The sequence below is a fragment of the Primulina tabacum genome, chromosome 11 (genome assembly GCF_025594145.1).
Source record: "Primulina tabacum isolate GXHZ01 chromosome 11, ASM2559414v2, whole genome shotgun sequence".
NCBI lineage: Eukaryota > Viridiplantae > Streptophyta > Magnoliopsida > Lamiales > Gesneriaceae > Primulina > Primulina tabacum.
The window spans coordinates 38,097,300-38,167,910 of NC_134560.1; the positions used below are offsets into that span (position 1 = coordinate 38,097,300).

The following is a 70,611-nucleotide window of genomic DNA, read 5'->3' on the forward strand; positions in this document are numbered from 1 at the left end:
ATTATTTTCTCGGTATACTCGGATTTGGGAGTGTGAGATATTTAGTGTATTGGTGTATACACTTGTTGTAATATTTCTTCCAGTTATAAAAGTTGCAGTGCTCCGTGGACGTAGCCTATATTGGGTGAACCACGTAAATCTTTGTGTTCTTGTTGATTATTTTATTCCGCAAGTTTGGATACTATATTATCATCTTGATCGGCATCGCTTCGGGGTAATTTCCCAACACCCTGCGCACGAGCCACCTGAAGAAGGCAGCAACCTGTGCGCTACATGCATCCCTCACGTTTCTGGTTTTTCTCGTGCCCTGCCTGAACCAACCCCTACCAGCCCTTGTCTCGACCTCGGACCACCTTATCTAGACCCTAAAGGACCTAGCTTAACCCAGCCCAGCCCCTGGCCGAGTCCCTCCTCCCTGCCAAAACTTCTGAAATCTGTGCATGTTCCCTTGGGCTCTTGGGTGGAGTCCTAGCTTGCTAGGACTCCTCCCCAGCCTCTTACCCCGAGTCCTAGCGTGGCTAGGACTCTTTCCTTGACTCAACCACGCCCCTAGCCAAGCCCTGGTGCCAACCAAAGTCAAGCCAAGCCACCAAACCTTTCCAACCAAGGCCCTACACTCAACGTGACAGTACCCGATGGTTTCCAGCTTTGTGTTTCTTGTATTGTGCAGTGTTATTGTTGCTTCTAATGACTCTAAAACTTGTGTAAAACCTGTCCCATAACTTCCTAAGACATGGCAGCCCCTTCTTAACATAATAAACATGTTTTTGAATCAATTAAAAAGCTTTCAAATTCATGATGAAGCACAAAAACGAACATAAGAAAAGTGCATCTTGTTTTTCCATGCAATTTCATGAACAATTATATAATATGGTGTGATGATGAGTAAAAGAAGAATATGGCGTGCCTTTGCGTATTTAACGCACGAAAAACCGTTGACGATTTGCGAAGAACGGACAAGAACCTTGACTTGAGTTTTCCTTAAGCTATTCCCGAAAATTTGCCTCAATATTTATGTGTGTGCCGTGTACTTTTATGAGTTTGGGAGAGCAATTCAGAAAAGTGGCGTGTAGTGTAGGGTTTTAGGGGAGGGTTTACATATATTTAAACACTAATTAAAGCACCAATTAAGGCTTAGGCCTAATAAACAAAGTTTAGGCCCAATAGTGCTTGATTAAAGTTTAACTAGAATCTTAAAATAATTTTGGATACAAAAGTTTGTGAATTAAATGACCGGGTTGCTAAAAAGTTTGTATTTTTGTTAAAAACCAACACCGATAAAATTTATGTCTCGGCGTATAGAATCACTTAAAAACCTCTTATTTTCAAAAATAAGAAAAACCAACATCCATATTTTAAATAATTAAAAATAATTATTTTAAAATTTTTTTACGTTTTTCAGTCATCGGTCTCCGTTCTTCGATCGCAACTTGATAAATCCTTAAAAATACAATTTTATGCATAATGACAATAAAATCCTATTTAACATAATCATGCATATCACATAATTAATTAAGCAATTAAAATAATTTAATTAACCATTTTTCAGAATTCATAAATTTGCATGCCGTTGGATTACGTCGTCTTAATTTTGGACCTTACATAAACACTTAAGTATTTATGGATTTGATTCATCCCGACCAGCAACTCTTTCTCAAGCGAACCAATCGCATATGGTTTTTTAATGCGGTTTACCATATCAGCTTGTGGTTGCAAGATTACCAGGTCAGTATGCAATGAAAGATTATGATTGCACATGCAGATATCATCATCATAAAATAAATAAATAAATAAATAAATCCAAAAAAACTCTATTATCAACTATGATAAAAACTTGTGTGAGACGGTCTCACGGGTCGTATTTTGTGAGACGGATCTCTTATTTGGGTCATCCATGAAAAAATATTACTTTTTATGCTAAGAGTATTACTTTTTATTGTGAATATCAATAGGGTTGACCCGTCTCACAGATAAAGATTCGTGAAACCGTCTCACAAAAGACATATTAATAAACTATATGGTGGTTGGAAAGTCCAAATCTATTGAAAATTATTAGTATATAAGACAAGAGAGACTACCTTCCCTATTTTTTCCACCGTAACACGTGACCATAGGCCACGATGATTTAAGTGAAGAAGCAATGATTCATGTTTAAAATAATTATATTTAATAACACAGGATTTTTTATGCATGGGCTTGAAATTTAACGTGGCTCTTGCTCTTGAGCGGTGTTTGTTTTCGTAAACTGTTTGATATCAATGCAAGTTTGTCATCGGTGTTATTTTTTCGATTTTCATCCTAGTACAACATTTACATCAAGCACTAAAATTATGAGTTAGGGCTGATTGACCCGTCGTTTACTGAAATAAAATTAAATTTTTAGGTTTTTTTTAAGTCTGATTTATCGAACATTTATTTCTCTATCCTGGAATTATGTCATGTATGATGAGCCAAATGAGGTTTCACGTTTAGGTGACTAGATGTTTTTCCAATCTATATAATTGTTGTGTAGTCCCGTCACGTTTAGTGATCGGTTTAAGCCGGTCGGAGAAGACCCACCCATTTTGATAGTTCTACCATGTACACACACATATCGGAGAAGACCCACCCATTTTGATAGTTCTACCATGTACACACACACACACACATATATATATATTAGTTTTGATATGCTGCACACCTATGTGAGCACCGATGAGGTGTCAATCACCTATTGGATGTGATGAAATATAGAAAAATTGTGCATCCAATGATGAGTGACACCTCATCGGTGCTCACATAGGTGTGCACGATAGGTGTGCAGCATATCAAAACTATATATTATATATATTATATGTATGTATATATTATTAACATGACATCAGATACACTTAGACATGCTTGATAAGAAGGAATGAGTTGAGAATGAAATGTGCATTCATATCTCGTTTTGGGATATTTTATTTTTTAACTTCGGTCAACTCTTTTTTTAAGAAAATGAAATCCTCAAATGTATTTGAGAAAGTCATTTTCTTAAAAAAAAATTGACGGAGGTTATTTAACATAATTCCGCGTTCTTCGTTCCTATACTCATGCTTGATAAGACTTCGTTCCAATGAGAAGGACTATTATCATTTTAATGGAAATAATTGTTCCATCCGTTTTGAATGAGAATGATCATTTGCATTTTCAACTATTACTTAATTTATAAAAACTTTACTTAAGGGTAACAAATTTAAATCTATATATTCATTATAACGACAAGAACAACAACAATAATAAAAAATAATAAAAATAATAATAATATGTATTGTGATTATTATTTTAGATATTTTTATGATGGTTATAATATTTTATTTATCATTTGATTCTATTTTTTATTTCATTCCTATCAATCCTGTCCTTTATCGAATGAAGCTAATGTAGGAAAAAACATCCGAGATGCTTCCCAGTAAATCATCAGAAGTTTACGAACCAACATCGGTAGAGATTAAAGAAAATGAATTTCCAATGAAATTACCGTTTCCAAACATGGGTTCCCCGGAGGCACAAGTCATCTCGATTTAATCTCGACTTTTAACCCCGAAAACCCGGCAAAGTTTGAATCTTCTTTTATCTATCGGTGTTGATTTCTTTCTATCTTCTGAATATTGCTTTCATGGAGGCTGAAGCCTCCATAAGCAGAGTTCTTGTTCAGCTGTTCATATACTTCGCTGAAACTCTAATTTTTCACGAAATAACAAAAGGGTTTGAAGCGAGTTGCAGGTAGATATAAGGAAGATGTTCACGTGGAGTATCGCCAAATCCGCTGAGGCGATGTTCTCTCGCTGGGCGGTGAAGCGTCTTTGTAAATTCTTATTGAAGAAAAAATTGGGTCAGTTTATATTGGGAGATATTGATCTTAACCAGCTTGATGTTCAGCTCAGAGCAGGAACTATTCAGCTCACCGATCTTGCGCTAAATGTCGATTATATAAACCATAAGGTAGGGGAAATATGTTTTGTTCGTTCAATACCTTATTTTTATCGTTTTGAATACTTTATTGGAGTGTGTTACTGTTTTTCAATTATTGCACTGAATTTGGTTTGGTGTCTCTAGTTTTAAGAGAATATATAGTTTATGGAATCATTTATGATGATTAAGTTTGAAGCTGGTTTGTTGCCGGGAATATAGTTTAGTCGATTGTAATAATTAGTTTTAAATGATTCCCCCAAAAGTTTGAGTACATTCGGTCTGTGTCAGTGCCACACCCACGAATTTGGACCCACAGGGTGCATTTTCTGGATTTTGTTTGGACGAGTTAAGGTTGGGGATGCATGAAGAATTTGAATTATTGTGCTGCTATTGATATTTGTTATTTTTCAGTTCGGGACAGCAGCAGTTTTTGTGAAAGAGGGGTCCATTGGATCGCTGAAGGTGACTATGCCTTGGAAGGATGGTGGTTGTCGAATCGAGGTGGACGAGCTTGAGGTCGTTCTTGCTCCACGAAGAGTGAAGGTTTCTGAAGATAAACACGAAAGTTGCAGCGATCCAAAAAAGGACCATGCTAGTTTCAGCCATGTTTCTAGCAATATAGAAAATGAAGTTGTGAACAGTGAGCTGACAAATGTTGCTGTAGATGTTCATGAAGGAGTTAAAACTATTGCCAAAATGGTGAAGTGGTTGCTAACCAGTTTTCATGTGAAAATTAAGAAACTAATTGTAGCATTTGATCCACTTCTGGAAGAAGAAAATAAAAAAGGATTAGATCAAACATTGGTACTTCGAATCGGTGAAGTAGAGTGTGGAACACATATCTCTGAAGATTATTCTTCTAGCAGTTCCACCAAAGTTCATAATTTTCTTGGCTTTAGTCGGTTAACAAACTTCATGAAATTTCAGGGAGCGGTTCTTGAATTGCTTCATATGGACGGTCTTGATCACCAGTCACCGCCTGAACTTTGCACTGAAACAACTCATGTTGACTGGTTTTCAGGACACAGTTCATCTGGTTCCATGACTACGATAGTTTCTGGAGAAAAAGGAGGTTTTTCCGGGAGTCTCAAATTAAGTATTCCGTGGAAAAATGGTTCCTTAGATATCTGTAAAGTGGACACAGATCTTAACATTGAGCCTCTTGAATTAAGACTTCAACCTAGCACCATCAGATGCTTCATCTTTCTGTGGGGTCTATTCAAAGATATTGGTGAAGAATGCGAAGACCATAATCATCATGGACTGCCAAACAGTTCGTTGGCTCCAAGCTATTGCATACCTCCTGACAAGGGGACGTTTAGTAATGAAGGCTTTGCTGGTAACTTCTGCGTGATGGAGAAAGAACCAACAAATGCTCTGCTATCGGAGTCCCATCTTATATCTGATTGGGTGAGTAAAATCCAGAAAGATCGAAATAACGAAGAACCAGACTTTGGAGCAAGGTAGGTACCTGTGTTTGCATTTAAAGTTTTCTATAATCTTTTCTCAACCTAATGGTTTTAGAACAAAACAATCTACGAGTCTGGAACAGCCAAAAGAGACCAATTGTCAATTGAGAAAGTGGGAGAGGTACAATGCCCTTATCAAACCTAAGATAGATTTTTTGTTCCAGACTCTTGGATAGTTGGAAAATCAAAATGGCCAGAGGACCAATCACCAAATTTTCAACCTTCTTATCTGACCACTTTCATATGTTCTTGATTAGAAAATGCAATCAGCATAGGTGACTTGTATAATGTGTTAGTAATTGAAAAGTCTTGTGACATTTTGTTTATCTGTACTATTAAAATCATCTCGTCGTAGTTTTTCATTGAGACTATAAATGCCCGCTTTTTGGTCACCAGATCATATGTTAGCTTTTCGTCAAGAGTTTAGCACATTTAAACACTTTCCTTATATATTATTCATTTCTTGGCAGCGTGGACCAGTTTTTTGAGTGTTTCGATGGGCTAAGAAATTCACAATCAGCTTTAGGGAACAGTGGCATGTGGAATTGGACTTGTTCTGTGTTTAGCGCAATAACAACTGCATCCAACCTTGCGTCTGGATCGTTACACGTTGCCTGTGGTATGCACTTTACGTCTCATACCTTTGCATCTATTCATTTTTTAAATTCATATGATTATATATGATTTCAGAATTAGTTTTTTTTCTCCTTTTTTTTTTACTTTCTCGTTTACTCCTCTTGTGGCTAAGTGGGCAAGCGAAGAAGTTGGGTAGTGAAATGTGGTGTGTCATGTGGTGAACAAAAGAATAACGTTAATTTATATATTTGGTGGGTTGGGAGTTCTGAATTATTTCAGTGAATGATTGATGTTAACTTTGCCAAGCATTCCCTCATCAACTGATAACTCATGAGAGAGATGATAGCACCATTGGCTTCACTGCTTTGGTGCTCTGGTCTTTAATATCATGAATGGATCATCTTATTGTTTCAAACGCTTTATTAAGCATGTGATTCATTGTTTTATGCACACTCCATATGAAGCTATGGAGTAATTATGCTGTGGAGTGCACCTTGTTTGGATTATGTTTAGTTGTGCTGGTGTGCCTTCCAATTTGTTTTCATAATTGAAGTACATACCCTAGTTTCTTTACATTTTCTTCCTATGCAAATGCCTGTTAAATTTTGCTTTGTTGGTTTTGTATTTATCATAGAAACTGATATAGCTTTCTCTTCTCCTTGGTGCAGAGCAACAGCATGTTGAAACAAATTTTAATGCGAGCATTTCTAAAATATCCCTTCTTTTTTCTTTTACTGATGAAGAGCAGAAAGAGCCCTCAAAAATCAAGAATGATGAGGGCGATGCTGCTTTTCATATTCGTTGTGTGTGTGCCCAATTGGTGGACCTCTTGGTTGTCTTCCAGGTATTTGGATCAGGATATTTTATTACTCATTTTTTTATACGACATTCTCTTGCTGTATTATAGTAATATTATGTGATGAACTTGATTTTCTCAGTATATTACCGCTTTAACATAAATATATTGCAAGGTTTACAGGTACGCCCTCGAGAAATGAAATTTGAATTGACTGTGGACCATATCCAACTAATCGATCACTTGTATTCCGAGAATGAATCAGAAAGTCTCCAGGCTCATGGTTGTAATTGGAATTCCAAAAGTGAGATTTCCTTGATCCAACAAATGCAAGATGGTGTACAAAGTGCTCTCCGAACTTTTAAAAAGTCGAGTAAATATCAAGGATTAGATCATTGCAGTGGTTGTCTTGTTGATATTTCATTGAGTATCCGGGACAACAATAGTTGTAATCATATATTGAATAGAAATGATTTTCATGGCAAAGACGCCAGTGTAAAGTTGCTTCAGACCTCTGGCATCAGTCAGTGCCATGTCACAGTGAACTCGGGTTCTTCTGGTGGCTTGTTACTGGGACCAACATCTTTTTCCTTGGAGCTGGCACCTTTTGTTTTCTGGGTGAACTTTGATTTAATCAGTATGGTGTTAGATTTTATGAATGAAATGACAAGTTATATCAAACAAACTGCCTTGGAGAGTGGTTTTGTGTTTAAATCAGAAAGTAAAAGATATGGGCCCTCACCTCTGGGTGATCAAGGAAAGATTTCACTTCAACAGGGATCCAGTATGACTAAGAAAAGCCTGGAGGGTAATATATTCTTTCCAAATGCTAGAATAATACTCTGTTTCCCACTCAGAGGGCATAAGAACTATAGCAGCTACTTGTGTGATGAACAGTTTATTGCTTTTGACATTGTTTCATCCAAAATTGGAGGGAAGGAGAATCAGTCTGCTAAGACAAAGCCTATGGAAACTTCAAGCAAGAGAGATGTTATGGCTGCGTCATGCTCCTTGCATTTGTATTTGGGTAATTTATATCTATTTTACATCTCCTCAAGTTTAGTGGATAAGAGTGTTGGAAGTGGAACCTACAGGCAGGATCCCAGATTTGCTGTTGAGATGATCGCTTCTGTTACGAAGGGAACTGGTCATCTGCCTATCATTTGTATGTTTTGGCAGGAGGGTGCTGTGACTGGTCCTTGGATTGCAAAGAAAGCCAAGCTTTTGGCTTGTCCACCGGAGAATGCAAGGAGTAAAGATAATCCTGGTGGAAAAGGTTTTGAGTTTGCCTCAGTAACGACTGTTAAGGATGTTACTGATTTTGATACTCATTGTCGACAAGAGATTAGGTCGAGCTCTGCATATTATTTGCATGCACAATTACCTCCTATAACCATTGATCTAGGAAAATATCAGTATGAGAACATATGTGGGCTCCTAAATCAATTGATAGAGCATTTTCCGTGCATTGTTCCTGATCCAGTCCGGACAGAAGAAGAGGATTCTACATCTCAAACATCAGTTTTAGTGGAATGCGGCTCTATTACACTTTCTGTTAACATAGAACAAGCATGTGATGTCAAGTACTCTGCACTTAAGGAACTTCCTGGTTCTTGGCATAGTTTGACACTCCAAGTGTACAATTTTGAATTACTTTCTGTGTCAAATATTGGAGGAATAAGGAGTGCCAATTTCCTCTGGGTGTCCCATGGTCAGGGCAGTCTGTGGGGTTCAATCACCAAGGGTCTACAAAGAGAGTTTCTTTTGATATCATGTGATGACTCTACAATGGGGCGAGGTAATGGAGAAGGTTCAAATGTTTTGTCATCTAAGTATTCAGGTTCAGAAATTATAAACTTGTGGGATCCAGAGGGTAGTCATAATTTTACTTCAACTACTGTCAGAAGTGCCACTTTCATTGCCATCGGGGGGCGCCTAGATTGGTTCAATACAATATTTTCTTTCTTTAGTCTACCATCTTCTGAACCTGATCAAGCAGTTGATAAGAGTCTGGATGAAATTCGTGGATCTTCTTTTGTTCTTAATTTGGTGGATGTTGGTTTAAACTATGAACCATACTTTAAAAAACTGATGGCTGGTGAAAGTTCAGATGTCATATCTTCTGAAATGAATGCCAGTGAAGCTATGGGTGAATTGTACGTTTCTTGTCTGTTGGCAGCATCTTCCTTGAAATTTTTTAACACAAGTGTAGATGATTGCACATCAGGGGAGCACAAAATTAGACTTCAAGATCTAGGTTTGCTTCTATGCACAGTTTCTGAATCTAAGTTAGTTAGTGGTACCTACAGTGCAGAACATCTTAGGAAAACTGGTTATGTCAAAGTTGCCCATGAGGCACATGTTGAAGCACTTCTAAGGACAAACTGTGAGAATGGCCATGCATGGGAATTAGAATGTGAGGAGTCACACATCGTGTTGAACACGTGCCATGATACAACATTGGGGTTGGTTAGATTGGCTGCCCAACTGCAAAAACTTTTTGCGCCTGATATGCTAGAACATGTTGTGCACTTGGAGAATAGGTGGATAAATGCTCAACAGGTACATGAGAACATGGATGAGAGGACCTTAGGTAACGAGTCTCCTCCATCGGTTTCTCACACTTGGACTTCAAGTCTAGATAATAAACCCAAGACAGGCAACTTGATGGATGAAATATGTGAAGATGTCTTTCAGCTGGATGTAAAGTCAGATGGCCAAGCTAAATTTTTTGAACCACATCTTCGGTCGTTGTCAACTGATATTTCTTTTGGCGAACAATGTTTTGGAGATCTAGAACATCTCTCTGCGGATCTGCCTCATACTAGGAATTTTTCGGCTCTTGAAGTCCAAGCTAGCATGGCTACATCATTAGATGAAAAGATCCCTGAGTTAATCGAAGAATATTTCTTGTCTGACCTACGCCCCCTCTCGGAATTATCTTTGAAGAGCCAGTCATCTGACATGTTTTATTGCAAGTCTGGTACTGTTGGAGTGGCTCAAACTGGAAAGTGTGGCTGGTACGAGGATACATCACTTAGAATTTTAGAGAATCATGCTTCAAAAGTGAATGTGCAGTCTAATGTTCGGCAACTTGTTGAGATTGAGGCGTCTTCGAGTGATTCAAATAATGGTGATGTGGGTAAAGCAGAGGGTTGCATAATTTTGAAGAACATGAATGTTGTTTGGAGAATGAACGGTGGTTCTGACTGGTACAACTTTCAGAATATTTCTCGGCCTTCTGCAATACTGACTTCTGGAAGGGATGCAACCATATGCTTTGAACTTGCACTGTCTGGGATAGGATTTGATTACAAATTTTACCCTGATGGTGAAATATCTGCATCCACGCTCTCTCTTACTGTTCATGATATCTGCCTGAATGACAAAAGTGATCATGCACCTTGGAAGCTGGTATTACTCAATTTACTGATATTTACTGTATTGATCAAATATTTTGTTAGCGCTATTACCTGATTTGTAACTAATCTGATTGTTAAGGTGCTTGGTTATTATCAATCTAAAAAGCATCCAAGAAAGTTCTCTTCGAAAGCAGTGAAGCTAAATTTAGATGCTGTTAAACCAGAACCTTCGATTCCTCTAGAAGAGAACAGGTATGCTTTTTCCCCCACCCCCTTGTTTTTCTCTTTAATTAAATTTCTTGGCTTTGATGAGTACTCTGCTGTTGCTTTAATTGGTTAAATCAATGAATGTAAAAGATAGAAGGTGAAAAGAGGGGCAAGATTGGGATGTGGGAGGATGAGGCATCCCCTCACCACATTCAATTTTAATTGTTACAAGAGCCTTTCTGTTTATTTTCGTTGCTCGTGTTCAAATGATAAATACGTACCAAATAGTGGCCCCTCCATATTTTTGTCACAAATTTGCATTGAAGCTCCTTAGAAATGTAAGTTGCATGTTATGATCTGTAAGCGCATGTTCATGCTCATGGAATTAGATTATTTCAATAGGATGCATAAAATAGAATTCTCTATAAATTATCTGTGAAGTGGATGTGGAGGATGGAGGTTATGAAAGAAATACAACTAAAATAGAGATAGCAGACACGTTGTTTGTAATAAGTTGAACCTTCTGAGTTCAAGCTAATTGTTTTCAAGCGGTTTTTTTTCTCTGATCTGAAGTATTTATGTTTGAGGATTGATTATCTTGTGGAATCGATAGTTTGTGCTTCCTGTGCCACAGCTGGTCCCTTAAGTTTATCCTTTTGAAAATGACGTGAACATATTATTCTTAAGTGTTCTTTCCCTCTGTGTAATTCGTTTGATAATGTTGTCAATCATCAAACGGCATTCCTATAAATTTTGGATATTGATGAATGATGCACCTCTTTTTCTCTATATCATCCGTACAAGATTTCGTACCTAATAGCTGAGTCGAGTGACGGTATCGTAATCATGTGTGTACGTTTGTCGTTCCCATACGGTGCTTTATTTTCTTATTATTATGTCCTTGCCAGGTTACGCATTGCTTTACTTCCCATGCGGCTGCATCTTCATCAGAGTCAACTTAATTTTCTCATCAACTTCTTTGGAAATAATAATTCATCAAGTGAACCCTTCCCCAATACTCCTTCCTTTTCTGATAAACCAGAAGAGCAACCAGAGAAGAGTGGCAATTTTCCGGGTTCAGTCATCAGTGTAGAGGCATTCCTTCCTTACTTTCAGGCTAGTTTGAGTATAATTTCTGAGTAGGCCTAGTTTGAATTCATATGTTAATAGCTAGGTATCTGGACACACAATTGAGTGTCTGTATTTATCAGGAAAAGGACAGTGTTAGCCCTCTCTATGTGATGTGTGCTCTACTTATATCGATGTTGCATAGCTGATTGTTTCAATTCTAACTCTCTTGATGTCACTTGCTCATCATTCTTTGCTTTCTTACAGAAATTTGATATGTGGCCTTTGCTGATTCGAGTTGATTATAGTCCTTGCCATGTCGACTTAACTGCTCTGAGTGGTGGCAAGTATGTTGAACTCGTTAACCTTGTTCCTTGGAAGGTAATTTTTTAGTTGTGATTTCAAATACATTAATGATCCGCTGCTTAATTTTTGGGGTCCACCAAAATTGAAAGAATCCCATGAATTAGTGAATTGATAAACTGATTGATTAATGAGGCCGAAAACTATGATTATGAGGTATAGTTACACTGGAATCCACAGAGTTTCTGATATTCATGAAACATGAGTATGTGGTGTTCTGCGTGGCTACCACACTTATCTGACATGGATTTGGGTTTATCTAAACTTTAGAAGATTATGAGAGATAACACATGCGTGTAGATTATGGTTATATTCGTTGTGCCCTATATGTGTCATTCGCCTTTCCATAAACAGGTTGTCAGAACTAAGTTAGTTCATAAATATATCTTTCTCTAGAAAAATAATAGACGTAACCAGATTATTTTCTTCTGATGTATTACTGTTTATTGTTTTTACCCAATGTTGTAAATGACGGTAGGTGGTAGCGGGGGGGTCACTACCGTCTTTGCCCCTAGGCTGTTGAATTTTTTTTACTATTTTTATGCATAATTATATATAATACTGCAATATGTGCATAAATTAAATGTGGGTGAATGAATTGGCTATTATGTTTTGAATAGAAAATATATAATGCATTAACATTTAGGTTTTGTCTAATTCTGTTGACTTTTGCCCGCCTCACCCTTCACGCCTCACCTTTGACCCCCTACAAAACCGCCCAAGGCAAAGGCGGTGTGGTCAATGGCCGCCTCCCGTCTAGACGGCCATCTCAGTCGCTATTTAGAACACTATTTTTATCATATAAAATAATTTTTTATGTTTCTCATCATACCGCATTTTGTTATTTTTACGTACTTCATTTATTTCATGCTTTTCTGATTTTTTTTATTTTTAAAATATACTTTCGGAATTTATGTGATTTATATTTACAAATTGTATTTTATGTAAAATATTGTTAATTTGTAAACATAGCCAGATCAGTTCAGAACTAGATTAGTTGCTTCTGATATATATGTTTCTGGAAAAATTAATAAACATATGTCTAGCTTCTTCTGATATGTTATTGTTTATTGTCTTACCATATAATTTTATTTATTTTTTATCTTTTTCATCATAACCAAAATAACTGTTTTACCTGGTTCATTTTGTCCACACTTCTCCATTTTTTTTGTATTATTAATTTTAATTTTTCTTTAAGTGGTTTATATTTACAAATTGTCTTTTTACGTAAATCTAATTAATAAATTAGTTTTTCACGTGTTTTTTCTTAATATTTATGCTTGGATATTATTGATTTATTTATTTTTATTTCATTTTTTTATATTTTAGATTTAACATTTATTATAAAATTTTATTTATTTCGAATATTAACATTTTATTGATTATTTTTACTTAATTAAAAGTAATTCTCTTTGGCCATTTAAATAATCAAGACCTATTTTCGAGTATTTTTCCCAAACAAGCACTCGTTTCTTTGTTTATTAAAAACATTTTCAACTCTCAAATAGATAGATTTCCACTTGTTATTCAATTTTTTTAAAGAATGTTTCTCCAATAAGTAGAAGAAAGAAACAAAATAAAACACGATGGCTCCCAGATAGAACCATTGGACTTGTTGATAGTTGCCATTTGCTAAGTCAGTATCATGATTTACCCCATGTCTAAATATCCATGTATAGCAGCACTGGGCTTCTGAGAAAAGAAACAAGCAGCATGCATTGAGTTGTGAACTTCTAGATGTGTTGATCTGCACGTTCATTTTACCTGTTTGGTTTATTACTCTCCACATTTACAATTTTTCGTTACTAAATCTTGTATCTGTGAATAAGTTTAGTGTTTTTATGTCTTGTTTGCAACTTTGGGTGCTTACATTTCAAACAAGGTTTTCTTTAACACAGGGCACTTTACATTTGTAGCTTACTCCCTTTACTGCATATATGCATAAATGTCACAAATATGGCAATATTTCCTCCAGAACTTTTTGATTCATTTAACATCAGAGAGATCAAGCATCATATTAATTCCTACTTTAAAGTTGTTCTCAAAAAACGTGCTAGCTTTGTGATAGATGAATGGAAATGGACATCTATTATCCTGCTCCTAGTTCTTGTTTGATATGGTGCTGACGTGGCCCTTTGTCTCTCGTTTTCACAAGAAATTTGTGAAAATCATAATCAATCTTGGTATGGTTTTGCTAAAACTATGGTTAAATGACTGGCTTCTTGAGGGTAGTTCTGTGTAGTAATGCATATACTCGTGTAACTATTGCAAATTTAAATAATGTACGATGCATAGATTTGCCACTCTGATTTTTTGCGTGAATTTGTTGTAACGTCATAATCTTCATAGTATTTTCTCTCCTTGAGCAGTGTCATTGATTATTTAGTGGACCTGGGTATGCGAGTTTTTGTTTGACTAATAAGCTAAACGAGCTGGAGAGCCAAACTGTTTATCCCACTTTATTTTCCGATTAAATGTTTCATCTTCATGACTTCTGATGCAGGATGTCGAGTTGCAACTCAAACATGTGGAAGGAGCTGGCCTCTATGGCTGGAACAGTGTCTGTGAAACGATATTAGGAGAGTGGTTGGAAGATATTTCTAAAAATCAGGTTGAACAAAATCTTACTGTTTCACTTTCTATGAATTCTGATATGGTGAATCCACCGAGACTTGACGATTTACATTTTCCTTAGATTCATAAATTGTTGAAAGGCCTCCCTCCTATCAAGTCACTGGTTGCTGTTGGTTCTGGTGCTGCAAAGTTGGTGTCTTTGCCTGTGAAGAATTACAGAAAAGATCATAGGTTAATCAAAGGAATGCAAAGAGGTAAATACTGTGAAAAACATCTCTTTGACTCATGATGTGAGTTAAGGTGACAAGAGGCTAATTTGATTTTTCTTTTGTTTACATGCGTCTGTCTTCTACACATTTTTTTCTTAAAATTTATTTGGCTTATTCATTACCTTTTTTCCAGACCACCAGAACTAGGGCTTGTTTTTTCCTTTCGAATAAAAAACGACATATATATATATTTCACGCCTCTTACATGCTTGCTGATAATTTAGGTACTATTGCGTTTCTTAGAAGTATTTCGATTGAAGCCATTGGGCTAGGTGTACATCTGGCTGGGGGAGCTCACAACATCCTCCTCCAAGCAGAGTATATTCTCACAAGTATTCCACCGTCTGTACCCTGGCAAGTAGAAAGCAGAGTAGCTACAACTGTGAGATCAAATCAGCCCAAGGATGCCCAACAAGGAATTCATCAGGTTAATAATAATAAAAAATTATTAAAAAAAATTCTAGATTTATTTTTTAGTTTGTCAGGTTTCAAGAGAAAAAATCAACTACTGATGCAAGTAAATCTTTATTGTTCATTAATAGATGCACAAAACTTCTTACTTCTTCCCCGCAGCTTAGTCTGAAAAAATACAAAATTATCGTGTATTACCTGATCCTCATGTATATTTGAGCAAGATCTGACGAATTTTTCGATGACAGGCTTGCCAGAGCATGACCTCTGGCCTAGGAAAATCAGCTTCTGCCCTTGTTCAAACTCCATTGAAAAAACTCCAGCGTGGTGCTGGCGTGGGTTCTGCTTTGGCAACTGCTGTGCGGGCTAGTCCAGCAGCAGCTATTGCCCCTGCTTCTGCTGCTGCACATGCGGTCCATTGTGCTCTTCTTGGCTTTAGGAACAGGTCCAGAATCTCTCTTCGTTGGTTCCTTAATTTTTTACCGGACAATTCTGGACAATTTTGCTTCAACAATCTCATTACCATCCCATAAATCAGGCCTTATAACTATTAATTATGGGTTGCAGCCTTGACCTGGAGCATAAAAGAGAATGAGCCCCACCTCGGGAATCGATGCAATAGGTGTCCACAAAAGCACAATTCTAATGTTTCTTATTGACATGATTGAGAAGTTAGTTACTTTCCTTTCATTCATAAGCATATGAATAAGAGGAGAATTCTGTTCATATCAACAATGATCTGTTCATCTAGTCAAGTATTTTTTGCAAAACATGGTGTGGTGTTCATTCGGGATATACAGATCACCATTTAATATACAAAGGTAATGACTAATTTCTAATCTAGCATTAGTAATTCTTCTAATGTAAAATTTAAAAAAAATTTCTTGTTAATTTGATATTACTCGGAAAATCACATGGTCGACACTAAGCTAAAACTTGTTCTTCCATTTCTCAACATATGACTTCTGAGGGGGAATTTGTCAACTTACAGTACATATATTCTTGTTTCCAGGTGTACATATGTAAAGATATTGTACAGACAGGAGACTCAATTTATGGGATTTTTTTGCAGTCAGAAAGGCATCTTGTGGGTAGTGTGAATATGTTGTGATTGATTGATTGATTGATTGGTTTTAGCACCACAATTCAATCAAAACCTTGTAATTATTTGCTTCAATTGATTGGGAAATTATTTTACCTTCTTATGACGATTTATGGTACCACTATATTGCTATTTATTTACTGTGTCACTAAATTTGTTTTGGAAGCCTTTCAAGTCATGGAACCAGCGTTTGAAATATAATATCAAGTATAATATATGATTTGAAAATGGTCATATTTCAGTTATTTGGATATATATGTATAGTCCTGTGGGAGCCATGTGGTTGGTTCATTTGCAAAAACCCATTATTTCTCCACTTAAATTCTCCACCTCCCCTTGACTACATACATACATACACACACACACACATATATATATATATATATATATATATATATATATATATATATATATATATATATATATATATATATATATATATATATATATATTAGGTAGGTGCACGTGCGATGCACGTGGAGATATATGTTTCAATAATTGTGCAATAAATATTAAAGAGTAAGCAATTCATTGACAAAAGTTTTCGAACTAAGCAATAGAGAGATAAATCTATATAATAATAAAGCATCGTGTCTATATAAGATATAGTACGATAATAATTTTCAGTTAAGGTTGCAAACAACAAAACAAAGGATTACACAATGTACTATGATCGTAGCAAACAATCTACGCAAAGCAATAGACATGTGAAAACTTGCTGCCTCATTTAAACACTCAAAATTACTCTTATCACTTTCTAATAGCCCCCTACGTTGTGCTGCTTCCTTGAAAGTAAAACAAAATATTCCACGAACAGTGAGCAAATCAGAGTAGGACTTAGGGCCTCGAACATGAAGAAGTAATAAACGATGATAACACCTCTCACCTTCTGCCGGATTTGCCGAGTTAACACGTCCGATAACCTGTCTTTGTTTCCTTGGTTTCCAAGTTCTAGTTGGTCGATCCCAAACAAAATGCTCTGGGAATTCAGAATATAATAACTTTGTTGCTTCCACAATGTGCGAACAAGTCTTAAAAAATTCAGTCAACATAGTTTGGAGACACATTCGGATGCCAACACATTGCCCAAGTTCTGGTAATTTGAGAAGGTGATCATGTGCTTGTCCAGTAAATGTAGATGCAAATTTATAACTGCATGAGAGATTTCATTCAAATCAAATTCAAAAATGCGCCACACTGATTCTGGAGCAGACACCCAGCGAGCATCCTGAAATGCTCGTATTTCATCTACAAATGAGTTAGAACTATGTGGTGATAAATGAACACTTATTTTGTCAAGGCCCTTGTAAATATATTTGTATAAATATTTTACAGTCGTTAGCCCAGAACAAATTTCAACATTGATATGACAATCATAGCGATAGAGTAGATAAGGATTATAAGGAACAACCCATTGAGAATTCATTGTACAATTCTGAACCTCAACAGAGCGACCATCGTTTCTCCTCCTGTACATATATAGGGTAACCATCATATCGTTGAACAGAATGTTCTAAAAAAGGGCGATGATAATGGTTTTTGCATTTTCCATTAACCATAAATGGGCATTTTAAATTTAACGTGCCACAAGGTCCATGCATCATATGTCGTGAGACCAAACCAAACAATCGAGGAAAAACATCTTTATCTGGAAGCTCGGCAACAACGTAAGAGTCGAATCTTTCAGGCGAGTTAATCTTATAATTAGATTGCAGGATAATAATCATATGACAATAAGGTAGACCTTGTTTCTGGAACTCGATAACATAAACATAAGCAACAACATGGCCAAATATATAGACTTTTTTAAGAATCTGATCCATTAGACCAAGTAATTTTGCACGAAACACTCGAGAGACCAAATCTGGACGATCACGAGCAAGTTGACCTTCAAATAAATTTTCTCGAATCTCTTTCCAATCCGGATTGCAAGTCATCGTAATAAACAAGTCAGGTTTTCCAAATTTCTGAACCAATGCAATTGCATCAAGATATCGACGTCGCATATCTCTTTGACCTCCTATGAAAGATGCTGGTAAAACAACACGTTGCTCGACCTCACTCCCACGTGATTCACCATTGGCTACACTGTCAACCACACCCCGGTACAAGTCCGACCTTATCTCACTTTGGTGCCTTCTGTAGTAATCTAATCTCATTGTTTCTAGTTTAATGTACATATCAACAACAAATTGCTGCAATAATCGACCACCATACAAGATTAACGAAGTGTTGCTACCATGAATTTGCAACCTGTAACAATAGTACTCCCTAAAAGAAATCATCCTATCATTTTTTCACGAACAACTGCATGAAACAAATAAAATACACACAAATTAGTTGCATGACAAAAATATAAATATATGCAGCCGACCATTATCTTGTTTGTTTGGGGGAAATTGCAAGAAATAATTACTAAAATTGAGTATGAGGTAAAAGATTAAAAACGCACCACGACTTTCATCAGCAATAATACGATCGAAGGAATTAACATCTGCAAGTGGTAGCACACTCTCATGCACGTCAACATGGGCATACCCATTTTTTACCTTCAGAATATTCTGCTGCCACCCATTGTCCCCGTACGGAAAAAAACGGATATTGCAAGGAATCATAATAACCATAATAATGTTGTATTTGATGGGTTTGACCATCACGACCACAAGCAACTATGTCCATGTTCTGTGGAATGTTAGCATCATCATTGCCTTCGACCCAAATAGCCGCAACTTGATCAGCGGATGGGCTGTCATAACATCTCTGGTCAACGGGAACATTTTTGGAAATATGCAATCTTAAGTTTATGATTGAAGAATATTGATTTATCCTCCTTAGAAGTTGTGCATAAGGGCTTACTTTCATTATGTCCATCAGCAAAACCATGAGTTCTCTGTCAACATAAGTTTCTGGGAAAACGGACATCCTATTTTCCAACTCATTATCGTTGTCCCAAAAATAAAGTTGGAAATACCTTGCACCATCCGAATTAGGTATAAGTGGTGGCAATGAATGGAAAATCTAGCCAGGCGCACAAAATGTGTATACCCCACGTTGAAGAGAAGCCAATTCCTTGTCAAGCCTAACCCCAAATGAAGTGAAAGAAAAAACATTGTTGTACAATCGTACTTTACGGCGGAATAAAATAGCCAAGGGAGACGATGGGTCCTTGAATAATTCCAGCAATGCAATCTGAGTAATAGGATATGCCAATCTAATCTTACCACATGCGCAACAAGAAGATGGAGCTTCACAAAGGAATCTATGTGCGCCACAAAATTGACATGAAGGAACCATTGGCAAGACACTGATACCAGCAATATCTCATTCATTGTCTTAATTTTAAAAAGAAATGCAATTGGGGAAAAAAAACCCACGTATTTCAGGTGCGAAAAAATGAACATAGAAAAACCGAGAAAAAAAATCCAAGTAAAATAAAGGCACGATGAAAACAACAACATATTACTTACAAATAGGAGAACACGCCAGAGGAACGGACACAATATGTGCTGTATGATGGAATTATATCATTGAACGACAGCAGGCGATAGAAATCGGTGAGTTTACTGGAAGGTGGATGAAATAACCCATCAACAGTAATGACCATGGTGAAGCAGTAATAGGAAAGGAAGAAACGTAGGAATAAAATAAATAAGAAGGAAATAAATGGGCCCATATATCTATCAAATGGTAGTAAGCAGCGAAAAAATTAATCTTCCATGAAGCCAAATTGCAAAATCTAGAAATATAAGGGTACATAGGGGAAAACACAATTGAAAGTGACATATATGTATGTTAAATGTTAGAAATCTTTTATCATATTTCAATATCTATATAATATATGATTTTATTATTTCATATTTAAAAATAAACTTGTTAAAAAATTTACTAAGAAATGTAAATAAATAATTTTTCTGACATAAAATTTAAAAAAAAAATAGGAATGTGTATTAATGTCCAAATCCATTTAAGATGGAAAATGAATTACAAAAAGTTTTTAAAAAAACCTATTAATTTAATTTGCTAACTTAAATTAACAAGAAAATTTAAATAAATAATTTTTTTGGCATAAAAGTTAGAGAAGAAAGAGTAATGTGTATTAATGTCCAAATTCATTTAAGATGGATAACTAATTACAAAAAACCATTTAAGATAACCTATTAATTTATTTGTTCATATTTAAAAATAAACTTGTTAAAAAATTTACTAAGAAATGTAAATAAATAATTTTTCTGGCATAAAATTTAAAAAAAAAATAGGAATGTGTATTAATGTCCAAATCCATTTAAGATGGAAAATGAATTACAAAAAATTTTTAAAAACACCTATTAATTTAATTTGCTAACTTAAATTAACAAGAAAATTTAAATAAATAATTTTTTTGGCATAAAAGTTAGGGAAGAAAGATGAATGTGTATTAATGTCCAAATTCATTTAAGATGGACAATGAATTAAAAAAAAAAAAATCTTTAAAATAACCTATTAATTTATTTGCTAACTTAATATATATATATATATATATATATATATATATATGTGTGTGTGAGTATAAATATAAGCCCATAATTATTATTCATGAAAATGGTTCATTTGCAAAAACCCATTATTTCTCCACTTAAATTCTCCACCTCCCCTTGACTACACACGAAGGATAAACCCAAAAAATATCCCTTCCAGGACTAGAAAGCCAACACTTATATTCATTAAAATACCACAAATTACATAGGCAAAACAAAAACCAAATTACAGGTACAAATTAATACATATAGAACTGCGGACATTTATACACTTTCTGCAGAAACCCCAGACCTGACATTTAATTCTTTTCGTGCTACCAAAACCAATCAAAATTTGAAAAATATTCCTAGCCATCATCAAAGGAACATGCATCAATTAAACACCCCTGTAACACGAAGAAACGAAATCAAATTCAACACATTAATTTATATAGTTCTATAATCTTATTAAAAAGAAACTGTATATTATCTATCACTCACCTTTAAATACATTATTATCATGAGCCATTTCATGTGCCTTCAGTTCATCGATTCTTTCTAATCCTCGATCCATATTCTTATCTATTTTCTTAGATACGACGTTCGATCTGTGTAGGCCGAACCTCTCCTTCCACCGGCTCGTCCCTTTGGATATTCTTGGTGACACATTTCCGTAGTCGTCACCACCAATAAGAAGCTCGCCTCTAGGGGTTGCAGAGCCACCTTTTACGCCGTTTTCCTTCGTGGGCACCAATTTTCCCTTGGAAAAAAGCTCATCAGCAGAGATCATGGTGTAATTTGGGACTGTGAACTCGAAATCTGAGGAAACAGGGGCTTCCCTATAGATGTTTTCGAGCTTAATCGGGGGCTGTTGATCCGCAATGTCATTAGAAAATGAGATTCTTGGTGTGATGTTGTAGAGATTCTGTTGTTGTGGATCATTGTTGAACATGTTTAAACATGCCATGAAACAAACACTAGCTATCAAGAAAGCTAACACACACTTAAAGGGGTTTGTATTCTTGTTATGTTGGCCTATTCTTGGACTACACATGCAATGTGATAAGCCTTCATATACAGGGAATGATACTCTTTCATGTGCTTGTATCATTTATATAATAATACATACACACACACACAATATGTGTTTTTTTGTGTGTGTATAAGTGTATTATTGTTATTTAATGCTAATTATTTTAACCAAAAACTTAAAAAGTTTCGAAAACAAAAAGGGCCCTCATTTTCACTTATACAAGGATTTTTTTTTCACATTATGTGATACATGCATTGGATCAATTTTTAAATTATTTCGTTCAAGTTTACAATGTTTGAAAATGGAGCCATGATAAAAATTAATATATCTAAGTTATTTTGGGTTTTGTCTTTATAATATCATGTTCTCTTTAAATGTTTATGTTATTCGTTCTCATAATTATCCATCAAATGCCCCCAAAAAATTCAAAGTATAACTTGCATTCATTGCTGGTTACTAGTATTTTTTAGGACGAACGAACTCGCAGTCGGTATCTTTTGTATGCATTGTGTAAACTTTCATGAAATTGCATTAGTAGCCTGCGAACCACACTAACAAGATAAATCACACAGAACAAATCTTGTGCGAAAAGCTAATCCGATAAAGTGTTGCTATGAAAAACAGAACTGCTAATTATTGGTCAAACACTCGCTTTTTCATCAACTCGGACACACCGTTGAAGGTTGGTTACTAGTATGTCATATAATGTATGTGTGCACTGCAGAAATATTCAACATTTATGTATTATTTGAGGGATGAATGGATGATCAATATAATATAAAAATAAACTTAGTTTGGAAAGCAAAAAAAATATTTTTTTATTTATTTAACTAATGATGCGATCTCGTTAAAATGGGTGAGCCGGGTACGGGGCTCCAACGGACCAAATCAATAATTTATAATGTTTGGGAATTTGACTGAAGATAATGGCTTGGATCAACACCTGTAAACAAGAAAGTAACTCGTGAATGGGCGCCGGAGGGATGTCCGGCGTGGCCACTCCAATGCTTAAGTCAGCAGGCTTTTTGATGAACACAAGCAATATTTGAGAGAAAATATGTAAGTGCTTTTAGTTCAAAGATTTCAGAATCATTAAATGACTTTAATACCTGCTATTTATAGTGGAAGAATGGGTAGTTACCTCGATTATCACACCACCTACTAAGTCGGTTTATCATACTAGCTTCTGATGACTTCTCGGACACTCCAAACCCAAGTGGTTCTGACGGATTAGACTGCCTGTATCGATCACACTCGAGTGTGGTGCAATTCTCGAGGTGGCCTGGGTAGTTGGTTACCTGGGTACCTGTATGAGAAACCGGGTGGAGGAAAAGTACCCGGGCAGTTGGCTTCTGATCCGGGCTATACAACCGATAACCCGGGTCATCATTAACCCGGACCTTTACAGGGGTATCACCACACATCCTAAAAATAGTCGGGCTAGAGCTTGACTCGCTGTCCCGATCAGTCATGCATGTTTACTCCAAAACATATCCCAGAGTGAATAAGAGCATTGGGTCTCTAAATATCCTGCAGAAGTGATGAGGTGTCAGGTTTCCATATCTCTCAGGTTTTGAACATTCATCGTTTAGTACTCTCGAGAAATCCAATGAATGTCATTATGCTGCTTGCGTTAACAGTGAGACCGTTGATAATTGTTCGTATTCCGAGGTAATAATGAGCATGTTTCCTCGATATCCATACACGTCTTTTCATCGGCCTGCTCGATTTCCTAGATTTCCTCTGATCGTCCGATTGGATTCGGATCGACGGTGGAGACTGATTCCTTCCTATATATATACAGTAACCTGCTTACCTATTCTCCTCCTACATTCCATCAATTCAGTCCTGAAGAAGTGCAATGGCGGGTTCCAGTGGTTCGAAAGCTCTCGACATGGCAGCAGAGTTCATGCAAGCAGCTTTTGAGAAACGGAAATCTGAATTGGAAGATGAAGTCTTCCAAAAGATCCTCCATTACTGGGAGGAGCTGCAAGGACTTCAGCTTCTTCACGAGTGGGAGGAGGCTATCACTCCTGAGCTGGTGGCCAAGCTTGCAAAGTATCGGGAACGCTTGCAGATTTCTGATACGGGGGACCTCTTTGAGGACGACTTAATCCTCCAACTATTGCTTCATAAAGAGAGGAGGACGCTGCAGAAGATTGCCGACTCCGCTAGCTTTATGAAGGCGTTCACTGGTAGCTCTGTAAAGAGTTTTGTGATTAAGTGGATAGCCTCTGTAGAAGAGGAATTTTTTAATGTAACGGGTAAAGAATTCCCGGAATAATAATAATAAAATGCTTATCTAGTTACTCTTATTGCCCGTATTTCATTGCCACCGCATGATATATGTACCATAAAATCAATCAGAATAAATATCCAGAACTGATAAGTGACCAACTGAAAAAACCGGGCCCTAAAATTCCCCATGCTCAAAATGAAGTATCGGGGCCTTACTCTTCCCGGGATTAAGAAAAGATGCCGGGGCCTCAAACCTCCCGGGCTTAAGAGTAAATGCCGGGGCCTCAAACCTCCCGGGCTATAATGAGATCTTGGGTAACCCACGGGGTGCCATGATAACGTGTGCCCTTTCTTTCAACGGTCAGGAACGTTTCGTATTTCGAGGAGCCGATAAGTCTGACATTTTTAATTATTGCGTGTGTCCCGTCGTATGCCTGGTACAATTTTCTAGGCACATCGTGGTCGTCCACGCATGCTTTTTAAATAAACGGCTGAGATCTTCCCCCACCGCCTATATATACTAACTAACAGGTTTTCCAAAAATTACTCTCAAATTCGAAATTGCAGCGAAGCTCTTGCAAATTCTCTTCTCGAGACTCTATTTGTGCGAAATCATTTCCGGCAATCCTCCACCGCATATATCGTCGTAAGTTTTCTTCTCTTAAAATGTCTCACTCCACTTCTTCCACCTCAGGAGCGAATGCGCGAGGCTCTCCTAGCGCTGAGTCTTCCGCACTTCGTTCCGATTCTCCACCCTCTCTCCCACGTCGCTCCATCACCCAACCTTCTAAAAAACCAGTGGCACTTCCAACCAAACCTCTCTTTTCTAAACCTTCATCTTCTGGCCCCTCCCGGGCCCGAGCTCTTGCGAAGAACAAGGGTAAGGGTAAAGCCAATGTCTCGAGTCCTCGGGCGATCGAGATCCCGGGAACTCCCTGGTTCTCCTCTATGCGAAGCGCCTTACGCTCGGGGGCAGATGAGGAACTCCAAGCGCTGGGCAATATTCCTTCTTCCGTTTCTATCTTGATACCTGGGCCTTCTGATAGGGCCGATAACCCTCCTCCCAGGTACACAACTTTCTTTCGGGACCAGATTAGGAATGGTCTTCGATTTCCCGTTCATCCCTTTTATATTGATGTTGCCAAATTTTTTGGTATACCTGTCAATCAACTTCATCCCAATTCTTTCAGGATTATGGCCTCGGCCTATGTCCTTTTTAAAATGAATAATCTTCTCATCACCCCCCTCATCCTTCACTATTATTTTTCTTGCCATTTCGGGGATAATGCATTTTCCCTTAAATCCCGGCTAAACACCCGATTCCTTGATGACATCCCTTCCTCTCAAAAGGGATGGAAAGGAAGATTTTTTTAATCCAACTCCCGGGTCCTCTACCCTAGTCTAACCCGGTTTCTCCCTTCCCTTCCCCAACAACCTTCCCTTCCTCCATCCTACAAATTTGAGGAGCCTTTCCTCATGAGTCAAACTCTCGTGGAGGGACACAAGTACTCCTCTGCCATCCTTATCTCAGAAGAGAACTTAGTGGCCTACGGGTTGAGTTCCCGGGCTAAGGACCCCATAGACCGGGTAATTGATGAGGTGGCTGGCTCGGGCTCTCAACCCGGTACATACTTTATCTAATGTGCTTCCTTATTCCTTTGTCCTGTTTATTTAATGTATCATAACCCTGTCACTCCTCTTTGCAGATAACTTTGAGATGCAAGCAGCTTTTGGTAAAAGGCGTGCAGCTGAGAAGGCAGCCCGAGAGAAGGAAATGGCAGCTCGCCGGGCAGCTGCGGAAGAAAAGAAACAATGGGATGCAGAAGCGGCAGCCTTGAGAGCTGAGGTGTCCCGGGAAGAACCTCCCCAGGATGGCGCTTCCCGGGCGATGACTGAGAACTCGGAGGAATCTGAAGATCTCATTCCCTTCAGTCAGAGAAAACGAAAAGCTACTGCAGAACCCGAGCTGGTTATTCTCGAAGACCCTCCCGAGGGTGACCAAGGCGCCTTCCGATCTGCTCCACCTCCTCCTCTCCCCCCCCCCCCAGTCCAATGAAGAACCTTGCCAAGAGCTCCCTCCAACCGACCAGCTTTCTCTAGCCAATATCTTCTTCGAGGGAGCTTCCGCTGTTGGTGTTAAGCGCTTCAAGAAGGTGCTCAGCCCTGCTGAGATAGCTATCCTGAAAAGCACTCCTTCTAGTGTGAGGTTTTTGGAGGGGTCCAACCGTCTTTTGTCTGTAAGCTTTATTCTTTTATTTCTTTTCCCTCTCTCTCCCTCCCCCCTTTTTCTTTTTTAAGATTCCTTCTTGTCCAGGCTGCCCAGATGCTAGTTTCGGCCTTTGAAGAGGTGGCAACCAAGAAGGGTAGGCAAGCCCGGGCGGCTCAGGATATTCATGACCATCTCCAAGGAGAGATGGCCCGGGCTCAGAAGCTTCACGAGGAGACAACTGCCAGTCTCCAAGCTTCCTTGGAAGCAGCTAATCAAGAGCTGGTCGCGGCTCAACTTTCTCGTGATGAGATCATAGCCCGGGAGGAGGCTTCTCAGAGGCAAACTGCGTTCCTGGCATCTCGGATAAGCTATCTCGAGGATGAGGCCAGTGCCTAGCAACATCGAGCCGAAATTGCTGAAGATAAGCTTAGACTTCTTCAGCTGACCCATGAAGAATGGAGGACTATTTTCCTTCAATCGGCGGAATTCCAAGCAGATGTTGAAGATAGGGCATACAAATACTTTACGATTGGCTTTGAGAAATGCCAGGAGCAATTTGAGGAGATAGGTCTGATTCCAACAGATAAGGAGGGCTTTCCCGATATTGATAAGGCCATTGCTTCCCTTCCCAAAGATGATGCTACCGAGAAAGAGGCTGAGAAGACCCCCGGGGAATCCGGAGAACCATCGGGCAGCAGACTTTAGAATATGCTTGTAATTTACTCTGTATTTTTTCCTTTGTATTTCTTGCCTTTGAACTTTGTAAGGAACTGTTGATTTCTTTCCATCGCTGTGCCATTTTCAATATGGTTTTTTACAATTTTTCCGCAACCCGGGTAATGCAATAACTTATGAATATTTTTTAGTACGAGAAAACGGTAATTTCAATCAAATACCCGGGGTCCCGGTCCATACGTTAAATAAGTAGCTTAACTAATATTCCAGATGTAGAGATTTAAACCTGAACTCAAAAGGAGTATTTCTTGGATTCCACAAACCAGGGTGTAGTGCCCTGAGATTTTAAGAACCAAGGTACGGAGCCTTGGGCCGGGGATCATGTCCCGGGACTTGGGAATGGTCGAGGTGTGGTGCCCCGAGCCAGGGTGTAGTGCCCTGGGCTTTTTAAGAACCAAGGTACGGAGCCTTGGGCCGAGGATCATGTCCCGGGACTTGGGAATGGTCGAGGTGTGGTGCCCCGAGCCAGGGTGTAGTGCCCTGGGCTTTTTAAGAACCAAGGTACGGAGCCTTGGGCCGGGGATCATGTCCCGGGACTTGGGAATGGTCGAGGTGCGGTGCCCCGAGCCAGGGTGTAGTGCCCTGGGCTTTTTAAGAACCAAGGTACGGAGCCTTGGGCCGGGGATCATGTCCCGGGACTTGGGAATGGTCGAGGTGCGGTGCCCCGAGCCAGGGTGTAGTGCCCTGGGCTTTTTAAGAACCAAGGTACGGAGCCTTGGGCTGGAGATCATGTCCCGGGACTTGGGAATGGTCGAGGTGCGGTGCCCCGAGCCAGGGTGTAGTGTCCTGGGCTTTTTAAGAACCAAGGTACGGAGCCTTGGGCCGTGGATCATGTCCCGGGACTTGGGAATGGTCGAGGTGCGGTGCCCCGAGCCAGGGTGTAGTGCCCTGGGCTTTTTAAGAACCAAGGTACGGAGCCTTGGGCCGGGGATCATGTCCCGGGACTTGGGAATGGTCGAGGTGCGGTGCCCCGAGCCAGGGTGTAGTGCCCTGGGCTTTTTAAGAACCAAGGTACGGAGCCTTGGGCCGGGGATCATGTCCCGGGACTTGGGAATGGTCGAGGTGCGGTGCCCCGAGCCAGGGTGTAGTGCCCTGGGCTTTTTAAGAACCAAGGTACGGAGCCTTGGGCCGGGGATCATGTCCCGGGACTTGAGAATGGTCGAGGTGTGGTGCCCCGAGCCAGGGTGTAGTGCCCTGGGCTTTTTAAGAACCAAGGTACGGAGCCTTGGGCCGGAGATCATGTCCCGGGACTTGGGAATGGTCGAGGTGTGGTGCCCCGAGCCAGGGTGTAGTGCCCTGGGCTTTTTAAGAACCGGGTCATAGCAGCTCCCAAGATATAATAACAAACGCAATACTCTGAGAAAATATATATTTTTATTGATTTCTTCCATCAAACAATTACATCTATTATGCATAGTACTTCTTTAAGTTAAACACATTCCAAGGCCTTTTGAGGGGACGTCCCTGCGCATCTTCTAAATAAAAGGATCCCGAGTTGACTCTCCGAGTGATTTTGTAAGGTCCTTCCCATCGGGCTTCCAGCTTCCCAACTTCCCCAGCAGGGTTGACTTTTTTCATGACTAAATCCCCAACTTGGAAGTCTCGAATGCAGACCTTCTTGTTATATGATTTCATCACCCGATTTCTGTATGCCTCCATTCGAATAAATGCCATGTTCCTTTTTTCTTCTATTAAGTCCAATTCCATGGCCCTGCTCTGATCATTGTCCTCCGGGTAAGATTCTACCCGGGAAGAAGTTTGCCCGATCTCTACTGGAAGAACTGCTTCAGAACCATATACCAAACTGAAGGGAGTTTCTTGAGTAGGTGCCCGGGGAGTAGTTCTGTAAGCCCATATGACACTAGGTAACTCCTCCACCCAATTCTTTCCTTTACCCTGAAGTCTTGCCTTTAATGCTTGCACAATGACTCTATTGACAACTTCTGTTTGACCATTGGCTTGGTGATATGCAACAGAGGTAAAAGATTGAGTGATTTTCATTTCCTGGCACCATGATGTAATTCCTTTGCCTTGAAATTGTCTTCCATTGTCCGAGATTATTCTCCTGGGCACTCCGAACCGGCACACAATGTTCTTCTACAAAAATTTCAATACTTCATGCTCGGTGATCTTTGCTATAGGCTCAGCTTCAACCCACTTGGAAAAGTAGTCAACAGCTACTAGTAAGAATTTTTTCTGAGCCCGGGCAACCGGAAAAGGACCCACGATGTCCATGTCCCATTGATCAAAAGGGCAGGATGCCCAAATAGGCTTCATGAGAGTGGCCGGGCTGTAGCTGAAATTCGAATGATGCTGACAGCCCTCACAAATCTGGACCAAACGAGCAGAATCTTGTTTTAAGGTGGGCCACCAGAATCCAGCAAGCATTGTTTTTCGAGTTAAAGACATTCCTCCGAGGTGCTCAGCACAACACCCCTCATGAATCTCTCGGAGAACATAATCCACCTCTTTTTCATTTAAACACTTCAAAAGCGGTCCTTGGAATGATCTTCTGTACAAAATTTTATTTAAGAGAACAAACCTGGGAGCTTGTCTTTTGATCTTCTGAGCTCGGGCTTTATCCTCAGGGAGCTCATGGTTCGTAATGTACGCGATCAGCGGTGTCATCCATGAATCTTCAGGCATGGGTGATGCTTCTTCCTCCGTAGAGAGAACCAGCCGAGTAATATGCAGCACCTCCCGGGTATTAACTTCTGATAAGGAAGCAGCCATTTTAGCCAAAGCGTCTGCCTCACTGTTTTCTTCCCGGGGTACTTGTTCAATACTCCAATCCATGAAGCTTTCTGCTTGGGCTCGAAAGAGCCGTAAATATTTAAGCATCCTGTCATCCTTAGCCTCATAAATGCCCTTTATTTGTTGAGTGATGAGCTGTGAATCAGAAAATAGAATAATACGAGAAGCTCCAACTTCCCGGGCAGCTCGAATACCTGCAAGAACAGCCTCATACTCAGCTTCATTGTTGGTTATCCGGGAATCAATTCTTAATGCTAATTTGACCTTTTCTCCCAGGGGAGACACTAACACCACCCCTACTCCGCACCCCACCAGGCTAGATGCCCCATCCACTGATACTTTCCATACATCCTCCTCGCTAGGCTGGATCATTTCAGATAAGAAATCTGACAAAGCCTGCGCTTTAATGGCCACTCGGGGCTTGTACTCGATGTCATATTCACCCAACTCTACTGTCCATTTTATCATTCGCCCGGATACTTCAGAGTGAGTCATGATCCTACCCAGAGGACTATTGGTAAGAACAATAACCTGATGTAACAGAAAGTAAGGTCTTAGCTTCCGGGCGGTCATGACCAGGGCCAAAGCAATTTTCTCCATTTCGCTATACCGGAGCTCGGGCCCCCTCAGAGCATGGCTGACATAATAGACAAGTTTTTGATCAGTTCCTTCCTCTTTTATTAGAACAGAGCTGACATCATACTCTGTAGCGGACATGTAGACATATAATTTTTCTCCAGGTTCTGGTTTCACCAACACCGGGAGCCCGGCAAGATGAATTTTCAAGTCCTGGAAGGCCTGTTCACATTTCTCATCCCATCCGAATTGATAGGCCTTCCTTAAGACTTGAAAAAAAAAAAAGATAACTCCGGTGTGCTGATCGGGAAATAAATCTGGAAAGGGAAGCAATTCTCCCAGTTAGCTTTTGTACCTCCTTGACAGATCGGGGAGATGGCATGCTTAGCACAGATTTGACTTTCTCTTGATTCACCTCGATCCCTCGTTCTGTCACAATGAATCCCAAGAATTTTCCACTTTTCACGCCAAAAATACACTTGGCAGGATTAAGCTTGATTCCATAATGCATGAGAGTCGCAAAAGTTTCTTCTAGATCACTAATAAAGCTGGCACCCTCTCGGGATTTGGATAGAATATCATCCACATAGACTTCCACATTCCGTCCCAGCTGCTTCTCAAAGACTTTATCCATCAGACGCTGGTAAGTAGCCCCTGCATTCTTCAACCCGAAAGGCATTACAATATAACAAAATGTACCTCCCGAGGTGATGAAGCTGGCTTTGTCTTGATCCTTTTTAGCCAGAGGGATTTGATGGTACCCCTGGTATGCGTCCATGAAACTTAGCAATTCATAGCCCGAGGTGGAATCCACCAGCTGATCAATCCTGGGCAGAGGATAATGATCTTTGGGGCACGCCTTGTTGAGATCGCAGAAGTCTACACACATGCGCCACTTCCCGGTGGATTTCGGTACCAAGACCACATTCGAAAGCCATGTGGGGAATTGAATTTCCCGAATGTGGCCGGCTTTCAGAAGCTCCTTAATTTGCGCATCAATTACTTTGTCCTTTTCAGGGCCAAAGTGCCTCTTTTTTTGTTTTACTGGGTGAGATCCCGGGAGGATGTTCAATTGATGTTCTGCTATCAAGGGAGAAATCCCTGTCAACTCCTGTTGGGACCAAGCAAACACACGAATATTAGTTTTTAAACAATGAATCAGACTGACCCGAGTGGGTATACTGAGATCTCGGGCCACCCGGATTTGCTGGCCTGGTCCGATTTCTATTACTTCTTGTTCTTCTTCTGCCACAAAATGCACCTCTCCTCTCCCCATCGTTCTTTCCCCGTCCACCCTTGCCTTCTTCCCTTCCTTCCTTGTTCTACTCTGATCCGCCCGGACTGCCTCCACATAGCATTTCCGAGAGGGTGGTTGATCTCCTCGGATCTCCCACCCGAGCTCCTACTGGAAATTTTATCTTTTGGTGGTATGTGGATGCTACGACTCTCAATTCGTTCATAGCTGGTCTCCCCAAAATGATATTATATGATGACGGGGAATCCACTATGGTGAATGAAGTCATCACCGTCCTCTTAAGATCCTAAGAACCCAAGGTTAATGGCAACATGATCTCCCCTTCCGGGTAAACCATATGGCCAGCAAAACCAAAGAGGGCAGTCTCCACAGCCTCTAGGTGGTAGCCCTGCAAATCCATCTGTTCAAAGGCATCTTTAAAAATTACATTTACAGAGCTGCCTGAGTCCACAAAGACCCGTAGAATATCATAATTCGCCACTCGGGCTTGGATCACCAGGGCGTCGTTGTGGGGCAGATTCACCCCTCTCAAATCTTCCGGGCCAAAACTAATGATCGCCTCATTCCTTCTTGCTCCTTCTACCTCCAAACATTCCCTCCTGCTTCTCCCCTTCCTCGCCCGGTTAGAATCTCCATCAGTAGAGCCTCCTAATATCCTTTTGATCATTCCTGTGGCAGGGGGCGAATTCTTTTTTCTCTCGGGCTCAGGCTCCCTTCTTCTACTGGGCTCAATCCTCGGGATATTCCTCACACTTCCTCCTCGGGCGCTGGATCCTGGTGGCCGAGATGTCCAAGGTGGCACTCTCGGTCTCTGGCTATTGTTACTGGGTCCCGGGATGAAGGGTGAGGCATAATTCCCCTTTAGTGCCTTGCAGTTTTCAGTGTTATGGTGGCATACTTTGTGAAAAGAGCAAAATCCACTCTTTTCTGGCAGGGATAACTGATGATCCGGGGCCAAATCTCTGCTGCACTCCTGCACTTCCCTTTCCCGAGCAATTTTCAGAGGCACGTGGTGAGAAAAGTGCCCTGTATTGCCTCTTTTCTGTCCCCTCTCCTCGGGCTTAGACATCCGGTCTCCTTTTTCCTTTCTCACAGCGTCCCTTTTTTGTTTCTGGGCCTCCTCCATATTGATATATTTTTCTGCTCGCGACAATAGATCCTCGAAATCTCCCGGCACCTTCTTAGTCAGTGACTTGAAGAACTCACCCTCTCTCAAACCCTGGGTGAATGCAGTAGTCTTTGTTTCGGTGGCACAAGTAGGGACGTCTAGGGCCACTCTGTTGAATCTTCTGATATAGGCCCTTAAACTCTCTTCTGGGTTCTGCTTAACTTCAAAAAGACTAAAAGCAGTCTTTTTGTACTTTTTACTGCTGCTAAAATGGTGTAAAAACACCTTCTGGAAGTCTCCAAAGGAACTGATACTTTGGGAAGTCAAGCCTTCGAACCACCTCTGAGCTGAATCCACCAGTGTTGTTAGGAACACCTTACACTTGATTCTATCAGTGTAACAATGCAACATGGCCATATTTTCAAACCTGGCCAGGTGTTCCTCCGGGTCTGCATTGCCATCATAGTCTTTCACCTTCGCAGATTTGAAATTTCCAGGAAGAGGCTCCCGGACGATGATATCAGAAAACGGGCATCCTCTCGGGACTGCCCGGGCAACGCTCTATCTTTCCAACTGTCCTTCCAAGACCTTCATCTTCTGCCTTAATTCCATCAATTCCTCTGCCACGGTAGGAGATTTGGACCCAGCGCTGGATCCCTCGTCTTCTCCTACCATCTCGTTATCCCTCCTTCCCTGCCCCTGCTCCTGCTCCTGCTCAAATCCCTGATCACGTCCCTGCTTATCACCGGGTGGTGTGACAGGGTGAGAGACCTCCTTCCTGGCCATAGCTAGCACAACGGCATCGGCCATCATTTTCTTTAACTCTTCGGGGGTCAGGGTAATGAGGTTTGTTCCAATGTTATTAACATCAGCTTGTCTTGAAGTTTTCCCCCCATCACCCTGGGCGTGAGAATTACCCTGGTTGGTTCTTCTCGTACGAGCCATATCAACGTCTCGAACTCAATGTTTTCCCACAGACGGCGCCAATGATGCGATCTCGTTAAAATGGGTGAGCCGGGTACGGGGCTCCAACGGACCAAATCAATAATTTATAATGTTTGGGAATTTGACTGAAGATAATGGCTTGGATCAACACCTGTAAACAAGAAAGTAACTCGTGAATGGGCGCCGGAGGGATGTCCGACGTGGCCACTCCGATGCTTAAGTCAACAGGCTTTTTGATGAACACAAGCAATATTTGAGAAAAAATATGTAAGTGCTTTTAGTTCAAAGATTTCAGAATCATTAAATGACTTTAATACCTGCTATTTATAGTGGAAGAATGGGTAGTTACCTCGATTATCACACCACCTACTAAGTCGGTTTATCATACTAGCTTCTGATGACTTCTCGGACACTCCAAACCCAAGTGGTTCTGACGGATTAGACTGCCTGTATCGATCACACTCGAGTGTGGTGCAATTCTCGTGGTGGCCTGGGTAGTTGGTTACCAGGGTACCTGTATGAGAAACCGGGTGGAGGAAAAGTACCCAGGCAGTTGGCTTCTGATCCGGGCTATACAACCGATAACCCGGGTCATCATTAACCCGGACCTTTACAGGGGTATCAACTAACTTAATTTTGTTGCCCGTACTCACCCGTGTGAGTTTGCTACGAATTAAAGTGACATTTATGAGAATGGTCAATCGTTGATTTTAAATTTGTTCAAGTATAACATGCACGACCTCAATTATTGCGGTCTTTTGGATGGTTATTATATGATACATTTATAGTATTTCTCGCTTTATTATACGGTCAAATATTATATTTTGGATCATCAACATATGTCAACTTCTATAAAAATACGAGGAGACTCGAAATTTCTATAAAAATGTGAGGAAACTCGCATGATCTAATAATATTGAAATAGGGAAAGAATACTCCCGATATAACATAGACTAAAACAAAATACAAACAGATTCACTTATTTTATAAACCATATGCGAAGCCGACATGCATGACCTCAATTATAGCGGTCGTTTGGAATTTAAAGAATGAATAGTATATAGTTATCTATTTATCTTCATCATATCTTTGCCATTGTTTAACAATACAATGGTGAAATTACAATTTCTCCTTCTATAAGTTAGGATGCTTTTGTTTTTGGTCATGTGAATTGTAGGACCGAGTGCTTGTCGCTTTATTAAAAAATATAGCTAGTAGTAATTATGCAACTCAAATCTTTTAAACCGCACAGCAGCTCAAGCACCATGATTGGATCGCTATACCAAGCAGAGACTAATTATTGCACCCAACATGAATCATCAAAATTAGATCTTAGGCCAATAAGTTGGTCTTTATTTCACTTTTAGTCATTTATTGTCAGAAAAATTGACGTAATATTGAATATAAAAAAGTTCTTAGAAAATTATGGAGCCGATCACACACTAGCATATCAAGGAAAAATGACTAAATGTAAGGAAAAAATATACTAAATTACTGAATTGAGACCAAACTATGAAGAATAACGTTATCAAAAGCAAAATTAGGTAACTTACTGGAATGAATTTGAAATTTTCTCTAATATAAGATACATATGATCAAATTTTACTTTTTAAAATTTATATATATGATTTTTATTTTCACCACGAAAAAACAATTTATGTTCAACATTAAAATTTCACAAATACAGTTGGAAGGCATGTGAGTACATTTAAAATGTCTTTATGGTTAAACTAGGTTCATTCACTACATGTTGACTAAGGGTTGTGAATGTTTATTATTCTTTTCCTCTTGATTATAAAATAATGGATAGTGTAACATGAAAAGTTTAATTAAAATATAAGCAAAGCCATTCTAAAGATGGTTATTTTGGATTCTATAATTCTAACGACAATATGTTCAGTTAAGCGTGCATGAGTGAGAGTATTATTGGGATGAGCGACCTCCTGAGAAGCTCTCATACGTCAAGATGCTGACATTGCGTCGCTTGATCTGGTTGACTATGTGGACGATCTTAACGAGTAATATTGTCTCTGCTGTGGACAGAACTGACGGTATGGAAATGATAAGACTGATCTCTAAGGGATATGAGACAGCACCAGCAAATAGACACTTACATTCTCGGACTCATGGGCCTAACAACCCGACCCATTAACATTCAAGTAGGTGCACTATACGCTGCCACAAGTATGAGAAAATAAAATTGCGTCTTGGCTAATAACTATAATTTTTGACTTAATGGTAAGCGCTTGATCCTAACACAATCGATCGATTTTATAATATTATATCATAAAATATCAATACGAAATATGTAAACCGACTAAAATATAATATATAGATGAAATTTCAAAAGGTAGGGGTGAAATTAAAGAAACTTTGATAATTGATGCATTTCACACCTTGTGATATATAATGAATTGTTCAGAGGTCCAAGATCCATAATTTCTTGGAAAATAATGTACAATATTCAAAAGTCATTAGACTAGTAAAAAGTAGCTAATAATCCGCCACAAAATTAATTAATTTAATATCAAATGTCGCTTAAAATATATTAGAGAAATATTTAAAAAATTAATTGGTACATTATAACTTATTGTTAAATTAATTTATACATCATATAGTCGGCCTCCCTCGTATCCATGAAAGGGAAATAGATGAATAATAAAATTATTGCACATTTTTTAAGATCTAGATTTTGGTGTTTTCTTTATTCAAATAATATGGCTATGTTACCTCAATTTTTTTCCTGAATTTTAATAAAGTATATATCACCTCAAGTAACTTAAATTTTAATTAGTCTTATATATTGAAATTAAGATTTATCAATAAGTATTTATTATTTAAAATAAAATTTATTATTATTTTTTTATAGTATAAAATTCATTATTTTAGACACATACTCATTTGTCATTTTGCAAAGATTTAATAATACGTACAATATAGACATACGTAGGTACACACATACCGCAACTCATCGTGCGTAGATTTGTTGCCTTTAGGCCAAACTGGCAACAACGTAAATCCAGTGGCACATGCAAGTTTAATTACATTATTATCATAATTTTAAGCTAAACTTTATTATAATTTAGGTGGGAAATCTAAAACGAAATCGGCTGCCCCTTGATGCTTCGTGTTGGATTACACATTAAATCATGGAACGATTTATTTTACGAGGAATTAAGCTACTCTTAAGTGAATTTTACATCTTTTGTGCTTTTTTTTCTTGTCAAAATGAAAGAGGAAAATATATTGTAATAAAATCTCATATAAAATAAAACTACATTATCCACCTATATTCAGACATTCAATTTTGGCTATAAATTAATCGAATACCAGTTTTTTTTTTAAAAAAAAAAAAATGGGTATTCGTGAAAAAAGATTCGACTTGAATGGGTGGAACTCACATGGTTAATCCAATACTTTGGAATAGTCAAATAGGTTCAAAACAGTTGGATGATTCCCAAGATTCAAATTTACTAAACTGAATAACTTAATTTTGAAAAAAACTAGTATTTAACCCGTGCGATGCACGTGATGATATTATTATAAATTAATTATTATAAAAATAATGATATTTAAATTGTAAAAAATAATATAATTATAAAAAAATTAAAAATAAGAAACTATTTTTTCGCTAATTTTGAAAAAATTCTTAAATATAAATGTATGTCGATTAATTGTGTTACCCTAAGGCTCGTGTTTAAAATATTAATGTCGACCACCAACCTAAATACATATTTAATTTTTTAATTTCTGAGAAACTATATATATTATTATTTTTAAACATGTGATAAATAAATATTTTTAAATCAAATTTAATAAAACTAATTAGAAATACTTTTTCAAATCATATCACAAATTAAATTGATTGATATAATCAATACAAAAGTTTTAATGTAGTTTATGTTTTTAATATAGTTTAGTTTCATTTTGAATAAAAAATAATAAAAGACATATAATACATAAATTATATTTGAATTAATATAAAAATGAATTAAATTCAAATTTAAACTAAATGAATTGATATAATCAATGCAAACAATAAATAAAATTATCATTTATTGCAGTACACATATTTCAATACTCGTGATATATCTTTCTTTTTTTAGAAATGACATTTTGGCGGGAAATTTCTATTTTTGACAAAAACTCTGCTTTTATATATATATAGATATAGATGTTTGGTCTCCCGTTAAATGAACAATCTTTTTTTGTCTTTTTACTTTCACATTTTGTAACAATTTTTTCTAGTATTTATTTTTTATTGAGGGTTTTTTAAAATATTAAATAAATAATGGGTACCTTGCATTTTGCCCTGTTTTCAGCTTAATAATTGTAAAACAATGTATGGATAAGTTTCTGGCCACCTATTGGCTTTGCCCTCTTTTGTTGTATTTACACTCCTTATAAAAAGTTAAAAAGAACATCGAGGAGATGATAGAATATCTTTATTCAATCAACTTTTCGAATTATGGGTAGCATGAACTTGGTCATTGTCATCACAATCTCCTAAAAATTTAAATAAATTTTCTGATCACGTAGACAGTGAAATGGGGGGAAGTATTGCATCAAACATTAACGTTGAAATCTCAAGTTTGAAATAAAGTCTCTTCAAGACGTAATTATAATAAAATTTTGACAAAAATTTGTGTGAAACGGTCTCATGGATCGTATTTTGTGAGACAGATCTCTTATTTGGGTCATCTATAAAAAATATTATTTTTTATGCTGAGAATATTATTTTTTATTGTGAATATCGGTAGGGTTGACCCGTCTCACTGGTAAAGATTCGTGAGACAGTCTCACAAGAGACATGCTATAAAAAATTTCCACCGACTAAAAATAAATTGAATATCAATGTATAGAAATTGGAGATTAAAAAAATTAAAATTCAAGGATTAATTCACGCAGCAACTCACTGTCCAAGTCAGATTCCTAGTTCAAACAAATACCAAAAATGTTGTAGGCCATCAACGTAATAGAGATTTTTATTGCAATGTATACGCGTGAATGAGAAGCATCGCCGATTAGTTTCAGCTAGCATAGAACAACGAAATTCAAAATTAAAGTTTAAAGAAATTTTTTGAACGTGGTGATGTTTTGAGGGAAAAAAAACATAATATTGCTACGAGTTTCATTATCTTGTGACTACGTAAAAAATTTCATTTACTTAAGAAAATACGAATTCTGAATTCAATTTCAGTCGTTTAAACTCGGAACATACAATAAATGCATTGGTTAACCCTTGTGAGTTGGGACAGTCTACTAATAGTGTATTTTTCGTTTACAAAACCGACAATAACAAATATCACAAACAAGTTTTTACAAGATAAAATTCTCTATACCAATATGTAAATCATGCTGGTCGCAGCCAGAACCCGATTATTGTCCGTCCATCAATCAATATGGCTACTCTAATACCATCTGTAATGTAGCATCATATCCATCTTCGTTTCTTAAAGAAACAGGACCATAAAGACGACTATGTTCTCATATCACAGGAATTCGAAGATTATGAATCTATGTTCAAAATTATCCAAAACAAATCTACTCAAAATTGTTGTCGTCGTCTATCAAGCGAGCAGGGGATACTCGTTTTGAATATATTTCATTATCGAAGGAAATTTTAGGCAGCAGACTGACCGGGGTTCTACCTTCTAAAGTTCTCATTAACTTTGAGCATGGCTTTTGCAGAGGCTTCAAATTTAAGGAGTTATTCTCAGCATCTCTGCTAGGAACGATCAATGGCAATGTTTTGTTGTGTTTATATGACAATATTGTTCTTTGAGGGAGAGCTTTTCTCAGATTGGTTCGGTTTGTATGTCCATCCGTCTCCGTTGCCTTTGGTCTAATGGTTGATTCAATTGGGGCAAGTTTCCCATCCACTTGATTTGTAAATACAAATGATACCTGCAAAATGTACTTTCAAATGCCAATTCCTTGAAATGGAAATCAAATGAACAAATAACTAACGACAAAATTCTCACCTCATCGCCTGCTGAAGCCTGGAATATACGATCAGGTACAGATGATGGAACATGATGATGCCCCCATTGAGCTAAATCCTCTTCCTTTGGAGTTCCGACCTTGAGATCGAATATTTTGTCAAATAAAAGAGCATTAGTTACACCTAAAAACCCAATGCAATTGTATTTGCTAACCTGTTTCTCATGATTTTTCAAATTATGTAAGCAGCCAGCAATGCTTGCAAATCCCCCTATATCCTCGTCCTCAGGCTGACTGCCATCATTTGAATAATCAAACTCGATCTCATTTTGTTTGCAACGGTAGCAGCACATCTTTTCATGAATTTCCGAGCTATGTAGGTGTAACATAGGTTGGAGGGAAAGAACTTTTCATCAATATAAACTATAGGAAAGATAATTACTTTAATCGCCGCATAAATTATAGGAAAGATAATTGCTTTAATACCTGTGAAAAAAAGTAAAACAAGAAAAAAAGGAAATGTCTGTTGTGTGCTTATTTTTTCTTGAAGGTTAAAACAGTTGCATCATCGCCTCTAAATGTTCTCCCATATAACTTACGTACCAAAGATGACATATAGTAAACCATTAATGGATTTTTCACTTGACACAAGATATGATGTAACAATTGGCTTGCAGATGGTTAACTGTTGACATTTGCTAGGTGTTTTAACATTAGAGGGCCATCATTCTGCTTTAATTTTGTTTAAATTTTCATGGAAATCTATAATCCAAGAGATATTATATTCATGAAATCAGAATGGTACCCACATGCATATGGGGGAAAAAAAAGAATGCTACCCACGTAAATTCAATAAGCGTCAGGTTTAACTTTTTCATTAACAGAACTTTTAAAAAGGACACACCTCACACTCTCCTGAAAGGTGAACAAGTCACGTAGATCTTCTGTTGATACCAAATTTCCCTGTGATAAGCCAAGCATATCATTGAAAATAAGAGCAATGACACGTTACATACAACTTATAATGAAATCCAACCGGAAAACATGCCTTCTCTGAATCCACATGCTCTTGCTGTATCACTTTCTGAAGCCCTTCTTTCGACATCTGGCGCTGGTATACCTACAATTTTTTTTTGAACAAGTCATATATGAAAAGGAAAATGCATCAAGAATTTGCTGCATCAAACCTTCTCTTCTATGGTTCCAGCACTTAAAAATCTATAAATGTAGACTCTCTTCTTCTGCCCATCCCTCCAGACCCTTGCTGCAGCCTGCAAAGTTTAGAGAATTGGAGAATAAAGCTCATTTCAAATTCTACATGGTAGTAATATCTTATAATCAATAAAGGCAGGCTATGAATAATGATCGTTAGTATAAAATGACTGTTTACTTGTTTATCATTGGCAGGATTCCAATCAGGATCAAACAGAACCAGCCGGTTTCCACCAATCAAATTAAGACCGCAACCTCCAGCTTTGCTACTCAAGAGGAATACAAACTCATCCTGAGAAACATAGTTTTGTGATTCAACCTTGAAACAAAGCATACTTACATGACCAAAAGCTTTAAGGACAATTCACCTACCTTTGATAGATCATTGAAACAATTAACCAGCTTTTGTCTTTTGCTGATTGATGTAGACCCGTCGAGCCTTAAAAAAGGATATCTTCTTTCACGGCATAATTGAGCAAAAAGGTCCAATGTCTGAGGGAGGAGAACAGAACAAGATAATGTATACTTAAAGAGTTAACGGGTGTAAAAGTTTGTAGGTAAAAACAATAGTTGTAAAAATCTTTGATTTGGTTTGACAAGCATCCAGAGGTCAATTGATGCACTCAAAATAACATTAAGCTCGTATATGTCAAACATTTTAATGCAGACTTTACATTCAAAAAATTATGACACAAAAACATATCTGCCTGCACTATTAAAACTCAGTATCAGCACAAAACAATGAGCAATGTCTAATGAAGTTCCACCACAAACCCAACACATCAACCAGAGACGAAGAAAATTAAACCTGTGTGTGTGTGTGTGTGTGTGTGTGTGTGTGTGTGTGTGTGTGTGTGTGTGTGTGTGTGTGTGTGTGTGTGTGAAAGTAGTTTTAGAATTTTATCATAAATGTTAAACATGTATTAAAGAAATAAAACTATTTTATGTTTATGATTTAGAAAATTGGTATTCTTTGGAAAAATTAAAAATATATATATATAATATTATCTTTAATATGTTCAAGTTAATTTGATAAAAAAAATTTATTAGTTTAAGAATTTATCAAAATTTGTGGAGGACATAGAGGGAATTTAAGAAAATATACAAGGATATTTTTTAGAAATAAAATGTTAAAATAAGATCTTTTCAAAAAATATTTGAGATCACCTAACTTTTTTAAAAACAGATTATAAGCTATCAAACAACTTATTTTGACAACTTATAATATGTTTGCAAAAACTTTTGCTGAACATATTTTAAGTTGCTCTCCCCCACCAATCTCAGACTACATAGTGAAGATCAGTAGCTATCTTTCATAAAAATATAAACATATCTAAGAGGGGTTAAAATGATGATCTCCATTTGTTAGCACCACAACTGATATCTGGTGGAAAATTGAAGCTGAAAAATCATTTGAGATTTTGATGGTCCTCAACTGAGAGATGAAGAATAAAATGCAACAAGAAGTTATGTTGATAAAATAAATTACAGAATCAATTAGTTAACCAAGGTTGTAATTTGTTACCTGTGTGTAATTTGAAACTAGGACAATTCTATCATCTGTTCTTTGACGGAGTTGAGCAAGTAATCGAGCCAAGACGTGCATTTTTCCTGATAGTTCAACCCAAATCCCATCGCCACCTGCCCATGATCCGGTTCTGATAGAACATTGTAGAAATACTTTTAAAATTTCGTTCAATTATAAAACATTAAATTTGAACAGGCAAGATTCACCTTCCAGAGAAAATTTCTGCTGGAAAGAAACGCAGACAGTCCTCAAACCCTGACGCCCCGGAACTCCCACTCTTTATCGTGTCATATATTAGCTTCAAGTTAAATTTTTCTGGAATGAGTGAACGTTTAAAAAGATAACAGCATCAAAAAGAACCAAACAACAAAAAGGGAAGATATAATTCAAATGGTCAGAGAAAAATATAATGAAACCAAGCATTTCATGTTTGACAAAATATTTTCACTCATCACAGGGATTAACAGATGTAGGTGATAAAACTAAGAAGGCTCAAAATCTTGTTCTGTAATTGGTCCATTCTGTGCTTAAGAAGACAACGGCAATAACATGCAAGGATATATAAAACAAGAGTTCTAGAGACCACTGAGTTCGTAAATACTTCTGATCGACGATATCAAGCAAGAAGCATGATTCTCATTTCACAGTACAACAACATAAAATGAAGCAAAACTCACTTTTATGAGTAACAAATTAAAACCGCTGCTCCAAATAAAGATGCTCCTTTTCTTCTATCATATGAGTTTCCTTGAGATTTTGGGTGTCTGATATTTGGTTAAATTTGGTGCTATAAACCTCTAATGGGACGGTTGCAGTGATATGAATGTAGTGATATCCTCCACTCGCAATATAAAATGTTCAGTTGTCTCGTTTATAAACAGAGCAGACACATGCTATCCAAAACTAGTAGAGAATAAATATGTTAATGCCCTTTTAAGTTTGACTATCAACATACACAAATGACTGAACTGTGTCATTCCTCGGGGACATGTACTCGTGTATTTTTTTACCACAATATTTTTTGTATCACATTGCAATCTGAAAAACATAGTAAACAAGAGTTCAGATTTTTAATTGCAGCATCACTTGAAACAAAATGTGCATAATCCATGTTTCATACAGTCATATAAGTGCACCAAGCAACTGATGTATCAACAAAGTTCTGTTATTCATGAAACACTTCAGCATCTTTTGATTTGACAAAATAAATTTATGCCCAACAAGGATTTGTCCTTTCCAGTCCATAAAAAAGATTAAGCTCAATAAGTTAAAAACTTAAAAAGACCATCTTCCAATAACAGTATACCTTTGGGTGATTGCATAACTTCTTGAGAGCTGTTATATAAGCTAATATCTTTGATTGTTTTGCGTCTTCTGAAATAGCTCGTTTAACCTATACTTAAAAGTTTGGAATGTTAGAATTATCTCATTGTTAGGAAGAACCATAAGCTTAAGCATACTGGCATGTGCAAATATATAGAAGGAAAATGAAAATTACATTTTTTGAATGTATAAAATGGTTGTAGAGCTCAGCTTGTAGAGTCGTCAACTTGCAGCACACTACTTCAACCATCTGAAGGGAAAAATAGATACTTTGAATGATGATCATGCCAACACACCAAGATGAAGATGTTTACTTCAAAAAGGGATTTTCAGCAAACCCAGAATACTTTCTATGGGAAATATTGAACTTACTGCCAGAACTTAATTTGGGAACTGAATAGGTTCACAATGTCGGCCTAAAGCGAAAGCAAAATTCATAAAGTGGTCTGCATTAGATCCTATGAGAAGCTGAGATTCAATGGAGCTAATTAGGTAAGTCAAAGTTATGCATTCTCACTATTAATATGGTACTACATAAAGAGAATAACCTATGTGTTAGTAAATTAATTAGCTAGATTTGTCTCAACAACAATCAAAGAAATCACGTACACGAAACAGAATTCCTTCCTACACTGACTGTAATATACCTTCCAAAAAGAGTGCGGAGTAAATGGAAATATTTCAATAAACATTTCCAGACTGAGAAAAAGAAGAGAGCGAGTGGGAAGAAACGTCCGTAAACCCTGATGAGCATTAGTCATCTAGCAGACCCATCACAGAAATAGTTCAGATTTTTTCAGAGGAAAAAAAATAGTTAAGCAACGAGTGCCTTTGGCTTCCAATAGTTGAACTGCAGTAAGAGGTGGAAGACGATATGTGGTTCCATTAATAAACAACACAATGGTAAACAAGAAGGGATGATAAAACTGAAATACCTTAGGTGGTAAGTGGTTAGATAGTAGAGAATTAGTCCTCCGCAGTATAAACTGAAAACCAAGCAGTGAACATTTGTGAGGAATTAAAGCCATATGGTATATATTTAAAAAAAAAAAGACATGGTATTAGTATATCACATGTCAGTATAAACCCGTTTCTCAGTTCTGACAGTGAGATATCTTAAAAGAAAGTATGGAACTTAAACAAGATTGTGTTTCAATGGAAAAAAATCATATCGAGACATAGTTACCTGATTTACTTTGGCACTTAACTCTGCGGATCTCTCTGAACCGAGCCTTTTCTCTTCTTCAGTAGCTGTGGGCTCTCTGCCGGACACAATTGGCATCTTCAGGACGTACACGGAAAACCCAATATTATGGAAAAAACCATAAAAGGGTATCTTCCACTACTAAATTCCAAACACCCTATGTACCTACCTCATAATATCGTCGAAAATATGCAGCATTGCCCAAGACTCCAGGATTTGTGAAATTAACCATGGCGTAGAACTCCTCAAGATCATTCTGAGTTTGGATAATAGGAAAGGAACAATTGATAAATAAAACAAAAAAATTAATGAGAAATAAGTTATATTTTTCCTCACCTGTATCGGAGTCCCTGACAATAGAACGCGGCGTTTGCAGGATAAAGCAGCTAATGCCTGGTCCAGAAGGTTGTGAAGGTATCCAAATTTACACATTTATCATGAACCCATCCTACTAAAACTACAATAAATGAAAAATGATGCATCTTACTCGATTGGTCAGTGTTTGATCATTCTTTAGCCTGTGGGCTTCATCACAGATAAGCAGATCACATGATCCACTTTGATTGAATTTTGAAGAATGTATTCGAAACGTCTCATAAGAGATGATCAATACCTGTTAGAAAGCCTGTTGATGTGGTGCTTCTTTCTAATAATTCAGAATGCACCAAAAATTACCTGTAAAGGGTTGAAAGGATTGGTGAAACCATCGATTCCACTGATGACATCTTCTCGAGTACTCTCACATAGAGCAACAAGCTTTACTCGCTCCCCAACCCATTTCTTGATTTCAGCTTCCCAGTTACTCACTAGACTGGTGGGAGTCACAATTATTACTTTCTTTGCCATTGGTTTCCCATTGAATCCTTGATGAAGAAGAGTATAACATAGCGTGATTGACTGTAAAGTTTTCCCTAAACTGCACAGTAAAAATGCAATATTGGAATAGAGAGGACATGCATGGGTATGTGCTAACTTACTTTTCACTTAAAAGCTGGAAACAGCATTACAAGGGTTGCAGAACTTTTACCCCATATCATCAGCTAAGATGCACCCATTTATGTTGGCATCACTCAAAACACCCGAGACACAATCAAACATGAACTGCACCCCTTCTCTGCAAGTGAAAATCAAATGCATCTTCCAATCAAGTAAAAAAGTGAAATCACCAGGATAAATTCGTTGTCAATGCAATTTGTTAAGATGATATCAAAAAGATTTATAACGGGGAAAGCCACAGACATAAAAGACAACATTCAGAGTACACAATTTACAAGCATTAAAATCAGTAGTATCATAGTATTACCTATCCAATTGAACAAATGCAAAACAGAACTTTAATGAACATGAGATCTTTTCGAGAACATATTGAAGATCGAGAGTCAAGATCCCACCATTGAACGAAAAAAATATCAGTTAAATTTACTAATTCAAGAATTTTTAGCTACGCATTCTAAAGGTACTTAACAAAAAGTGTACAATATTTTTCAACTATACCTTTGATGGGGACGGAGATACTTTACGAGCATGTGATCTACCATTATAGACACCAAGTCACTGTCTCTTTCATTGGATATCTCGGGCTGCCATAACACCAAAGGCTCAATTCCTGGAGGCAATGATGTGCTCTCCTCTAGATCTTCTTTCTCAATAGTTATGGGGATATGAAATTTGTTAGTGATGTTAATGAGGACAGGTCTTGTAGATCCCCATGGGACAAACCTCTTACGAGCCAAAAGCTTGCGTGTCAGTTCTTTGTTGTCAGAGTAACCAGTGGAAGAGGGAGGCTTAAAAGGCATCCGTAAAGAAGCCTCTGCATCTTTCACTGAATATATTCTAGGAAATAGAGACTGTCTTTTCACTTCTATGTTCCCTCTGTGCAACAACAATGTATGACATGACTTAAATCACCCATAACAGTGGAACTTTATACACTCAAACCAGCATGTCGCTAATGTTTCAAAAAAATTTCATACCAAATTTCACTTGTAAGAATAAGTAACTCAGATACACAAACACACACACACACACATGCATCTGCAAGATAACCAATTAAAAGGTAATTATTGAGTATGGACAACACTAAATGAATGGTCTCGGTGGCCATCAGGTATGCCGCCATTCAAGTTCTATTACAATACTTTGGATCGAGAGGAGGAGCCACTCTACATGATTTCAAATTGAAGAAATTAACATGATGATTTACAGAAAACCACAACCATTCCCCATATTCAGTTCTATTTTTCCACTTATCAGCCACTAATACAAGTTCCAACTTACTCGTGCTCTCTCATAAGACGGAAAATAGCCATCTGACTCCTATTCCATCCAAAAAGGTACTTGGTTACTTGTGAAGCATTTTTGCTAACGAAACACGAGAATCAATACTAAATCACATCACACATGCAAACCCTGGATTAATTATGCATATTGATCAGACCTTAATGTATCCTAAGTCACTGAAAAATGAATCCGGAAAGATTATACCCAGAGGACTACAAATATGTAGGCGACGAAGTTAATTAACTGAAACAAATTGATTTTACTCGCAACAAACAATATAACATAACAGCGAACCTTACTAGGGCGGCTACGTTTTGCGACTTCAATTCACAATCCAGTGAAGGAGATGAACGGACAACAGTATTCTCTTCGTCTTCGGCGTCGGCTGTGAGATTGTAATCAGATTCAGACTCTGCTGAATCGCTGTGCGAGAGATATTCGCTTTCAAGTTCCATCTCTTGAGTTCTCTCTCTCTCTCCCTCGCCAGCTTTAAACTCACAAAGCTTGGCGGTAAAGCTTTGCTTGTCCCCAATCGGAATTTTAAAAAATAATGATTTTATAATTGCATTTATAGTTTTATTTTATTTCTTCATCTCAATCTTTTGTTAGTCATCATTTTCAATTTACATTTTCGTCGTTCTAAAAAAATAATTGATGGTTACAATAAAATATACATAAAAACTCTTATGACATCATCTCACGAGTCAATTTTGTGATATAGATCTCCAACCCGACTAAACTAATAAAAAATTATTATTTTTTATGATAAATATAGGTCAGATCAACTCATTTAATAAATATAGATTTATGAGATTGTATCACAAAAAACACACTCTAACATACACACACATATATATATACGTCTATTATTACTGCTCTAACAAACTAACCAAGTAGCACATTTAACTGCCAAAAAAGTTTGTAATGTACGTTGAACTGTTATATTACAATATAGAGTTTATATTTACTTTAGATCTGTCACTTGATTTGAAAAAATTAAAATGTTTGTATTTCAAAATCTAACATACATTAAGATGAAACACGAGAAAAAAACGTGAATTATATTGTAAGACACAATTTCTTAGAATTATTTTTTTCTGTACAATGGCCATATTCGATCAGCAGCTTGTTCTAGCAATGTACGTCGGAGAAATTGTGGACTGCCCTATTTGTTTGTTTGTCTGGTCCATCAATGAAGAAGCAAACAGCACTTACCACTCTTTATTGCGAAACATTTCGAAAGTTCAAGTGTGACTGACGCAGAGAATATAGATATTGGACTATATATGTTTGGTTTTATGCCGGACTGGATTTTAAACAAATAGGTTGAGTTCGTATCTTAATGAAACATGACTTTATTACTCATGAAATTTGCACATACTTGTCGCTTAGCATGTGGCCTGGGCTAGTCTTATTGTAATTTCTAGGAATTTTAGCTGTAAACGTGAATGTGGATGACATGATAAACATTATGTATCGGAATCGTGATATTCTTATCTGCTTAGTTATATGCACATAACATTTTTGGACGAGTTTGGAATAAATCTCCGTTGAGCGATTATATGTTATGACATATCTCGTATGAATACAACGATTCATTGTAATTTTTTAAATAAAAAAAACATTTTATTTTAAAAAAAATATTATAAAAACTTGTTTTTTAGTAAATATATATTTTATATAAACAATTTATCAAAAATTTAAAACTAATTTTAAATGATTATATCACTCATAACATTGTAAATTTAAAACTATTATAAATTAATTAATCATTTCAAAAAAAGTTTTAGATTTTATTATTATAATATCTTAATATGAAAAACATCAACCAAAATAGGGAAAAATAAATAAATTAACGCTTTAATGCATACAAATTTTAACAAGTATTCATTTTCTTAGTACCTGATTTATGCATTTTTATATTTCAGATACATATGCCGTGTAAATTCTCAATATGTAAGAAATATATTGAGTGGAAATTAACCTCGCAATGTAGTATATGCGATGAATGAGTCGTTCAAAATAGTTCAAAACCCACTTGTAACAAATTCTCTCCCCGGACTCAAAAAAAAAAAAAATCCCACCTGTAGCAATTAAATGTTCAAGGAATGAACGTTCCATCAATCTAAAAATCAAGGTTTTCCATCAATCTAAAAATCAAGGTAACACCAAAATTTGACAAACATTGGACTACATAACATCACATCATATACGTGAAAACTGAAACACTTGGAAGTGCTACCTATGTAATGATACAAGGAATTGAATATCCAAATAAATATGATGGGGATAGTTTACTGATTTAATTTAACCAATAAATCATAAGAACTAAACTGCAAGATATGTGGTAAATTGCACCAAGCAGACACATTTGTCTTCGAGTGTGATTCCAACTAGTCCTCATCTTCTGAATCTGTGCAAGGATATACCAGTATTAGTAGATCTTGATGAATAATCTTTATCTAAAGAACAAACAAGAACTCACGGCTACACACTTGGAATCGGGTAGGTATACGGAAGGAAGAATCAAGATATATGATACAATTTCTAACAGTCAAATGCATAGAGTGCGACTGACACGCAAGACCCAAGTCATTAGACTCTAAAGATACTTGAAGGGTCAACCCAACTGAGTGACAAATCGTCATCTGTAAACGGGAACTTATATTTTAACAGGATTTGAAAATTCACAAGCATTGGGACGAAGGGAAAACTCACATTCGATTTGCAGGCGAGTGAATTATTAAATACATGTTTGAATCAACGCTTACCTGATCGTATATCTTCCCCGACTTTTCCTTTATTTTTCAGCTGTCGAGTGATCATTGACCAAATGAGGATCCACCAGTAGATGTGAAAAACAAGCAGGGTCAATAACATTGTATTGAAGACATAGTATATCATCATCATGTAAGGCTCCGATAGTCTCAAGAATTCGCATGAATAGTAGCTGAGGAATGGCAACAACAAATTGATAAGGAGTACTTATCAAGAAGGCAAACTGAAACAGTAGCTCTATCCATATTAGAAAAACTCAAATATCACATATAATTTCCATAAAAATTATAAATTTCAACTCCATCCTAAGATTCACGAAGACCTATGACATCAAAATACAATTCCTTCACTAGAAGAGAGCAACTTCTCGTTAACAAAAAATTGCAGTAAGAATTTAATTATCAACCTTGATGATCTTATGACCCAAAATGGAAAGATGATGAGCCTCAGTAAAAGCCATGACAAGGCAAAAAAACCAAAGCATATGCTAGCTCCAAGTTCGTTCTCTGAATATTTAAAAACTTTGGCAGCTTCAAGGAATACATCACTGGCATCATGCAGAGCCAGAATCACTGCTCCTATCCGAAAGAACCTGTAACAGTGCAAATCAAATTAGTCAACATTGTCTTTTTAAGAATAAATCATCAGCATGTGTAGCTCCGAGTATATGTATGTCGTTATCTAATAAATTAGTTTTCTTCTGTACATTTTACCTATGAAATCCACAATAATGTGATAAAATGGCCATTCCATTCAGATATGCAGGCACTAATTTCTGTTAGTAACTTGCGTGATTGTCACTAGCTCTTTCATATTCAAAAGTATTTTAATAGGGATAAATACCAATACTCTTAGGTCCGTTTAGTTGGGTTGATGGGACTGCGTGAATAAATAATATTGTGATTATTGAAACATTTAAGTAGGATGTGAAATAGTATGAATAAATAATAATATGTTTGGTTTGATTAATTAAAATTGGGATAGGATAGTAAATTACAATTTTATCATTTTCAATGATTAATAACTATAAATAAAAGAAAGATATGGTTTATATGGAGCATAATATTGTGATTTTGTATTCAATTATTGTTTGATTGATGTGGGACAAATAATTGATAATTTCATTCATGTGGGATAAATAATCAAATACATAAAATTGCAACCAAACATTTAATAGAATTGGACATCCAACCAACCAAAATATAATATTAATATCCTAATATACATGATCAAATTAATCTTTTACATACTCATTCTCATAACTATCAATGTTTTCTTTCAATTGTATAATGATCTTAATTTTTGTTGGAATAAATTACTAATAAAAAATAAAATTACTAATTAAGACATAATTAAAGAGTTGTTGATTAAACATTATTAAGTAATTGATTAATTGAAGATCAATATGTTGGGATCCGCCAAATTTAAAATGAATCAATCAATCTATTTCAGATTACATTATCCCGAAAATACAACTAGACGAGTGATATTACCGATAAGATTGAGTTCAGATCTTCTGAACTAGTCTGGATGCAGCCTATTAATGGAAGTTGATTTCATTTGTTTCCTACCGCTTTTCCTCAATTTCTCTCTCTCGAGTTCTAGTTATACCTTAGGTTTTTAGCTAGTTTCTAGGGAAATTTGGTGTCGGGAAGTTTTCGGAGCTAGCGTCGATTCAAGGAGACGTCAATGAACTAGGACACGTAGATCGAGACGTCATCAGTGGCTGACGATGGACATAAGTATAATCCTAAAGCCTTAACTAGTGATTTAAAGATCAATAGGAAGAAATTTGAAGCATGTTTAGTGATCATGGATCTTGCTTGATGGTGATTTCGGCATGTTGGTATTGTCTAGGTTCAGATAAGTAGACATTCTGTCATATTGTTTTAGTGAGGTACGTGATATACTGACTAAGATATTCAAGCGTACTATACACACTTATATGATGCATATTTATTTTTTGCACGATACATGTTTTACTGCTTTAACATATTATGCACGACATATCACGTCGAGCCTGATATCTTTTGAGATGTACCTCGTTTGTTGGGGGCCGCTCAGCCATGTTCTATATTATAGACGGTTGGGTATCGAGAGCTATTGTGCCCGACGGGACCCGTGAGCTCTGATGACCCTGGACATTGTAGGTCAACATCTTGATGATAAGTGTGGGACCAACTCATGTCTAGGACATATCATAGACTACACGATCAGGCGTCTCTAGACCGAACATGAGATTCTTAACTTGATCTTTTATATTTGAGCATATTGCATTTCACATGCATCATATTAGTTTGTATACTCGTACATTCTCGTACTGGGCAATTTGCTCACGTCATTGTTTTCATCTTGGACACCTCATTCCATGGGGCATGTCTTAGGTTGGACGGTTCGGATAGCCAGGGCAGTGGCTAAAGCAGTTTGATTTTCGGTTGTGATCCAGTGGAGATTTTATTTGGTTTCTTGTATTCTCGTGCAGGATTATGATTTCGATATGGTTGTATTAACGTTTAAGACTGAGATTATTGTTTTATTTTCGTTTGAGTTGTAAGATGTGATCTGTCGTGCATAATATGTTAAAGCAGTAAAACATGTATCATGCAAAAAATAAATATGCAGCATATAAGTGTATTGTGAACGGTTGGGTATCGAGAGCTACAGTGTCCAACGGCACCCGTGAGCTCTGATGACCCTGGACATTGTACGTCTACATCTTGATGATGAGTGTGAGAGCCAAAACATATCTAGGACATATCAGATACTACACACTCAAGCGTCTTTAGATCGAGCATGAGATTCTTGACTTGATCCTTTATATATGAGCATATTGCATTTCGCATGCATCATATCACTTTGTATACTCGTACATTCTCGTATTGGACGATTGTCGTCGCATCAGTGTTTTTATCTTGAACGCCCATTCCATGGGACAGGTCTTAGGTTGGACGGTTCGGACAGCCAGGGCAGTGGCTAAAGCAGTTGAATTTTCGGTGGTGATCCACTGGAGGTTTTATTTGGTTTCTTTTATTCTCATGGAGGATTATGATTTTGATATGGTTGTATTAACGTTTAAGACTGAGACTATTGTTCTGTTTTCTTTTGGGTTGTAAGATGATTAAGTTATTTGGTTTCCGCCGTTTAATTGATCAATTTAATTATATACGCTTATTAGTTTGTTAGCAGTGGCTCGAGCAAGAGCACTACAAATTGTCAACGTTTGATATTCCACCACATTTATTTGGCTAATATGTATCGATAGTGATTCCAATTTCCAAAGATCGAGATTTCCACTGCACTGATTTGGCTAATAAGTATAGTCGCTGCAAAAAAAATCACGACAAAATTTCCAACAAAATATTGTTATCATCAATCATTCTTCCGTATAAATGTTCATTTTTTCAGTCTTTGATTAGTTGGTTATTGTTGGATGCCTTCTATTGGAAACTAAGAAACCTTCCCGACTTCAGCAATCATATGCAGCAGATAAAGAAAAAAAATACCTCGTCATGTATGAATAAGCTATCAGGATCACAGTGACGGCATGATGAGACATCATTGACAAAGAAATCCTTCCGTCGTGTTTCCCAAGTAAGGAGGGCAGCAATACTATAGATATAGAACCCACATTGGCACATGTAAATAAGTTTCAATGAACACCTGGAACAATCAATCCAATGTTAATCTAAATGCAAAGGACATTGCTATTAATAGCTTATAGCTTCCATAGCTCAAGGCATTCAATCATGACATTTATGCAATCGAATGGAGATTATTTATAGCAGTGACATCAGAAGAGTATTTGTACACGGAGTCACGGGCTGACAAACAACTTGTTTTATATATGAGCAAAATCTCTGGACTCCACTTCAGTCATTCAAGAGTAAACACAAACACACACACATGCAATTAAATCGCATAAAATTAACAGAAATACAGATAGTACGGCAATACAACACCGTCGGAGAGATACATTGTTTTGTGATCGAGCAGATGTCATACGAAAATCCTATTAAAATGCGTGAAGACATTTTAAAGACAGAAAATTTCTCCTTCCTATCACTCAAAAAATAAAGCGAGATGCAAACTGATTGCTACAGGATCCATGACGAAACATTAACACTTACTTCAGCTCTTGATCAGGCCAGCCTCTAAAGTACTCCCTCACGTCGCTGAACCAGGATTCATGATAGGTACTTGACAAAATACAAAACTCGACAGTGGCATAATAGGTTAGTTTCCACATGGACTCTGAACATTTCCCTATTTTAGCCTTTGCAGCCTCGTTTATTTTTAACATGGGGGATCCTCTATTCAACAACCAGAACGCCAGCCGCTGCAATATATGGAATCATTCATGTACCCTAAATTTTTTATCAATGAGCAGTGATATCAGCAGCACCAAGAATTATCTGAGATTACTGGAATCAGTCCTATTCAGATTGTGTGATCCTAGTATGCTCATAACAATGCCATTGGTACCCAATTTTCACATGTATCCCACCTTTGGCACAAAAGTAGATTAAGTAGAATCAGGGCAAACGTTTATTAATGAACAAGATATGTTTTCCTCTTTGTCCAAAAGCCCAGTGTTTGTATGTGATCACAAGCTAAAAAATATATCGCCCTGTATGTATCTTATTAGAGTAGTAACAGAGGATACCAGGACTCCTAAAATTACTCAAAGGACCAAGTTAAGCTGAAACACACAATCTTTGAGATGATCAGTAGCACAACAAAGTACACAGTATTTCCAAACTTTTAATGTTTCATAAATGGACTGCAGACGTCCGAAGAGAGGGAAAGAGGAAGTAAGCGTTGCTCAAGAAATGTCGTAAACATTTGATTTTTCTGAACTTGATTTGACTGCAGTTGTTTTTTAGACAAACTTGGCAGACAACCCCAATAAGTGGTGGGTTGATACGGGTGCTACCCGTCACAATGACAATTGTCTCTCAACATACGACTTCCAACTTGTGATAGTGTTATGTTTTCTCTGAAGTATGTTGATTCATTCATATGAATTGATATTTAAGTCACAAACCTCGAAAATATAACCAAAAGACACCTTTTGGTGGCAAAAATTCATGAAAACTAGCAACTTTTGTCGAACCGCACCGCCAAGCACCTAGGTGCTTCCCTCACAGCCATGGAAAATTGCAGGGCAACGAGCGAGTGCCCACCAAATGTGGCATGGAACAATCTAGGCCGTAGAGGGAGGCACCTATGCACCCAGAGGCCTGGATTGACAAAAAGTTGCGAGTTTCCATGATGTTTTGCTTCCAAATGGTTTCTTTTGGACGAAGGGACACTCATTTGATGAAACAACATGTCCATACTAATTGATATCCTTCAATACATGATCTTGACAAACAGAAAAAACTTTTGCATCAGAATTTTCTGAAAATCATTGCACTCATATTGCTCCTTCTCTACTTCGTTCTTTTCAAATAGAGTATACTCTATTTTTCTAGTCATTCTTCTTGCAAGTTATTGTGTTGTATTTTAGAGAGGAGTCGTATGTTGGAGAAGAATTACCATAAACTGAAGCACCAAGACGGATCAAAATTCTTCTTAAGAATAAAGTGTTTTGACATTTGCTTCAACGCTCTACTTCTTCTGATCCGAGATTTCAGGTACCACCCAACAAACACATACATCATTCACTCATACCCAGAACAACTAAGAGTAGTTGGAATAGATCTAATAAACTATAATTCTTCACATTTTCCAACAGGAGCCCATCTCCTATTAATCGTCACTGCCTTAACGTTTGTATGCTCGTTTCAAGACTTAAATTGGGATCTTGGAACAACTTAAGATGCGAGAACTGGCAGTCCATCCAACATGCAAAATTTTAGAGGACGCCGCAATATTGTTTGTACCAGACAACAGTTACTAAATCTAAATACGTCATGGTGCGAACTAGATGCTGAAACAGAAAGCCAATACAATATTCGTAAACAAGCAACCAAAAGCTAATTGCACCATCCATCAAACCTTATCTTGTTGTCATATTTTCTCAGACGGATGGTCCGCATAACAATTTACTATCCAAATATTCAAAGAATACTAAAAATATCTCCTAAAACCTCTGTTATTGCTCAACTAGAATCACAGTTGGTTAAACAACATTGAACCATAAAACAAAAAATACGCACCCACTAAACGAGATCGAGAAATCTTACACGAAAGATGAATCTGTCAAGGAAGAACCTCGCAGCAACAAATGCAAAAGCGAAATAGATAGCAACGACAAACTGAGAAGCACTGGGGACATCATTCTGCGCCCAGATCGATTCCATGAGATGATTCTCACTTCAACCAAACGAGAACTTCACCAAACAATCAAGCAACTAATCATGACAGCAGTTTTTTGTCAGGACATTCGCTCCTTCACCAATCGAAGCAAAATCTACATACAATAACAATGCAGAATAGCAGAAATCAAAGCGAGTGACGATCTTTCGTCGAAATCTTCCAAGTTCCAGGTCGACTGCGGATAAGAAGAACGAAGGAAAGAGCGTTAACTATTAAATAAGCAGTGTGAGTGAGGGAAGAGACTCAAGAGTGGAGATTCTGAAATATCCCCCCGAGTCTTTTGCACGTTGCCTTGTGTTCTTTTTCAAACTGTTTCATCTATCCGACATTTTTTTTTCCTTCCAGTACAACGTATTTATATTAAAATTTTATATAAAATATAATTATTTTAAAATAATTTTAGTCAGATATAATTTGTGACTTTTTATTTGAGAGTAGGTCTTTTATAAAACGGTTTCACGAATATTTATCTTTGAGACAGGTCAACCCTATCAATATTCACAATAAAAAGTAATACTCTAAGCATAAAAAGTAATATTTTTTCATTGATAACCCAAATAAAAAAATGTCTCACAAAATACAACCCCGGAGACCGTCTCACACAAATTTTTGTCTTTATGTTATTACAATAAAAATAAATTTATTGTGGAGATTTTGATATTTTGTAGGAAAAAATGGATATCTTTCGGACATCAAACGTAGTTGATTCCATGAATCATGTTTTATGATATAGTTTATATTGTAAAAATTTCAATCTCAATGAAATTTTAAAGAGTTCTTACATTTTGCAAAACGAGAATTTGTAATTTTGATCATGCAATTTTTTTTTTAAGATTTTGATATTTTATATTATCAAATTTCAGTGCTAGTTTTGTATCTTCCGATATTTTATAATTTTAGTCATTTTCTTTGGAAATGTTGATACGGTGTGTTATACATGTCAGTGCCTATCTGTATTACATCAGTGTCATGTCATAAAAAAGAATCAAATGAAAATAAAATAAATAAATAAAAAATAATGACTAAAACTAAAATTTGACGACATAAATGAACAAAATTACAAAGAGGTACACATTTCCCTAAAAAATAAATAATATTGTTTGCACATCATTTATGTTATATTTATATAAATCGGTCGGTTCGATTCGATCCGATCGACTAATGAAAAACCCTAGGAATGGTTATGGCTCGTGGGCATAATATCATAAATTTTTTAAAATGTGTTTCATAACACTTGGTATGAGTTAACAAATCTTATAAACAAATAGCAGCAAAAGTTAAGCTGTTTCGTTCCTTGTCACATATATCAATCAAAAACACAAGTCACTTGAATCAATCTTCACTTTCTTCCCTTTCTCTAGGAACTGCACCAAACCTTTCCACCAACAAATCCACAACCAATGGGACCAAATCATCACAAGGCACGCCCTTCTTATAAACATCTCCCAAATGTGAATCACTCCCAATCCTCCCTCCAAGGAAAACATCGGCACCCTCGACTATTTTCCCCTCTTTGTTCCTCGTCATGCATCCCATGAACCCGATATCAGCCACCTGCACTTGCCCGCACGTGTTCGGGCAACCGGTCCAATGCATCCTCACTGGTCTCATGACAGAGACGAGCCTTTGAACCTCCTCGGTTACCTTAGTGCACGTGCTTTCGTCTCTATTATGGCTTGCCCGCAAAATTGGTTCCCAGTGCAAGCCACCAAGCCTTTCATTAAAAGGGGAGGCTCAGGGGAGAACCTGTCCCGAAGGAGGGGCTCGTTGAGCAGTGCCTCGATTTTCGAGTTCTCTACATTTGGGATTATTATGTTTTGTTCAACCGTGAGACGGAGTTCTCCTGATCCATATAAGTCAGCTAGCCGTGCGAGTTCGTCCATGTCATCAGCTTGGACCCGGCCAACAGGTATGTGTATGCCGACGAAGCTATAGCCTTCTTGCTTTTGAGGGTGGACTCCAAAGTAGTCTCTTCTCTCCCAGTTGCTTTGGACAAGATCTTCCGATGATGCTCTCTCTAAATGCAACTGAGGCATCCTCTTCACAACTTCTTCTCTAAATCCTTCAATCCCCTGTGTCATCAAGAAAGTGGAAGTTCAATATTAAGAGAGTCATTATCCTAAACCTATATTATGGAGAGGATTAAAAATACGACACCCCTGGCTTGTGGCCTGGTTAAGTTGGTTCATGGCTGACAACATGCGGCTAAAAATTCAAGAATTTTAGCCAGCCAACTGGTGCAGTGGACTTGACTAAAGCTTCTTTTTGTATTCAATGTAGGAGAAGAGAAATTACAAGAAAAGCTAGAATTACTGACAAGTTCATCAATAAGCCACATCATTCTCGTTTTCTGCCTGTTTCCTCTAAAACCAAGATCTCTAAAAGTTTCGAGTATAGCTTTGCAGATTGGCAGTATATCATCACCAGGAACCCAAGCATCAAGAGGGATCGCCTCAGCACATCTCTTTGGGCTAAAGAACCCGCCAACGAGAATGTTAAATCCGAATTGACCATTTTTCGTGGCTGGCATGTATGCAAGGTCGTTAATGTGTGGATGCTCGTACAAATCGTGTGAGCCTATAACACACACGTTCCACTTTCTCGGCCTGCAGAAGTTGCACCAACAGAGATTTTAGCCTAGAAAACCAAATCCCCTGTACATTTTCAATAAAATCTTTCCAGATGTATTGAATTATGCTTCGAACTAGTACAAACTTACAGGTTGGTAAACGCTGGATTGCCCCGCGAATTAGCAGTAATGAATTGTGAGAGCAGATTGTTATAAGACCTAGTGTCGACGATTTCATGTGGATCAATGCCAGCAAGAGGATTCCCGACCGGGTTCCTCACATTGTCCATTCCACTCTGCAGACTAGTCAATCCAACTGCTTCGAGCCCTTTAAGAATCTCCGGTACATCAGGCAAAACAACGCCACGAATCTGCCAGTTCTGCCTCGTGGTGACGTCCGCACAACCATCCTTCCCATATTTCCTGATAACACTCGCCAGATATCGGACTTGGGCAGTTGTTGATACCCCATTAGGGAGCTTAAGTCTCATCATGAACCGGCCATCTGGTCATCAAGAACACCGAATTTACAGTTCAAGAAACAGGAACATAGTTTCATTATTTAAGATATTTTCAGCAATAGATAATTTTTAGCAGATAAATATAGTGATCAAGGGAAACAATACTTCGATTCAGCGAAAATTAATTCAATCGATGAATCTGAATGTTTGGAGGCATGGTCAACAGATGCAAAAGAAACAAACTTTAGATCTCATAAAGATAAAGTAATCAAACGGAATCAAGAAATAAACAAATAATGTCTCCACAAATCATAAGCTTTTATAAAGAATTTCATAGCTACATATACTCCCGCCAAGAAATTCATAAAACTTTCTCTAAAACGGTCCGCCGATCTTCACCTTATCCACAGATTTATAACATGTAAGATGATTGCTCGAGGAAAACAAAATATCTTGCACCATTATTTATTTTAATTTAAAATCTTAATTATCTAAGTTTTCCAAATAAATTTCTTGGTTGGTCCAGATGGAAACAGTACGGAATCAGAACTTACACTGATGCTTTCTCCTGTGAAAGAGACCGAGCCACTTGAGCCTAATATCAATGTCATCCTTACTGATCTTCGATTTTTCGATTTCTTCAAGTGGGATTTTTGCAAGCTCTTCAATTCCATTCTCCATGAACAATTTCATCGGCTCCTTCTCGATCTTCGCTTTCTCCTGTGGAGATATCCCTTGCCTGAACTTCTCCTTCAGCATAAAATATCCATCCTTCTCTTCAACTCTAGGCTCCAACCTCTCGGAACCGATATCAGCAGCCGATGCCGGTGGAGCCACCGTCTGCGGCGGGATAGCATGAAGCTTAATGCTCTTGAACCTATTATTGCAGCTTGGCAGTGAAGTAACCAAGAATTTGACAGAAAGTGATTCCATAACGTAATGAATATCCAAGAAAAGTAAGAATATGAATGAAGCTTATCGAGGTGGCAGCTGCGGCTGTCGCGAAGGCGGTGGTGGTAGTGTGTGTGTGGTGGTGGGAGGAAGAGGGGAGGTGAGGCCATTTTGTAGGATGGGGGCACCGCGGGGTGAGTTGGACTCTTGAACATTGCTAAAGGTCATTTTTCTATTGCTTAGCTGACGGTTATTGTTATATGACCAAATTGCCCACGTTGTTCCCATTTGTTTAAGCCGTTGTGCCACGTGTCAGTTCCACGATTGTGGGGGTATTCTGGACCTTCCAGGCCTATTAATTTAGGTAATAATTCTTACGCGAGTCAACTTTACCGATATTCACGATAAAAAATAATAATATTAGCATAAAAAGTAATACTTTTTCATGGATAATCCAAATAAAAGATCTGTCTCACAAAATACGACCCGTAAGTCCTTTCACATAAGTTTTTACTAGATGATTATACAAGTTTTTTATGAAATATATATATATATATATATATATATATATATATATATATATATATATATATATATAAAAGCGGAGTTTTTACCAAAAATAGTAATTTCCCGCCAAAATGTCATTTCTAAAAAGGAAAAGATTTATCATGAATATTGATATATGTGTACTCCAATAAATGATCACTACAATTATTGTTTGCATTGATTATATCAATCAGTTTAAGTAAAAATGTATAAATAAATTTAAAATACAAATGATTGCAATGTTCAGTATCACTCATGAGTAAATCATTCAAAAATAAATTTTTCTATTTTAAGTAATTTTCTGCCCAAATTACTTACTAAAAAAGAAATATAATATTTAATTAGTTTATTTAATTTTTTTAAAAATAAAATTGGTTGAGTGTTGAAAGTTATCACTACAACAAAGTTTTCTAATGAACATTAATTTACCATTTAATAATCATAAATTTATTATCTCAAATACATATTATTTCGAAATTACTTTAATTTGAAAGAATTAATGCGTTGTAGATTTCTTCCAAAACCATATGTATATTGTATATCTTGAATTGTCTTCTTAAAAATTCAAATAAGATAGCACAAAAAGATTAAAAGAAATAGATTCAAATGAACATTAAATTACTCTCAATAAACATGTATATTACTCTCAATAATCAGAAATGTTTGACACCCAATGCATGCAATTCGAGATTTCCATAATTTGAAAGAGTTAATGTATGATATAATTCTATCAAAAGCATCCAATGTATAATTTTTGTCCCTTGAGATGTATTATTTGAATTTAAAATTATAAATAATACAATATTGCATATTATATTAGAAACCAATTTTATTCTATTTATCTACTCCAAAATTGAATTCTGAAATGACTCCTCTTTTCAGCACCATATATGAGTTGAATCTTTCCAAAATGTAATGTTTGTTTAAATTTAGATTTTTTCGTTGTTAAGAACTACCTACATATGGAAACAACGAGAACAATAAGACACTTTGAAATTTGTCTTTCATGATCGAGAAGTAAAAAATATTATTCATTTATTTGTATAAAATTTTAATTATTACGTATTACTAATGTGATAATTTTCTTCTATATTACAAAGTTCACTGATACATGATAGTATAAAGTTTTCTGTAATGGAAATGATTAAACCAATTCTAAAGAAATTAAGCATCTTATTAGAAGACACCTTATAAAATTTATTGACATTGTTTTGGATACACATAATAAATGTTAATTAAATAACTTTTCTGATTTATACATAATTTACTTATGATCACATATTTCATTTTTCTTCAAGAATAATAGGCTGTTGTGTATATTATGAAGAGATTTTAGGGGTTGTATTGATTATAGACTTTTAATGACTTTTATGGAGTTTAAAAGTCTAGAGGTATTCAAACTAGACTTTTATATACTCCATAAAAGTTTAGTGGTATTCAATGTAAACTTTTGTAGAATTTTAAAAAGTCATGTGGTATTCAAACTTGACTTTTAAAAACTCTACAAAAGTCTATAGGTATTCAAAATGTCAATAGACTTTTAATGACTCTATGGAATTCTATTAAGTACAAGAATTATAGCCTAAGGTACAATAATAAAATGTCAACAAAAGTCTTTGATTCAACTAAAGATTTGGATGTACATTTAATTGAGAAATCTCCCAAATTCAGTACAAATTTTCATTCTTTTCTCATCTATTTATTTTTCCTTTTACTTGTACTTTTTAAAAACATAATTAAAATTTAATTTTTTTATTAATTATTATATAACATTTTATTTTTAATTATTTTTTTAATTTTAGTTAATCTATATATTAAATTATTGTATAAGCAAATTCATACCGATACTATACCAAAATTTTCGGTATACCGAACCAAAAAAAATTACATTTTAAAAAAATGTATAATTATTGTTTTAAAATATTATATATTTTAAAATTTTTGTATATTTTTCCGGTATTTCGGTATATACCAAAATTTTCAAATTGGATATCGTTACCGTACCGAGAAATTCGGTATTGTTACCGTACCGTATCGAAATCTTCGGTATACTTAAAATTCAATTTACATTCATAAATTAAAAAAATAATTTAAAATTAAAGATGTTATCTATGTCCAATAATTATTTTAAAAAAATTAATAAAAAATAAATCACAATTATAAACTACAAAATTCACATAATTCTATGAAAAAGTTTACAAAAGTCTACAAAAATCTTGAAAAAAAGTCTATAAGAGTCTATGAAATTTGTTTTACAATTCTATGAGATTCCATAAAAGTCAATAAAAATCTATCAACTCTACAAAAGTCCATCATTTAAAAAAAGTCATTAAAAATCTTTGAAAGTATAGAATGAATACACCCCTCTTTGTAAACAAAATCACAACCCATTTGGATAAAGATATTGATAAAACAATTATTGTTATCATTCATATGTGTCAAACACGTGTCATGTCACAAAATTTTTTGTGAATGTGGATTTAGACGAAATTAATGAATTTTAAAAAAAAATTCTCATTAATTTTATTGAATGTAATGTAATTTGTTTTAATCACATGTTAAAAAATAATAATATATAGCATATCGAAAATTAAAAAATTAAATATATATTAAGGTTGATGGCCGACATCAATACACTAAACGATAAGCATCATGTCATTTTCTTAGGCTAACACAATTTAAAATTTTGAGATATGATAGTGAGTATTAGCCATTTCATTTTTTAAATTAAATTATCTCATATTTTTTATTATTTCAATTTCGTGATATTCTTTTAGTCCATGCAAATCCTTGAAATTATAATATAAATTTATGAGTTTCAACTTTCAATTATCAATAAATTTTAATTAAATATATTATTTATATCATATGTAAAAAATAAAACACAAAAATACAAATCATTGAGATTTTAGTACAAATATACAAATTTAGGGTATCATGTGAATAAAAGTAGGTATATAATGATAATTTTTAATAATGAAATGTTAACATATTTTTGGGACAATAGAATAAATATGTCTGAAAATAACATACATATGTATGCATTTCAAGTACCAAGTAACTTAAATTGAGTATATATAATATAATACTCAAATTCTTAATTTCGTGAAATTGAAATGAAAAACATGTCAGATCATAAAGTTAAAACTAAGTTTTTCTAACACGGAGACTTAATCATAACATACGTTTGAACTCATGGACTGAGATTTCCGTCCCGCCGCTAATTCCAAGTAGAAGCGTTCGATTTGAGACGAGATCTTTGATTCGAAATCTAATTGTATCAAACTCACTTTTCTCGGAAAAAAATAATATTATAATTAATTAAACATATTATACATAATCTCACATTGATGGGCACATAGTGGCGAGGGAGCCTTTTATCGAATGTGAAGTAAACCATTTAACAAGTCGTCCATTCAAAGGGGTACGAGATTTGGAAGATAGTGTGGCTTGTGGTGGTGGTGAGGCAACGGCGCTTGGAGATCAGAAAACTCCATCGATTGTTATAAATATATATTTCTGTATAATTCTTATTTTAAATTTAATTTTCTATAACTTCATATAATATTTAGAATACAATATAACTTGAAATTTCATATCAAGTTATTCAATTTCAATAGTAATTGACGTAGATTTAAAATACATACGATACGAGTGTATTTGAAATAAACGTATCAAATCTTTCCCCAGATCAAATTTATCAGTTCAAACACAACGTCAGTGAAATCCATGTGAGCTTAGTTTTTTTTGCAAAAACTTGTGTGAGACGGTCTCACGGGTCGTATTTTGTGAGACATATCTCTTATTTGGATCATCCGTGAAAAAAATATTATTTTTTATATGCTAAGATCATTACTTTTTATTGTGAATATCGGTATGACTGACAAGTCTCATAGATAAAGATCTGTGAGACCGTCTCAAAATTCTTTAATTTTCATCATCAAGACCCATGAACTTGTAGGTTTTGCATTACCCAAAAAGTAGCCAAATCATATTGATTTTGGCTCAAATAGTCAAGTCTCCTTGCTCTAAAATGAATAACAAATGAAGAAGCCGAGGGGGTGACCTCACTTAAAAGTGAAAGGGCAAGAGCCAACCTCGAGACGCCTCATTTTATAAATCAGAAAAATCAAATTCTACCAACTCCAAAACTTATGGCGCCTACGTTTATTTACATTTTATTTATATATATGGTTTCAAATTATTCTTTTGCTACGGTTGAAATCATTTTCTAAAAATATATTTTTTAAAATTCAACAAATAAATAAAGCAAACTTATGATTATTTCTTTTTGAATAATTTAGTTGTTTATATTCCTTAGTGATTGCGACAAAAAAAAAATCCAACTTAAAATTAATCTTGAACGATAGCGAATCGAAATGTTCACGATATTTGTTCGACGAAGAAAATGCATCAAGATGCTTGTGAGGAGATGTTTTGATAAATTCTTTCGATGTCGAATCAAAATAGAAAACAAAATAAGATATGTAGTGTTTTATGTAAAATATGGAATGATTTATCGTATTGGAATAACACAATTTTTTTCTAATTTATAGGTCAACAAAAAATAAATATATATAAATTAAATTTTAATAATCTATATTTATATTACATTTCCAATTATATAATCTATAATTATGTTTATGGTAGGTTTAATCAGTAATTGAGATTTTCTAATTGGCATGTGATGTTATATTTAATTAACTAATTTTTTTCTGGATTGGATTTCTATATTGGATTTATGTCCCATTTCAATAAACGTAAATGGGCCAGCTCCGTTTACTAATTCAGGCCCGTCACAATAATGATCAAAAAGCTAAAATATATTATAGTGCTTTGCTGATAAATTGTTCGTTGTGATAAATGTTTACGTCGGCAAAACAATTGAATTGAAACGCAGTACTTGAGTTATTGTACGGTTTAAAATATTTGATTTGCACCGTTAACATCAACTATAGCTCTTGATAAAACGGCAAACGCTCGGTCCTACAATTGGTATCAGAGCCAAGGTCACAGGTTCTATTCTCATTGATTGCAATGAGTACAATTATTGGGAGAGAGATTGTCGGGTGCAATAATTGTCTCTACTAGGTAGAGCAATCAAAACGTGATTCTTGAGCTGTTGTATTATTTAAAAAATTTGAGTTACACCATTACCAGTAGCTATAGCTCTTGGTATAACGACAAACGCTCAGTTCTACAAGAAAAAAATACAAAAATTGAATAATTGTTTGAAGATTATTCACTCGTTTCATAAATCATAAAAGAATTGCCAAAGTGTAAAATTGTCCAATGTAAAAATTCAAAATATAGTGTAATCTTAATCGTCAAACAACTTTACACTTTGTCAATTCTTTTATCATTTTATGAAAGGAGCGAATAATCTTCAAAAATAATATTTAAAATTGTACAATTTTTTGAATCACTTTCCAATCATCCATTTAAAATATCATAATATTTTTGTTTTTATGTACCAAATAAAAATAAAAATTTATAAATAATATAAATTTCACCAAAATTAAAAATAAATAGAGATCTAAAAATATGTTTTAAAAGTGCCGATTTTTATGGCGGAACTAAAAAAGGAGCACTAAGGGTAATTTTTTCCATTTTAATTAAAAAATAATAAAAATATAATGCATTTAATAATTCGTATAGTGTAATTATCATCTACATTCAATTTATTATCCTCCTTTTTGACCCGATACATCGCATGTTTAACCCGGCCATATTCAATTAATGATAGTAAATTAAAATGGAACATTTTATCCCTGCTGATGTTCCTTCTATTTATTTTTTCTAATTTAGTATTCAAAATTTAAAAATACTTATTAGATTGTTATATTCATACAAACTCATAATTTTGTTCCACTTATATCATTTGGTAAAAACTTGTATGAGACGGTCTCACAGGTCGTATTTTGTGAGATGGATATCTTATTTTGGTCATCCATGAAAAAGTATTACTTTTTATACTAAGAATATTACTTTTTATTGTGAATATCGGTAGGGTTGACCCGTCTCACAAATAAAGATTCGTGAAACCGTCTCACAAAAGATATATTCTTTTTTATTGCCATATCATCCCCATGGGAGCTGCTAGGAGCTTCGATTGGGGATGCTCTTATTCCTTTGACCCAACTGGAAAGATTCGTTTCCCCCCTCACTAAGAAAGAGCTGGCACGCAGCCTCCTATTGTCAATTTGATAGCTATTGCCATTTGCTCACGCCTCGTTCTACACTACATTAGGGATGTATTTTTTGGATTATTCTACGTTACATATAATGTTGAGCATCGAAGTTGAGTTTAAAGGGGGGTGAATAAACTCTACTCGTTTTTCCTTTCTTTTGATGAGGTACTAAAATCCTGTTAGAGATAGTAGTTTATCTTGTTGCGTATACCTTCACCTAGATTGCAATTATAGGTGCGGAAACAATATGATGAAGTAAGTAAAAGACAATAATAACAGTAGGCAGTAGTTGTTTATGGAAGTTCGAAGATGAAATCTTCTACGTCTCCCCTTCTCCTGTTTCCAGAAGGTATAACTAAAAGACTTTGGATATTACAGTACAACTCTTGTACATACCCACTTCAGAAGGACTTACACCTTTGCCTACTGAAACTCTTAGTTACTCGACTAAAAAAGAACGTGATACAAAAGGTTCTGAAAAGACTCTTTTCAGATTACAAGCTCTTCCTGATAAAGTATAAGTGTTGTAAAAGATTGTGAAGAGTGTAAGAATCAGTAGCACAAGATGATCTTCAAAAGATCAGATATTTGCTATGAAGCGTGTGCTACTTTTCTTTGTGTTGAACTCAAAGTTATCAAGGAATTTCGAGGCCGTCTCGTTGAGTGAAATAGCGTTGATCCTTGAAAAGATATTATGCGTAGAGTTCTCTTTCTGTAAGGGTTTGTTCCATGTATATATAAGCGACTGAGTTCAACGTTTATGATCAGAAGATGTCTTCAGATTTCTGATAGAGTCAGCTTTATTACCAAAAAAAGGTTCTTGCAGAAAAGCTATAAAACAATCAGTCATGTTTTATACTAAACTCGGTAAAGTGAATTAAATGACTCCATATAGTATTTAATGCTGCAATTAATACTAGTGCTTGGTAACTGTAACAGTAACATTTAAAGTAGTCACGTTAGGCAACATCTTCTACTGATTCTGTTTTTCTATCCTTTCTACTGCTTTTGTTTTACTAGACCAGTAGCTTCTGATTTTCTTTTTGTCTACTGTTTTCTTAAAGAGTGCTGCTGGTCTGCTGGTTTTTATTTTCATCGCCACAATTAATTCATGTCTATCATATAAAATACTTCTTCTCATGTGATTTCGTGATGTTAGTGTTTGGATTATCAGTATAAATGTCAACTTTCATAAAATGCGAATGACGACTCATGTGATCTAATGGTATCAGAATAGAGAGATAAACATTCTCGGTATAGTATAGACTAACCTGTAATTTTTAGTGTATTTTTATGCAAGATGTTTATATTACTCACGTCTAATATTTTTCTGAAAAAAAAAGACTCGAAAATATTGATGAATTTTTTTAAAATTAAAATTATTAAAATATTTGAAAAATATACATTTTGTTGGCTAATTTAATTGGTTGGCTGAATTATCATGTGGGCAAAAACATGAGAACCCCACGAAATAAGACTCGCAATCAGCATTTCTTTTGTCTCCCAATTAATTGTCCCTTAAGGCACATTAGTGAAACCGACAGGTCAGATTTCAATTATATATGTCTATCTGATATTTTGATATCCACAATTTATTACTTCTACCTCTTATTTGGATAATTCATAAAAAAATATTACTTTTTATGTTAAAAATATTAATTTTTTTGTGAATATCGGTAAGGTTAACATGTCTCACAGATAAAAATTCGTGAGACCGTCTCACAAGAGACCTATTCCACAATTTATCACTTCTAACGAACCGAAGTCGGAAAAGGATTCCAATATTTATTTAGAACATAAATTTTTTATATTTCAAAAAAAAAAAACATACATGAATTTTTATTTTTATTTTATGTTGAAAAAGACAATCAAGAATCATCATGTTGGTCCGGTTAGGTCATCCACCTTTCTCAATGGAGTGAATTGGTTTACCAGCTTAATTAATTTAATTGGTCCATGGTTATCCACATAGACGTCTCACATGTCATTTTTGTAAGACGGATCTCATATCCAACCTAACCCATGAAAATCATTGTTTTTTAATGTCGAAAGTATTATTTTTCATTCCAAATATAAATTAGATAAACTCGTCTCATATAAATAAATATGTGATATTCACTAATTGTAAATTTGTAAACAAAGCTTATCATGATAATTTAAGAATGGATATTTATTAACATAAAATAGATTATGAGTAGATCTCTTGTGAGACGGTCTCACGAATCTTTATCTGTGAGATGAGTCAACCATACCGATATTTACAATATAAAGTAATACTCTTAGCATAAAAATTAATATTTTTCATTGACGACACAAATAAGAGATATGTCTCACAAAATACGATCCATGATACCGTCTCACACAAATTTTTATCATAACAAGAATTTACTCCAAATTAACCATTATAATATCATCTCTGATTATGATCATATTATATTCCGATCTCTTATTTGAAAATAAAAGAATATATTTAAAATATCTTCGTCAATAGATAGATCGTGTGATTGATTCATTTCTTTGTATGGATGCCTCATTCTTCCTTCTACTCCAAATAACTATACAATATAAAGAAAATTTCATTGTTAATACTGATAAGTACAAATATATAATTCGTCTCTTGAAATGAGATAATAAACGATGTATAATAATAACTCTCGGATAAAACAAATATTCGCACCAAACAGTGTCTTACAGAATAGTTAATTAAACTCGAATTCAAATTAGTTTATTTTCAAATTTCCAATCTGATAAATAAATTCATACCAAGATTCAAAATTAAAACTTTAAATAGCATTAAAATTCATCAAATAATACAAGTGGTCAAAATAATGGTATCACATTTCAAAATGGTAAAACTTCCATGCATGACAAAAACTTGAGTGAGACGAACTTGCAGTTTATATTTTGTGAGACGGATCTTTTATTTGGGTCATCTGTGAAAAATATTACTTTTTATGCTATGAGTATTACTATTTATTGTGAATATAGTTAGAGTTGACATATATCACAGATAAAGATTCGTGAGACCATCGCACAACAAACTTCGCTTATCTTTTCGAATTTGGGAGTGATGTTCTAAATGTGAAAATTAAGGGTTCCAAATAGAAAATAGGAAAATTTGTAATCACATGAGTAACCCTGATTTCGGCAAAATTATTCAACAATTTTTGTTAAATGTTGAAATAGGCCCCAAAATTCCAGCAGTTATGTACAATTGAAGCAAGGATTATCCAGGGAGGGGAAAAAAGTAGGGGAAGAAGAAAAATAGAGAAATTAATTTACAAAAATTAGACGAACATCACGAAGATTTTTCACAAAATCCCGATTGATCGATTATTAGATTCGGTGAGGATTGACGCACCGAACACGCCACCAACTGCGCCCACTGCCTCAACCTTATCTTCACCATCTCCGGACTTTCACCTGTTTTGAGAGGAGAATCTTCAGCTTTCGCAACAGAAATCGAGTGCTTAAACTCAGTAAATAAGATAATTGATTGAATTTTACCTGGATCGATAAAGCTAGAGCTGCCTCCAACGGATGAGAGAGGCGAATCGGAGTCTGAAAACGAGGCCGAGGAAGACCGGGAGAGAGAACTGCGGAACTGCCTGTTCACGGCGTGGTAAAACCCGAGCGCCGGAAAGGTAGACGTGAGTTTCGGATCCAAATCCGGGGAAAATCCCAAGTCGAAGCAAGCTCGGAGCTCGTCCAGGTCATCGTCCGTGACGCTGCGGCCGCGCCTGTGTCGGTGATTCCTGCGGCGGTTGTTCCACACCTCGTTGCGAATGATATCCGGGGACCATGAATTCTGCTTGTGCAAAGAAGGAGGAGCTCCGCGACTGAGACGTGGGGGCTCGGATTGCGACATTTGGGTGGGGGGGACGCCGC

General features: G+C 36.2%; 8 protein-coding genes and 1 pseudogene across 15 annotated transcripts in view; 1 reads left to right on the top strand and 8 right to left on the bottom strand.

Moving 5' to 3' along the window:
• Positions 1-3,385: 3,385 nt before the first annotated feature.
• On the top strand, positions 3,386-16,350 carry LOC142518110 (autophagy-related protein 2-like). Of its 3 annotated transcripts, none has more exons than XM_075620791.1 (14): positions 3,388-3,963; positions 4,345-5,396; positions 5,873-6,021; positions 6,647-6,822; positions 6,958-10,188; positions 10,276-10,388; positions 11,252-11,459; positions 11,679-11,792; positions 14,278-14,385; positions 14,470-14,602; positions 14,842-15,044; positions 15,277-15,473; positions 15,596-15,849; positions 16,041-16,350. In XM_075620791.1, exons 1-13 carry the CDS (start codon positions 3,760-3,762, stop codon positions 15,621-15,623), a joined length of 5,916 nt encoding a protein of 1,971 aa, XP_075476906.1. In that variant the 5' UTR covers positions 3,388-3,759; the 3' UTR covers positions 15,624-15,849; positions 16,041-16,350. The 3 variants fall into 3 exon arrangements, with proteins under 3 accessions (XP_075476908.1, XP_075476906.1, XP_075476907.1); XM_075620792.1 differs by having other exon boundaries at positions 15,596-15,699; XM_075620793.1 differs by lacking the exons at positions 11,252-11,459; positions 14,470-14,602; positions 14,842-15,044; ... (1 more) ...; positions 15,596-15,849; positions 16,041-16,350 and having other exon boundaries at positions 3,386-3,963; positions 14,278-14,339.
• Positions 16,351-17,175: 825 nt separating this feature from the next.
• Positions 17,176-19,052, bottom strand: LOC142519842 (uncharacterized). The gene is made up of 3 exons (XM_075622862.1): positions 18,669-19,052; positions 17,757-18,325; positions 17,176-17,599 (listed from the first exon to the last, which is right to left on the bottom strand). Exons 1-3 carry the CDS (start codon positions 19,050-19,052, stop codon positions 17,176-17,178), a joined length of 1,377 nt encoding a protein of 458 aa, XP_075478977.1.
• Positions 19,053-20,790: 1,738 nt separating this feature from the next.
• On the bottom strand, positions 20,791-21,689 carry LOC142519119 (uncharacterized). The gene is made up of 2 exons (XM_075622048.1): positions 21,125-21,689; positions 20,791-21,030 (listed from the first exon to the last, which is right to left on the bottom strand). Exons 1-2 carry the CDS (start codon positions 21,675-21,677, stop codon positions 21,017-21,019), a joined length of 567 nt encoding a protein of 188 aa, XP_075478163.1. The 5' UTR covers positions 21,678-21,689; the 3' UTR covers positions 20,791-21,016.
• A 6,556-nt stretch (positions 21,690-28,245) lies between these two features.
• Positions 28,246-31,444, bottom strand: LOC142519843 (uncharacterized). The gene is made up of 6 exons (XM_075622863.1): positions 31,400-31,444; positions 31,085-31,279; positions 30,524-30,829; positions 28,954-30,426; positions 28,734-28,842; positions 28,246-28,619 (listed from the first exon to the last, which is right to left on the bottom strand). Exons 1-6 carry the CDS (start codon positions 31,442-31,444, stop codon positions 28,246-28,248), a joined length of 2,502 nt encoding a protein of 833 aa, XP_075478978.1.
• A 265-nt stretch (positions 31,445-31,709) lies between these two features.
• LOC142519844 (uncharacterized) lies at positions 31,710-32,948 on the bottom strand. The gene is made up of 2 exons (XM_075622864.1): positions 31,920-32,948; positions 31,710-31,823 (listed from the first exon to the last, which is right to left on the bottom strand). The coding sequence occupies exons 1-2, from the start codon at positions 32,946-32,948 to the stop codon at positions 31,710-31,712; spliced, it is 1,143 nt and encodes a 380-aa protein (XP_075478979.1).
• A 5,792-nt stretch (positions 32,949-38,740) lies between these two features.
• LOC142518290 (protein CHROMATIN REMODELING 25) lies at positions 38,741-49,382 on the bottom strand. 6 transcript variants are annotated; one of them, XM_075621055.1, is made up of 21 exons: positions 46,406-46,531; positions 46,181-46,266; positions 45,714-45,800; positions 45,362-45,602; positions 45,174-45,299; positions 45,023-45,079; positions 44,856-44,942; positions 44,669-44,764; positions 44,418-44,468; positions 43,658-43,732; positions 43,466-43,552; positions 42,366-42,457; positions 42,157-42,289; positions 41,004-41,123; positions 40,810-40,923; positions 40,607-40,690; positions 40,468-40,539; positions 40,324-40,382; positions 39,635-39,791; positions 39,461-39,559; positions 38,741-39,383 (listed from the first exon to the last, which is right to left on the bottom strand). In XM_075621055.1, exons 2-21 carry the CDS (start codon positions 46,222-46,224, stop codon positions 39,021-39,023), a joined length of 2,244 nt encoding a protein of 747 aa, XP_075477170.1. In that variant the 5' UTR covers positions 46,225-46,266; positions 46,406-46,531; the 3' UTR covers positions 38,741-39,020. The 6 variants fall into 6 exon arrangements, with proteins under 6 accessions (XP_075477170.1, XP_075477165.1, XP_075477167.1 ...); XM_075621050.1 differs by adding an exon at positions 47,261-47,512 and having other exon boundaries at positions 38,742-39,383; positions 44,669-44,744; positions 45,023-45,036; positions 46,181-46,558; XM_075621052.1 differs by adding an exon at positions 49,325-49,382 and having other exon boundaries at positions 38,743-39,383; positions 46,181-46,558.
• LOC142518291 (ceramide synthase LOH2-like) lies at positions 49,092-56,346 on the bottom strand (annotated as a pseudogene).
• Positions 56,347-57,286: 940 nt separating this feature from the next.
• LOC142518008 (ferredoxin--nitrite reductase, chloroplastic-like) lies at positions 57,287-60,154 on the bottom strand. The gene is given in 5 exon segments (XM_075620577.1): positions 57,287-57,714; positions 57,717-58,137; positions 58,383-58,671; positions 58,785-59,139; positions 59,650-60,154. Coding segments are annotated over 5 exon segments (1,761 nt in total). The 5' UTR covers positions 60,029-60,154; the 3' UTR covers positions 57,287-57,397.
• A 9,680-nt stretch (positions 60,155-69,834) lies between these two features.
• The window catches only part of LOC142518340 (uncharacterized), an 847-nt gene continuing 70 nt past the window's right edge, over positions 69,835-70,611 (bottom strand). Inside the window, exons 1-2 of the mRNA XM_075621101.1 lie at positions 70,231-70,611; positions 69,835-70,146 (exon numbers count right to left, since the gene is read on the bottom strand). The exon at positions 70,231-70,611 is cut by the window's right edge and continues 70 nt beyond it. Of these exons, the coding sequence (XP_075477216.1) occupies positions 70,022-70,146; positions 70,231-70,591 (486 nt within the window). The 5' untranslated portion in view covers positions 70,592-70,611 and the 3' untranslated portion in view covers positions 69,835-70,021. The remainder of the gene's footprint in view (positions 70,147-70,230) is intronic.

Bases quoted from the DNA above. Each gene is read 5' to 3' on its own strand.
- LOC142518290 (XM_075621049.1), bottom strand. From the start codon at position 47,421: ATGGAACTTGAAAGCGAATATCTCTCGCACAGCGATTCAGCAGAGTCT. The intron at 44,765-44,855 runs GTAGGTACATAG...TACGTCCTGAAG, and splicing joins ATTTTCGACGATATTATGAG to ATGCCAATTGTGTCCGGCAG. The intron at 42,458-43,465 runs GTATACTGTTAT...TTTAACTTGAAG, and splicing joins AGTTATGCAATCACCCAAAG to CTAATATATGACACGATAAA.
- LOC142518110 (XM_075620791.1), top strand. From the start codon at position 3,760: ATGTTCACGTGGAGTATCGCCAAATCCGCTGAGGCGATGTTCTCTCGC. The intron at 14,386-14,469 runs GTTGAACAAAAT...CATTTTCCTTAG, and splicing joins AAGATATTTCTAAAAATCAG to ATTCATAAATTGTTGAAAGG. The intron at 15,474-15,595 runs GTCCAGAATCTC...TATGGGTTGCAG, and splicing joins CTTCTTGGCTTTAGGAACAG to CCTTGACCTGGAGCATAAAA.
- LOC142519842 (XM_075622862.1), bottom strand. From the start codon at position 19,052: ATGTCCGTTTTCCCAGAAACTTATGTTGACAGAGAACTCATGGTTTTG. The intron at 18,326-18,668 runs GTATGCCCATGT...CGATTATTGCAG, and splicing joins ATTCTGAAGGTAAAAAATGG to CAATTTGTTGTTGATATGTA. The intron at 17,600-17,756 runs GTTTGGTTTGGT...ATATATGTACAG, and splicing joins AAAGATGTTTTTCCTCGATT to GAGGAGAAACGATGGTCGCT.
- LOC142519844 (XM_075622864.1), bottom strand. From the start codon at position 32,948: ATGGCCATGTTGCATTGTTACACTGATAGAATCAAGTGTAAGGTGTTC. The intron at 31,824-31,919 runs GTGATCCAAGCC...GCCTTTGAACAG, and splicing joins TGCCCCACAACGACGCCCTG to ATGGATTTGCAGGGCTACCA.
- LOC142519119 (XM_075622048.1), bottom strand. From the start codon at position 21,677: ATGTGTAGTCCAAGAATAGGCCAACATAACAAGAATACAAACCCCTTT.
- LOC142519843 (XM_075622863.1), bottom strand. From the start codon at position 31,444: ATGGGGAGAGGAGAGGTGCATTTTGTGGCAGAAGAAGAACAAGAA. The intron at 30,830-31,084 runs GTACCGAAATCC...TTCGGGTTGAAG, and splicing joins GGCTTTCGAATGTGGTCTTG to AATGCAGGGGCTACTTACCA. The intron at 28,843-28,953 runs GTATTGAAATTT...TCATGGTGCCAG, and splicing joins CAAAGATCACCGAGCATGAA to GAAATGAAAATCACTCAATC.